Raw genomic sequence first — 72,089 nt, 5'->3', positions numbered from 1 at the left:
TTTGGTGCCTTAACAGTGACCTTGTTCCTCCAGAGTATAATTTTTCAAACATTTTGATTGTTATGACTAAGGAATGTATGTAAAAAAAAAACAATGTGGTACCATTTTAGGGTTGAGGCACAATTCGCAAACTCTAACGCATGAACCATGAAATTTTAGGCTTTTTTGAATTTGTCTTGATTTGTCAACTTGACCTTGAAAACAACTATCACGTTTCTTAGCTGTATTTATTTCACTTTAAAAACTCGTATTTTGGGCATTTTGTTGTGAACTTGGATCCCTTCAAATAATGAACTCTTTGTTTGTAAATTGTATTAATTATGTATACTTGATTTTTTAGGTGAGATATAATGAAACCAAATTAATAATACTATCCAAAACGTTCTTACTTCTTTTTCTATTTAATGTCACATACTTGATTGATAAAAATTATTTGTAAGCGCGACTCATGCAATGTTAAATACCATTTAATCATTGTCTATAAGGCACAGGCAGGTCGTGGGTTTTTCTCTGTTCATTTTTACAATGGGATACCTGGGAGGTTGTAGGTGTTAAATGTGAAGGTAGCCACCCATGAAGAAATAAAAAAGATATGTTCATCCTGTATCTCTGTCTGATCTTAGCAGTAGTCTTGACTCCGCACCGCTCATCCTTTGTCAGCCAACTTGAGATAATAGATTTCTCTGCAATTTAGGGGGCTGTGTATGGAAAAGATAAGAGAGGGTGACATTAAAACTACTTTATCTATTACTGTGACGTTTCTCTAAAAGTGGAATAAAACAACACTGTTATGAAATAGTCGCGAAAACCTAATGCATTTGAACCAATTCCTCCAGTTACTGAGCTTAAATGTAAGTATTGGTTGATAAAAAAAATCAGTTCATTTGATCAGTAGGTAAAAAAAAAAAAAAATCAGTAAACCTCTCGAGAAAAATTTTCCAGCTAGTAAAAAGTAGGTTACGTAAAAAATACATCCCTTCCGATTAATACCAAACTCTATGTGATATGTACTGATTAACATTGACCTTTTTATTTTGCGAGCTTAAATTGTTTTCGGAATCTTTACTTGATTGACATTGACCTTTTTATTCATTTTGCCTATTTTGTTTTCCCCAACCAGCCATTTTTTATTTGCTTGTTGTGTGTTTGTTTTTTTTTTTGTTTATTCACGCTAAAGTGCAAATCGGCCCATGTGGGCTTGTGATAGCTGGTTCTTAGTAATAAATCTTATTTTATCTAATCTCTAATATCTAGGTCATCATCCCTTGTTGGCGTTACGGTTAAAGTGTCAATCGCCAGTGCTCAGCGGAAGTGACTTCCCCAATGTTGTTTTCTTCTTTTTTGTCTTAGAGGTATCAAAAACGAAATATACTTCTTCGAAATAGAAAATGCAGTCGGAACTAGGATACAGGAAGGGCAAGCCAAAAAATATACTCAGACCTTGAAGTATATCAAATGAAATAGTTGTTCAGACAATATTCTTCTTTGGTCAAATAATCATATTTGCAAAAATACATATTTTTCTGAAAACTAAAGTTGAATTCATATATTGTCAACTGCCTGGAATTTCAAATTACAGGTGTCAAATTTGTAGTTACACTCCTGTAAAAACAGGAAACATTTTGTCTACTTGTTTATATTTTCCTTCACTCCCATATATTTTCCCCTTGGTTTTGCCACCATTAACAAGTAAAAATGTAAAATTTTGAAAGAAAAACATGGCAAAAAGGAAAGAAAAACAAAACATTTACATACGCTGCCTTGAAACCCCAATTTTCCGCATCTAAAACTTTGTCCGTCTGGCACTCTGCCAACCCTGATTCTTGTGTTTCTAAATCTGCCACCTGCCAGCGGTTAAACCTTTATACTTTCAGCCCAGTGCTCCAACGTCAAAGGCTCCGAAGTAAGGGAAAGGGGCCAAATCAAACCCTTTCCCTGACTGAGATTCCAAAATACACCGAAAAAATACTGGTTTCACTTTATTTCGAGAGAGTGACAGGGATACATTTCTCTGTCCACGCCCAAGGCACGAGAGGCAATTAATACACTTGCTCAGAGTAAATCCAGAAACCATGAGAAGATCCAACAAGGGACTTTGGTGAAGTTTGAAGTAAACGAAGAGCACTCGCAGCAAGAATTCAGATCTCTGCAGAAACAGATAAGCAAAAGTTTCAAGGATTTTTTACCTCCTCTTGTGAAACCTCACTAAAAATGGATCAAAATCCTAATAGATTTAACGTATGTAAGTTACATTACACACATGAGATCATTAATAGTGAAACTTTTGCTAACTGAGTGTTTTTACTGTCATAAGAAGGGGCATTACATAGCTGATTGTCCGGTGAAGTTTTGTGCAAAAGGAGCTGCACCATATTTGAACAGTAGGAATCCACGCACATTGCAGATACACAACCTTAATTCTGACCAGCAAAAATATTCAGCGTATTAGCCTGAATTCTGGAAAAACCAATTCCTTACAGAAATGAAAACTGTAAGGTCAGAGACAGACTAAGCTCATCCTTAATTCCGGCAGAAATATAAAATTGATTCGAGCTGATCTCCTTTTCACAGAAGCCTGCATCTTCAAAGATAGATGTCGTTTCGACTGTGTACAGGGATACGATTATCGGGCCTCGACTACATCTGCGGATATTAAGCTCACATCTCAGGATTGCTCTACTATCACTAAGGAACCGAATGTCGATGTTGTAGAAAATCTGCTGTTAGTTGTCTTTCTTTTATTATGTTTCGAAGATTTTCGCCAAGTATATCCAGCATAAGAGAGCCGCAAAACATATCAGATCCAGCATCCATGGCAGTTATTGGTTCTAAAGCTAAAGAGTGAAACATCGAGACTACTTTAGTAGGGTCTGAAGCTAAAGTTTCACCAAGTGATGGATCGTAAGTACAAATTAAATATTCTGAGTCTCAGTTCGAAGATCTTGAGACAGCTTCTCCTCAATAGCCGACGTTCCATCCCGGAAATCAAAATGTAAAGTAAAACATTTAATGTAGTGTTTTGATGATTCAAATACCAGGGGCAAAATGATAAATTTGACAGCTTTACTGTCCTTCCAAATTGGGGTTTCTGGTAGAAGTTCAAAAGAGCCAGTTTTAGGCTATAATGCCTCTGGTATCTTTGGTTTCAAAATACCAAAACAAACCGATATTTCATTTCGTTTTCTTATTAACGACTAAGATGGGACACATGAAGTCAGCAAACTGCAGTAGATATTCCAGCGATATGATTTATCTTAAAGGGGCTTCAATCCGAAAGAAAACTGTCTTCCAGCTCTCTATTGGTCAACAATTTCACTCATAGATCCTAGAGTTAGGGTAGCTCTCCACTAAAAAACTATGCCGTAGAGAATTGCACTCGTGACTGCATATCTCGAGTCTTATTCTGGCCATGTAGCAGTTCAAATATTCGCCAGCCCTGTAGACAATTTGAAACTTGCCAACTTATCCTCAAGCTCAATACTCCCAACGCAGTCCAAATGGACGAAATGTCAGTCATTAAGCAACCATTTGATCGCATCGGTATGAATGTAGTGTGACCACTTGAGATGATCAAGTCGGAAAATCATTTTATGTTTATGATTGCTGATCATAGTATACAACCCTCTAAGGCCATTCCCCTCCAAGCCGTTGCTGCAGTATGTTAGCAGGTATAGTTTGCGTCATAAGATTCTTACAGATGAAAGACTAAATTCTTTTGTCAGCTGCGCTCAAGAGGCTCGAGAAGGCTATTTTGAATTCTCCCATTAATACATTTGTCTACCACTGTAAATCCAACGGAGCAATAGAGTAATTTTAAGGAACAATAATGGAAAGGCTCCATAGGTTTGCTCCATAGGTTTTCAGTCCCAAGCCTGGAAAAAGATGGAGGGTTTTGCGGCAAACTAGCAACCTGCCCCTGGAAAAAATTTTGGAACCTGTAAAAAAATTTGGAAAGTGAGGACAATAGCCCAACTTTCAAAAACAGAACAAGTTGTTAATGAGATGAACAGAAATGGCCTTGACATCCTTATTCTGTTGGAAGTCCGTTGGACAGGTGTAGACAGTCAAACCCTAGTAAAAGGGATTCACAATACTGAAAGTTGGCACCGAAAAGAAGAGAGAAGCAGGTATTGCCATAAGGCTGTCCCAATCTGCGTCCAGAATTCTAACTAAATGGATACCCATAAAAGAGAGAATCATTGAGCCACGGTTCACAAGTCGACAAGCCAAACTAACAGTAGTCGCATGTCAAACACCAACTAACGACGCAGATAATAGAACGAAAGACGTTTCGAACTTCCTATAACACCCTAAAAGCTGCCGCCAAAGATATCCCCAGCCATAATCTCGTTTGCTTTGTTGGCGACTTCAATTCCAAAGCGGGGAGCGACAAGTCCTATTGTCCTTAAGTTCTTGGAAGTCAAGGCCTCGACGAATTCAACAAAAATGTATCACTGTTAGTTGACTTTGCTCTAAACAATGACCTCATCATCTGTGAAACACTGTTCTAACATAAAAACATCCACATAAACTCATGAAATTCACCGGATGGTCGAACCCATAATCAGATATACCATATCCTGTGATAAATAAAATGTGGAAGTCGAGTCTCCTGGATGCTGGGGCCCACAGAGGAGCCAATGTTGCCTCAGACCATGCCTTGATGATCGCAAATCTGTCCTTCAAGCTGAAATCCACACAGAAGTCAGAATCAGAAGAAAAGCCGGCCTACGATTCAGAAAAACTCTCAAACGTAACAGGTCGTCACAACTTTAATATCCAGCTTACAAACACGTTTGAGAGTTTGGCCCTAGGTATCAACAATGAAGGCACTGTGGAGTCATTCTGGAACACCCTAAAAGAACCCTATAACCAGACAGCACTAAAAACGCTTGGAGACATCCGATAAGACATGAATCCTCATTGAAAAGCGCTATAAATTAAAACAATGTCTTCTAAACGGTGGAGAGGACTGCAATAAAGTCTTGAGAAATAATTTATACCGACATCAAGACAAGCTAGTGAAAAAGAGCGCAAGAGGACATAAACGGGACTTTCTAGAAAAGAAGGCATCTGCGGAAGAAGAAGCAGCCGAAAGCGAAGATTCCAGAGCTGTTTATAAAATTACCAACGAAATCATCAGGAAACGACTTAACCTAAACAGGCCAGATAAAGATGAAAATGGCAAGATGGTCACAGCCCTAAATGAAATCTCTGAAGTTTGGGCCATACATTTTGAGAAAGTCTACAACAGACCAATCCATCGAACACAGCAGACATCCCCACAAACCCTTTCCTGGACCTTCAAATCAGTACAGAAGAGCCATTAACCAAAGAAATAGTTCAAGCTGCTCGCAAGATGAAGAACGGTAGAGCACCAGGAAACGGCAATACATCAGCGGAAATTATGAAAGCCTCTGTAGGTGCTTGCATAACGGTGTGGATTATATTCTTTGCACGCATCTGGAAATCAGAGAAAGTCCCTGAAGAATGGATAAAAAGTACACTCATCAAGCTTTCCAAAAAAGGACACGCATCGAAGTGCAATAGCCGGAGGGGAATCAGCCTCCTTTCTATCCCCGGGAAGCTATTCTCGCAGATAGTCCACCGCCGCATCCAGACAGCGCTAGATAAGCACTTGAGAGACGAACAGCAGGGCTTCCGTCCATCTCGCTCCTGCTTAGACTTTATATATGTCCTGTGGACGTTGACTGCGGAATGCAATGAATGGAAGAAAAAGATGTACCTTGTTTTTATGAATTTTGAAAAAGCCTTTGACTCAATACACCTGAGAGTCGCTATGGAAAATCCTCCGACACTACGGCATTCCAGATAAACTGGTATCCCTGATCAGAGTGCTCAGTTCAGACTCATGAAGGAAATACAAGGTATTTCGGTTTCATTTCTTGGGTCAAACAAGGATGTGTCCTCTCCCCCTGCTTTTTGTCCTTTTTATTAATTATATGCTACGAGATTGTACAGGGTTTGGAAACCAAATATACGATAATAAACGAAAAGCAGATCTTGATCTTACTGATGATATCGCCCTGATTCAGGCAAACAAGGAAAGGATCCAGGAGCTTCTCAATTTCATACGAGAGAAAGCAAGTCTTTTGGGATTGAAGATTAGTTCTGACAAAACAAAAAACATGACCACGAGCGACTCACCACCACCCTGATTCAGGCAAACAAGGAAAGGATCCAGGAGCTTCTCAATTTCATACGAGAGAAAGCAAGTCCTTTGGGACTGAAGATTAGTTCTGACAAGACAAAAAGCATGACCACGAGCGACTCACCACTTGACATAAAGTGCAAGGATAATTCAGTAGAGCAGGTCGTGGAATTCAAATACCTCGGAAATATAGTCGAACGAACTGGATCAAGCGACAAAGAGGTGCAGTCTAGGATCTGACATGCCTGTGGAGCTTTTAATCGACTAAAGCGAGTTTGGTGATCGAAAAAGTACTCCCTGAAACTAGAATTAAGGCTATTCAACAGTAAAGTCCTCTCTGCCCTCCTCTATAGTGTGAATGCTGGAAACTGAATCAACAGCAAGAAAAGTGGGTTCTCGCTTTCGAGAAAAACTGTCTCCGCGGGATACTGAATATTAACTGGAGGGACCACATAAATAACCAGACAGTTTGCTCTATCACACACCAGCCCCTGGTAACAAATGTCATACGCCAACGAAGATGGCGGTACTTGGGAAACGTTACCCGTATGGCGAAGGATAGATTCCTCAGAAGGGTACTCGAGTGGCAACCAGAGGGAACCCAAGGAAGAGGAAAACCAAAAAATACACTTCGTCGTACATACCAGCAGAACCTGAAGTTTATCAATTCGAAAGTCCAACCCCAATGGGAAGACGTCTGGGCAGCAGCACATATGAGGGATGATTGGCGGCTCTTTCTGGATGCCTTAGGTGCTTCTGGTGGCACAGGAGGAGCTAAGATCCAAGGGTAAGGTATAGGTTTGCTCAGAGAAAAACCATTATCGTGCATGAGGTACTTACAACTTGTGCCACGGTTTGCGTAACCAGGTCTTGTTCACACTATATTAAAATGTATTTTTGCTAGTTATAAAAGGTTTCTATATACAGCAATTTCTTTTAAAATGAGCCATTAAACAGCTGTCTATAATAATGTTTAAATACCTACGATTATGACGTCATTAATTATTCTTGACCATGAAAATGCAGAAAAAAAAGATGCACTCGATGTAGAATATCGTGGTTGCAGCCATTTTTCTTGATGTTCAAACCAACATATTTTCCTTGTTATTCAAGCCAAGGGACAGTTAATGTTTTATATAGTGATATTGGACAAGATGGTTCTAATAGTGTACTTCTTTTTTTGATCTGACTCTAGTTTTAGGATATATGGGGTATTTTATTTTTACAATGGGACGTGATCGTCTTTTACTAGGTTGCTAGCTACCGCTGCAACCCAAATAAGGGAAGAGGGCTTATCCAAGTATTTTCTTCTTCTCGTTTTAACTATTACATGGAAAAAGTCATTTTGAAGTGTTGGAGGCTTTGAAAGAATATTGAGAGTCAAATAACGGCGAAAAATTGCTAGAGGTGAAATATATTATCGAACAAATAAAAAATATAGTCCAGTTTCACTAAATTGCTAACGAAACATAAATACAGACAGCTGATACAAAAAGCTCCGGTATGACTAGAAGAAGTAGCCAAAACAATTATGGCAATGTACTACTAAATCTGCCAGTAGGCAGTAACAAGCTCAACGTTTCCTTGGGAAGGCATTTTAAATTCCTCAGATAAGTGAATCTGGCCAATTACCAGATCAAAACTGACGGGCCATGCAAAATGTCACATATCTTTGGCACCAGCCTGTTCCGTCATTTCTTCCAAAATTCACACTGTAAAGGAGACCCTTGTTATATGCTTAGTTTCTTTTGCGTTCTCAATCTCGTTGGAGATGAACAAGATGAAAGACTAGGACAGACTTTTCGATGCACGACGAGAACGAGAACGTTAACTTCATCAAACCCATTGAAAAAAGAAATGAAGATGAAGATAGACGGTACACATTGGAGATGTTGGAAGAATACACGGACTAGATTCATTTTTTTTAGAAAGAAAGATGGGTTTATTAATATAAATAAACAAAACTAAACAACCAAATGGCTCGAAGCAAAGCTTGGAAGTAAAACTGGAAGTAAAATATTGCCAGTAAAACTGGATGTTTTGTTGAAATAAAGCATGATATAGACCTACCCTTCCTAAAACTAAACCGCAAGCATTGTACCGTTTTCCTGAATCCAAGATAGAGCAAGTTTAAGCCGAGCTTCAAAGCTTATTTGACACAGGTGTCATGCAGCCATTCTCGTAAAGCTCCCCTATTATCGTAAAGATCCCCTATAATCACAGCTACAAGCTGTAGCAGTCGTAAGTAGTTATACTAGCCGACAAAAGTGGTCACAACCACAAGCAGTCACAGTCCCAGTTTTAAGTAGAGGTGGCCGAAGTCGGAAGTAGTAACACATGCAAGTAGTCCGAAGTAGTCATAGTCGCCGTTGTAAATAGTTGAAGTCACAAGTAGTTGCAGTTGCAGTCACAGTAGTAGCAAAAATAGTAGTCCTAAAATTAGAAAGTTAATAGCCTTGACGGAATCTTGCGTGACTTGTTAGATTTATTGACAATTATGTAATATCGCATCACTTGTTAGAGTTCAGGGATCTGTGGGAAAACCCCCGTTTGTAACTGAGGACGGCACACACGTTGGTGTTACATAATGGTAGTGCGCACGTAACTGTTAGGTAACGATGGTGCACAAGTGTGACGTTACGTAATACTTTAAGAGATGTTTTTTCTTCAAGATTTCATTTTCTTCAAGGCGTTTTTTCCTTCAAGATTACTTTTTCTTCAAGATTTCTTTTAATTAGAAATAGAGTCTCTTACTCTATTAGAACTTGAATGCGCTACCAGAGGTGAAATAAAACCAAGAGTATCCTTATGGCTACAAAATGGTACGCCTTAATATACGGTCAAAAGTCTATCTTTTCCACCTCGCAACACATAATTTTAGAGCTATATTAGAGGCAATCTTGAACGAGCATACTTTTGTACATAGGCTACAACATGCATAAATTGCATTAGTGAAATATATAGAATATTCATCCGGGAACAAGGACTCTAAAGGATAAAGACTTTTTATTGTACATACAAGTTTTATTGATAAACAAATTTACGAACATTATCAAAACAAATTATTCTTAGGGTAAAGATAATCAATGTTATACAGGTGAGAAAGAGATGTTTTAAACTACGAGGTCGTTCAATCGAGGATCATCAACATAAATGCTGAGAAATTTACCTTAATTATATCCATAGCATCAAAAATATAATACCACACGAAAGCCATTACTTTTAATCAATATATCTAGATCTGTTGGGGAAAGAGGGTGAGGTATTAGAGGTAGATTCGAGGGGGCACAAGAAATATAACTTAATTCCATATTTTGTTCATTCTTTGTTGGTATTACTTTATATCAATTCCCAACCTGTGGCAAACTATGACAGGCACATGGCTCTCTCTGGTGTGCATTATCACACCAATATATTTTCAGACATTTTCCTACAATAATAACTGTTTACTCTAGAATCCATCCTTGAAACTTAAAGAAAAATTCCCTATAGCGTTACTTCTGATGACTCCTAGCAATTGAAGTCAACGTGGCACTCAATAGCTGGCATATGGCCCTCTCTGCTGTGCATTATTACACCTAAAGAATTTTCAGGCATTTTCCTAAAAAATAATCGTTTACTCTAGAATCGATCATTTAAACTTAAAGGAAAATTCCCAATAGCGTTTCTTCTGATGACTCCTAGCAATTAACGCGAGTTTGGCACTCAATGGCGAGAATGTGGCACCTTATGGCATTTATTATCACACCTAAATCAATTTCAAACATTTCCCTATAAAAATGACCGTTTACTCTAGAATCGATCGTTTAAACTTAAAGGAATATTCCTAGTAGTGTTTCTTCTGATGACTCCTAGTAATTGATACGATTGTGGCACTCAACTGCTGGCATATAGCACCCTCTAGCGTGCACTGTCACACCTAGATCCTTTTCAGACTGTTTTCTACAAAAAAACGTTTACACTAGAATCGATCGTTCAAACTAAAAGGAAAATTCCCAATAGCGTCTCTTTTGACGACTCCTAGCAATTGACGCAAGTGAGGAACTCAATGGCTGGCTTATGGAACACTCTGGCGTATATTATCAAACCTAAAGCATTTTCAGACAATTTCCTGCAAAAATAACTGTTTTCGCTAAAATCGATCATTTAAACTGAAAGGAAAAATTCCCAAAAGCGTTTCTTCTGATGACTCCTAGCAATTGACGCTAGCTTGGCACAATATGCCTGCCTAGTGGTACGGTACCCTCTGGTACCCGTCGTCATCACTTCGATTTTTTTTCTGATGTTAGAATATCCCGATTAATATTTTTTATTGGAATGGCGGGAATATACCATTTCATTTATTTAAAGTGATAGTCCAAGGCAATTCACACCACCATTGCACTCAGTGGCTAGATAGCGTAAGACACAAAAACACACAAATACAGGCCAAGAGACAGGCAAATAATACTTTGAGACATACAGGCAAGGTGAGAGAGACACAAAAAGCATACATAAACAGACAGTGATTTTTCTTCGTGAAACTTCTTGTTTGGTGATTTTTAAACTTACTGTATGTTTATATTTGTATCTTCTTGAAACTTGTTGTATATGTATTTTTTTTCTTCGTGAAACATGTCTCATGTTGATTTTTTCTTCAAGATACCTATTGTATGTTGATTTGTTTCTCTTGAAACTTGTTTTATGTTTATTTTTCCTTCGTGCAACATGTTGCATCTTGGTTTCTTATATGTGAAAATTGTCGCATGCGGATTTTCTTTGTGAAACTTTTTGTATGTAATTTTTTTCTTCGCACATCTTATTTTATGATGATGCTTTGTAAATTTTTGTTTTTGTCCAGAAACTTTTTTATGTTCATTTTTTTCTGAATCTTGTTACAAGTTAGTTTTTGTGTGTCAAAACTTGTTCAATTTTTGTTTTTTCTTCAAGTGACTTGTTGCATGTTCACTTTTTTCTTCGTGAAACTTGCTGCATGTTCATTTTTTCTCCATGAAAGTTGTTTGATGTTGATTGTTGTAGTGAAACTTGTTGTACATTTTCCCCCTTCGTGAAACTTGTTGTATGTTGATTTTCTTTCCTGAAAAGATAGATTTAGAAAAAAATCAACAAAACAGCAAGTTTCACTATGAAAAAAATCAATATCCAAAGAGTTTCATGAAGAAAAAATGAACATATAGCAACTTTCACGAAGAGAAAAATGAACATACAACAAGCTTCACGAAGAAAGAAAACTCAACATCTAACAAGCTTCACTAAGAAAAAATCAACATAGAGCTTTTCCCAAAGAAAATTTAAAAATAAAAGCTATAACACACAAATAACGTTTAAAAAGTTTCAGGAAGAAAAAAATCGGACATAAAAAAATTATGAATAAAACAAAAATACAAGAAAATCCAAATACGATAAGTTTCTCGAAGAAACATTTTTCACGAAGACAAAACAAACATAAAACAAGTTTCAAGAGGAAGTGACTTGTCGTGTGTTCGTTTTTCTCTTCGTGAAACTTGTTGCATGTTGGTTTTTTCTTCTTGAAAATTGTTTGATGTTTATTATTGTAGTGAAACTTGTTGTATGTTCATTTTTCCCTTCGTGAAACTAGCTGTATATTGATTTTCCTTCCTGAAAAGATAGTTTAAAAAAAAACAACATACAGCAAGTTCCACGAAGATAAAAAGGAACATACAACAAGTTTCACTACGAAAAAAATTATTATCCAAAGAATTTCATGAAGAAAAAATGAAAACATAGCAACTTTCACGAAGAGAAAAATGAACATAGAACAAGCTTCACGAAGAAAGAAAACTCAACATACAGCAAGTTTCACGAAGAAAAAATTAAGATAGAACTTTTCACAGAGAAAATTTAAAAGTAAAACTTATAACACACAGTTAACGTTAAAAAGTTTCAGGAAGAAAAAAGTCAACATAAAAAGCTCAGGAAAAAAAAATACAAGAAAATCCAAATACGATAAGTTTCTCGAAGAAACATTTTTCACGAAGACAAAATAAACATAAAACAAGTTTTAAGAGGAATAAATCATCATTCAAGAAGTTTCACGAAGAAAAAATCAATACCCAACAGAAAACAGAGCTTGCAAGGCTGGGAGAGTGCAAAAACATAGAAAAAAACATCAACATCTCATCATAAAGTTGATTCCAAAATTTAACACGGCAAAAGACAATCAAAATAGAAAGAACTCAAAATAAAACAAACAAAATAGAAAAATAGAAAAGAGAAGTAGCAAGGATGAGTAAATAAATAAATATCAGGCAGGAAGGGCGTGGGAGGTCATCCCAAACAAAGAGACACAAAAACAAAACACACATAGAAGAAGATCAAATAATTTAATTTTCCATCATCAATGGTGAATAATCAAAACTTTAGCAAACAATCTTTAATATTTGCTTTTTTAAATTTAGCTGAGATTTTTGGGATGGATCAAACAGACTTTTGGCATCCAGCCTTTAATTGTTTGCAATGAAAGGTATTTGGTACCTAATTGAAAACCTTGACCTTTCAGAACTTACAAAAGGAGTACGGTACATCCCAGACCTCCGACGATCCAAACGAGGAAGTACAATTAACAGAGACTTATCATAGAAATAATTTTTAGAATTTTGGATTTGAAAATACCATATGGAAGTATTTAATACGTTTATATCATTTAAATCTAACAAATTTAAGAAAAGGAATAACGTTTTAGTTTCCGTTTGACGTTTAAACTTCAACTTTTTATTAATTCAACTTAAAAAATACAAAAACAATAAAATGCCCCAACAGAGAGCAGAGCTCGTAAGGCTGGGACAGTAGAAAAACATAGAAAAAAGATCAACATCTTCACGAAGTTTCAAGTTTCACGAAGGAAAAAATATATCAACATACATTAAGCTTGTAAAATCACAATACAAGAAGTTGAACGAAGAAAAAACAATCAACATACAACAAGTTTCACCAACAAAAAGCCAACAAGTAACAAGCTTCACGAAGAAAAAATAAACATATAACAAATTTCATAAAGAAAAACAAAAAATACAAGAATTTTTGCGAAGAAACAATCAAAACACAAAAATATCTACGACGATAACCCAAAATAAAACAAGTTTCACAAAGAAAAATCCAGAAGCACATTGCTTTGCAAAGAAATAATTAACACACAGCAAACTTCGTGAAGAGAAAAAACCAGCACACATAACATTAAGCCAACATACACAATATACATTAAGTATGTTGAGTTTCTTGAAGAAATAATCCACAAGCAATAAGTTTCACGAAAAAAAACAGCATTCAACACTTTTCACGAAAGAAAAACCAACGTGCAACAAGCTTCACGATTAAAAATTTATAGGTAAATTAATTTTCACGAAAGAAAAATCAATATAAAAGAAATTTTACGAAGAGAAATAAAACACAACAAGTTTTGCTGTACAAAAAAAATTAACGTGTGACAAGTTTCTTGAAGAAAAAAGTCATCATCAAAAATGTTCAGGAAAAAAAACAAATATACACAAAAATTACCATACATTAAATTTCGCGATCAAAAATAATTAACATACAAAAAATTGTATGTATATACAAAATAGTGTATAAAAAAATCAACGTGCAACATGTTTCACGAAAAAAAAACATAAAACAAGTTTCAAGAGGAAAAAATCAACATACTAGAAGCTTCACGAAGAAAAGTCAATACGAGCCAAGTTTCACAAAAAGAAAATTTAGCATACAACAAGATTCAAAAAGAAAAAATATCAATATGTAATAAGCTTCTAAATCACCATACAGCAAGTTTCACGAAGAAAAAATAAAAACACCACAAGTTTCACCAAAACAAGGCAACATGTAACAAGTTTCACAAAAAAATAAAATATAACAGATTTTATAAAGAAAAACAAAATACAAAAAATTTCTTGAAGAAAAGAAATCAACATACAACAAGTTTCACGAAGATGATTCAAAGCTCAACGATTTTCACCAAGTAAATACCCACTTGCAACATTTTTCACGAAGAAAATTCAACATACAACAAGGCTTGTGAAGAGAAATAATCAACAATCAGCAAATTTCATGAACAAAGGATCAGCGCACAACAACTTCTACGAAAAATTACCATGCAACAAGTTTCACGAAGAAACAATCAACATACAACAAGTTTCATGAACAAAACATCAACATAAAACCAGTTTCACGAAGATAAAAAAATTAACGTACAATGTTTCACAAAGAAAATCAACATGCAAAAAACTTCACGAAAAAATCAACATAAAACAATTTTCATGAAGATAGAATATAATAGAACAAGTTTTGCAAAGGAAAAATTAACATAAAACAAGTTTCAATAAGAAAAAATCTACATATAATAAGTTTCATGGAGAAAAAAAACCAATATACATTGTGTTTCACGAACAAAGAATCAGTATGTAACAAGTTTCACGAACAAAAACTCGACAGGGATCGGTTTTCACGAAGAATAAAAATCAAAATACATTTAGTTTTACGAACAAAAAATAAACATACAACCAGTTTTACGAAGAGGAAAAATCAGCTTACAACAAGTTTCACAAAGAAAAAAATCAACACGTTAGTTAAGTTTATTGATAAAACTAGATCTTAAGAAAATTAATACATATATATATATATATATATATATATATATATATATATATATATATATATATATATATATATATATATATATATATATATATATATATATATATATATATATATATATATATATATATATATATATATATATATATATATATATATATATATATATATATATATATATATATATATATATATATATATATATATATATATATATATATATATATATATATATATATATATATATAGTAGTATGTGATTCAATGAAAAGGGCGCAGGATTTTCTAAAATTACTATAAAAAAAAACAATGAAAAAATAAACATGGAAAAGTTTTTTCCATTGAAAAAGATAGTAATTCAACTAAATTTTCTAGCTTGCCCAAGAACTTGCAAAGGCAAGTTGCCTTTGGGGCACGCCAGGAATACAAGAAAAAATGCAACAAATTTAATGAAGAAATAATAAAACACAAAACTTGTTTCACTGTGTGTTTGTGTGTGTTTTTTTTCTCTCTCTCTCTCTCTCTCTCTCTCTCTCTCTCTCTCTCTCTCTCTCTCTCTCTCTCTCTCTCTCTCTCTCTCTCTCTCTCTCTCTCTCTCTCTCTCTCTCTCTCTCTCTCTCTCTCTCAACGTGCCTGTGTATCTGCCCATGCGTTTGCCTGTCTCTCTGCCTGTGTATCACTATATAATAAATAAATGGCAAGGCATTGAGTGCCATGCTGGGGTCAATTGCTAGGAGTCATCAGAAGGAACGTTATTGTGAATTTTCCTTTAAATGATCGATTCTAGTTTAAACACTTATTTTGTTGGAAAATGTCTGAAAATGTTTTAGGTGTCATGATACATGTCAGAGGGTGCCGTATGCCAGCCATAGTTTGCCACAGGTCAGGAATTGAGAGTCAATAGTACTAACAAAGATTGATCAAAGTATGGAATTAAGTGACATGTCTTGTGCCCCGTTAAATTTACCTCTAATAAATCACCCCTTCCCCTCAATGGATCTAGGTTTATTGCTTAAAAGTAAAGCTTTCCTTGCAGTATTATATTTTTGATGTTGTGGATATGCTTAAGGTGAATTTCTCAGCATTTATATTAATAATAATCTTTATTCTTTTCCTTTATTATAATGCAATAACATGGGTATCGTCAAAAAAAATAATAGAAAAACGCAAAAAGACGCAACATACAGAACACACATGATGAGCTATCACTTCGACTTGCGGATATTGTCGTTGTAGTGCTTCACGTAGTATGGAACGAAGGAGTTTAAAAATCTTGTCGTTGAGTGTGTAGGCGGGCATTCTAACAGTTCTTTTCCCTCTTTAAAAGTTGCCACCCTCGTCTTGTGTGCGTGAGTCACTGAAGTAAACTGAGGCAGGATATCTCGATGCGTTGGGGACTTTAGGATGTCAGCTCCAAACTTCATCAGCGTTTCGTGCCTCCTTTCATCCAGGGATGGGAGCCTGAGTTCGCTCAAGCTTTCTTCGTATTTTTTGTAATTTGATCCAAGAATTATTTTGCAGGCTCTTGTCTGAATTGTTTCAAGCTGACTTCTGTCTTTCTCTGTGAGTGATTGGTGCCAGACAGGATAGCCGTACATGACTATGGGCATTACATAAGTTTTGTAGCACGAAAGAAGGAGTTGTTCTGTCATTCCAAACCTTTTGAGATTTGCAAAGGATTTTAGAAGACCAGCTGCTTTTGCTGTGATCTGGTTGATGTGTATTTTGACTGATCTCTTTGTTTGGTGAGGTACAGGTTCGTCAATGCTCTTCTTCTTTAGGAAGTTGACACGCAACACACAGCTTTTCTCGAGACTTAGCTGGAGCTTCAGTTGATCAGCTTGATCCCGAAGCTCTGCAACCAGGGGCTCGAGTTGGTCGTGTGTTTGTGAAAGGAATCATAGTAGACTTATTGAACAGTCATCTGCGAACTTGTACCTTTGTTTATGTTGTCTCATCAGTCGGTTGATTACAATGACAAATAAGATGGGACCTAGCTTGCTTCCTTGGGCTGCTCCACATGTGATGTCTTGGAAGTTGGATACTTCCCCGTTTTCAAGTTGTACGCACTGTTGACGACCAGAAAGGAAACTTGCGATGATGCAGAGCAGAAACTGCGAGACCTACAGGGCATGGGCTTCATTGATAACAGTCTCGTGGTCAAGGAGATCGAAAGCTTTCACGAAATCAGAAATTATTATATCAGCAAGGGCCTCCGAAATTTCTAGGTGCTCTAGTAGATCATGAAGTAATATGACCAGATTATGTGTCGTGCTGTGCCCTCGACGAAAACCGAACTGCATAGGGTCGATTTTATGTTCTACTTCTGCTAGTAGCCACTGTAGAATAAAGTCTTCAAAGACTTTCGAGATGATGGGCGTCTTCGAAATCGGCCTAAGGTCTGACAGTGAGGTCGGTGATGTTTTCTTCGGAATAGGTGTGATAAATGCCTTTTTAAACTTATCTGGAAAAACGCCTTCCAGTAGACACTGGTTATATATCATAGCCAGTGGCGTGGCCAGGAAGGAGGAGCATGCGTGTATCAGCCTTATAGGAATTTCGCCGGGGTAAAAGGCTTTCCTAATATCTAGGTGTTCGAGTTTTTCTTGGACCTGGGAAACTGTGATGACAGGGATGGTTCCAATCGGACCATTCTGTGGTAAAGTATTGAGGGGAGGCTCTTGGCGGCAAATATTTGAGAAGTGGGCATTAATTATTTCTGCGGTTAAATTCTTTCCGTTCTCGTCCCTCAGAATGGATTTTGACTTCTGCTGTCCCATTAACTTCCGTACAGTTTTGTGGAACTTCCTTGGATCACTGGCTGACAACCTAGCGAATATTTGGTGTCCATACAGACACCTAGCTTGCTTTAGTAGTCTCACTACTATATTTCTCTTCCGTTTATATTCATCACAGTGGGGCTTTGTCTTGTAAAGCATGTCTCGCTCTCTCATGGCAGCTTTTATGTTCGGGTTAACCCATGGTTTGCTCTGTGGCTTAATTGTAACTCGTTTCTCTGGGAAGAATCGTTCGTACTCTCGAGTTGTTTTCTCATAGAAGAGTTCGGTCATGCTGTTTGCATTTTCGTCTTTGAAAAGGCGGAACCAGCATACCGAGTTGAGCCAATCTCTGTAGCCGATTATGCCTTCCTCTGTGAGCGGACGGTAAGTGAATTGGGTTGGTTTACTAGGTTCCACTGTTGACTTTGGTCGCAATAGAACAGTTGTATGGTCGCTGGTTGAGAGTGGTGCTTCCGCCAAGGGATCTAAGTAGAAATCACCAAGTGTAGTGAAGATCAAATCGAGGGTGTTTTCTCCTCTTGTTTTTACATTAACTATTTGACGAAAGGCTGTAGAGCTTTCGATCCAGTTCGGCTTCAGGTCGTTGAAGTCCCCGCAAGGAAAGATTCCAGCATATGGGTATTTAGTTATGATGAGGTCGCAACTTTGTTGGAGATATTCCACTAGTTGTCGCCGGTATGGTCCTCTTGGAGGGAAATATACCGTGGCATATATCAGTGACGACACTTGACGAGGTAGTCCTTTTGGTCGTGCCCAAAGCCATGAAACTTCGATGTCATGGGTCTTTGGCACTGAGACATCCAGGATCCTGTGAGGTATGTTTTCTTTGCAGTAGAAACCGACACCGCCACCGTGCGTCATAGGCTCACCTGATGCGCTGCAGCGTGAGGAAACGTAACAGGAGTACCCGTCGATAATGGCCAAAGCAGAAGACAAAGTCCATGTTTCTGTCATGCACATGACGTCAATGTCGCGTTTCCTTAAGAAAACTTCCATATCTTCTGTCTTGTTGTTGAGAGAGCGAACATTCGACAGGGCTATTGTTGGAAAGCGGTAAGTTTGGGTTGGCTTCATATTAAAACTGTTTTCTTTTTCCCTCTTTCCAGATTGCAGGAAGAAGAATCAGGAGTCTTTAGACTTTGACCTCGATTATTTATTGAGGTGGAGGTGGTGATGATACATTTTGGATTTGTTTTGATTTGCTGTGGCCAGGGGAGTCCTTTTGCGGGTAGGTTATTTTACAGAGTCGATTTGGTTTGGGATTTACCTGTTTTCCCCCCATTTTGCAGATCGTCGTGGCGATTGTGAGATGGGTTCCTCAAGTTGCAGAACGCTGGGCTGGAGCTTTGTTGGTCTTGCTCCCCATTTGGCAGATTAGATGGTGGAGGTATGTTTCTGTAGAATTGGCACCAAGAAGGCGACAGCTCAGATAACGGTGGGTTACGGATTCCTGGCCTTGTCATAGTTATTATTTGTAGAGTTGATGGTGGGGGTGTCAGGCGGTGGTAGTCAAGTAACATATTATTCACTGTTTTGTCTATGGTTCTTTGTTGCTATTGTTGTGTTTGATCTGTTGCTACTCGCTCATGGATGGCATTTTCAATTCTTTTGAGATTCCTTCTTTCTGCTTGAGTCTCTAACTGGAGTCGTGTAAAATCAGGCCCTATGTAGATCGCACAGCGGGTCTGGGGATCTGTAGAATTTCGCAAATTTCTGGCGTTTTTCAGAATGCTATTTCGTTTTGCCAAAGTTGAAGCGTCATCTTGGAGCTTTACAAGGAGCTTTCTTGGTTGTCATTTTCTCTTGTTCTTCCTAGTCGCCTCGTCTCAATAAAGTCCTCGATTTCTAAGGTGGCTCCTAAGCTGTTCTTTCGGCAAAGTTCAATGATTACTTGTGACTCTATTCCATTAAGATTATCAGACTCAGGAATTCCCGCTATGACTAAGTTATGTCGTTTCTCTTCCTGCAATCGCTTCTCCTTTTCAGCTAATAGAAGCGTTTCGATTGGGTTGGTCGCGTAGGCTACAGTTGGTATACTTGCACCAAAACCGGCTGCTCCATTTTGAGCCACATGGGAATACAGTGCTTGATCGCCGGAATTTAGAGTTGATCGTCCCTGTTCATTTGGATTCACGGTTTTCTTGCGATCTGCCATTGTCCTAACTTGTAGCTGCAGATGGCCTACATTCCGCTTGGAGCAGGATGAACACTCGTATCGAAACAAGATTGATTTTGGGTAATGAAGTTTCATCGAGAGGACAATATCAGGGTTTCTTCCACGGCAGGAGGCATGTTCCCACTCACTACAGAAGAAACAGCGGAATGATGTGCTGGCTTCAGTCTGGGTGTGGCAATAACTGCAAGGTTCGCTACGAGATTGTATGGTAGGGGTTTCGTGAACCAAAGGACTTTCACCGATGATCGAGGGTTCATTGTTGTCTAAAGACTGCTTTGAAGAAGTAGATACAGTAATGAAGCCTTGATTGTGCTGTCTTTGGCTGTTCGGAGTTCCGACTGTCGTGACTTTTGGTGTGTTAGTTACTTCTTTGCATCGATAACATTGCCACTTACCCAATAATTTTTCAGTAGCTTCTTTGCTGTAGGTGACGGATGCACAGGAGAAATGTAACCAATTCCTGCAGGTACGGCATTGAATTCCGCCTTGAGCTCTTGTAACGTTTTTCTTACATCTGAGACATGGATTATCTTGATAATCCTTGACTGAATGGCTAATTTAGCTGAAAATATATCTTTTCCACCTGTATAATATTGATTTCAGTGCTCTAATAATGTGATTTGATAATGTTTGTAAATTCGTTTATCAATGAAACTTGCATGTACTATAAAAAGTCTTTGTCCTTTAGATTACTTGTTCTAGGACGATAGTTCAATATATTTCACTAATGTCATTTGTGTATCTTTTAACCTATGTAAATAGGTATGCTCATTCAAGGTTGTGTAATATAGCTGTAAAATTATGTGTAGACTTTTGACCTATATGAAGATGTACCATATTTTATTCCTAGGGATACTCTTGGTTTCATTTCACGTCTGATAGTGCATTCAAGTTTCAATAGAGTAAAAGACCCTATTACTAAAACAAAAAATCTTGAAGAAAAAAGGAATCATGAAGAAAAAGATACCTTGAAGAAAACGAAATCAGAAAAAAGAATACATCTCTTAAAATATTACGTATTATCCCACGTTTGCACTGTCATTACGTAACAGTCACGTGTTCGCTGCCATTATGTAACACCCACGTGTTACATAATGAGGGGGTGGGTCCCTATGGGTCCTTAAACTCTAACAAGTCATGCAAGAATATGTAATTCTCAATAAATCTAACAAGTCACGCAAAATTATGTCATTCTCCACATAGGTAAACATTTCTTATACCATTACATAACACACAGGTGTACTTTTATATTACGCAATACACAGGTGTACTGTACCATAACAATCAGGTGTACGGTTACATAACATGCAGGTTTACTATAGTATTGCGCAAGACCCATGTGTGCGTAATAATGCCTTGAGGGGGTATTAGCTTCAATAGTATACCTTCTACCTGTCCTTTTAAAACCACTATCCCCCCACTACTTGTAGATATACCCTTAAATGGGTACCTGGAGGAATATGGGGAAGTTAAACAAAAAGGGTGTGTGCAATCACAGGACGGCTAGCCTCCTACTTCTACTACTACTACTACTCCTACTACTAATACTACTACTACTACTACTACTACTACTACTACTACTACTACTACTACTACTCTAAAGTTAAGAGTATGAATATGAAACTTTGAGGAATATTGAGGAGCAGCTAAATTAAATCAAAATCAAACCATACTGTGTGAATCCAGGTTTTCAAAAAGGCGTATCAACAATATCTAAGAACGGCTGACTTGCAGCGTTTTGAGTTGAAACGTTCAGGGTAAGTTGAAAAGTGATCGAAGGGCATCCAGCCCCTCTCCTGTATCGTTTTTAGCTGCCCTCACCCCCAAAGACGTCTGGTCAGAATTGTAATACAGCCATTTCGTGGCTGTGATTTGTTTTTTATGTGTCATCGATGTTTTCAAAAACAAGAGTACTCTGTTATGTATAGTTTACATATTATATATATAGTTTTAAAAAAAAAAACACAAAGGACGCAACAGGCTTTAGACTTTTATGGTTAGGGAAAGAGGAAAGGGACAGCAGACAATCTCCTATTTGTAGTAATTTTTGTTTGTTTTATATTTTACTTGAATATCTAATCTAATTTTTAATGGTTTTAATACTTATTTATTCGTCGGTATTTGTAACTGTTATCTTTATGTGTTTTACAATTGTTTGTTTCAATTTCTGTTCGTTTGGGGTTTCATTTATTCTTTAATAGCAATTTCTTGTAGTTTCGAGTTTTAATTAATATAGAGATTTATTTCTGGTGGTCTTAAGTATAATATGGCTCTTTACTTTTCTTTGAAAAACTTCATTTTTGGATTTTTTTTTCTTTAATTGATTACAGAAAGAAGTAAATGTCATTGTTTCGTTGCCTTTTAATCAGTCTGAAATAAAATTAAGCACGAAAATTGTCAGTATTGGCTTGAATGATTACATAAAAAAAACAGAAGGCCATTGATGAATCAAAGCTATCAAACAGTTCGTGGTAACGAACTGTAGTAAGGAGCGACCCGGCTCAATAGTAACCAAAACTCTAAAAAATTGAATTTTGATATCAAAAGCTACATCAAAAGAATCGCATTTTAATGCTGATTTTAAATATATAAGTTTCATCAAGTTTCGTCTTACCCATCAAAAGTTACGAGCCTGAGAAAATTTGACTTATTTAGGAAAATAGGGGGAAACACCCCCTAAAAGTCGTAGGATCTTAACGTAAATGACACCATCAGATTCAGCGTATCAGAGAACCCTACTGTAGAAGTTTCAAGCTCCTATCTACAAAAATGTGGAATTTTGCATTTTTTGCCAGAAGACAAATCACGGGTGCGTGTTTATTTGTTTTTTTTTTTTTTTGTTTTTGTTTTTTTTCCCAGGGGTAATCGTATCGACCAAATGGTCCTAGAATCTCGCAAGAGGGCTCATTTTAACGTAAATGAAAAGTTCTAGTGCCCTTTTTAAGTGACCAAAAAAATTGGAGGGCATCTAGGCCCCCTCCCACGCTCATTTGTTTCCCAAAGTCAACGGATCAAAATTTTGAGATTGCCATTTTGTTCAACATAGTCGAAAAATATAATAACTATGTCTTTGGGGATGACTTACTCCCCCACAATTGCTGGGGGAGGGGCTACAAGTTACAAACTTTGACCAGTGTTTACATATAGTAATGGTTATTGGGAAGTGTACAGACGTTTTCAGGGGGATTTTATTTTGTTTAGGGGTGGGGCTGAGGAGAGGGGGCTATTTTGGAGGATCTTTCCTTGGAGGAATCTGTCATGGGGGAAGAAAAATTAAATGACAAAGGCGCAGGATTCTCTAGCATTACTATAAGAAAACAATGAAAAATAAACATGAAAACGTTTTTTTTTCAAATGAAAGGAAGAAGTAGCATTGAAACTTAAAACGAACAGAGATTATTACGCATATGAGGGATTCTAAAACTACTTTAGCATAAAGAGCGAGGTATTTAGGAGGAGATAAATACCTTACTCTTTATGCTAAAGTATTTTTAGTAATTTCAACTATTTATTCTACGGCCTTTCTGATTCAGGGGTCATTCTTAAAGAATTGGGACAAAACTTACGATTTAGTGTAAAGAGCGAGGTATTAACGAGGGTACAAACCCACTCGTATACATAATAAATAAATAAGGTTATGAAAGTTTGTTACGTAAGTTAATTCTCAAGTTACCTATATTTCTTACTAATAAAAACGTTCGTTAAAAATTAAAAGTTCTAGTTACCTTTTTAAGTAACCGAAAAATTGGAGGGCAACTAGGCCTCCTTCTCCACCCCTTATTTCTCAAAATAGTCTGATCAAATCTAAGAGAAAGCCATTTAGCCAAAAAAAGAATTAATATACAAATTTCATTTTTATTAATTTATGTGCGGAGAGCCAAAACCAAACATGCATTAATTCAAAAACGTTCAGAAATTAAATAAAAAAAACTAATTTTTTTAGCTGAAAGTAAGGAGCGACATTAAAACTTAAAACGAACAGAAATTACTCCGTATATGAAATGATTTGTCCCCTCCGCAATCCCTCGCTCTTTACGCTAAAGTTTGACTCTTTGCCACAATTCTACTTTTTAAAACAATTAAAAGTTTTAGCGTAAAGAGCGAGGGATTGCGGAGGGGACAAATCATTTCATATACGGGGTAATTTCTGTTCGTTTTAAGTTTTAATGTCGCTCCTTACTTTCAGCTAAAAAAAATTAGTTTTTTTTATTTAATTCAAAAACAAGGCTAAGGTGCAACGTTCCAAATTAGACAGATTCGACAGGGAAGTGAAGGAAATTATCATACTAAAGCAAAAAGCAGCAAACCCATTGAAATATGATAGCAAATGACTTGAATAGCTGGAGGGTACGGCAAAAAAATCTATCTCTATTTTCCACGCTGCCGAGGTTTCATATTGCACATTGCTCCATTGAATTGAACTTGATCTTATTATACCTATACGTAAGCCGCCCGTCCCGTATACGTATACGTATGGACACTTTCCGGTATACGTAAGCAGTTCGTCCTCTTTAGGTTCGCAACGATCTGCCATGTGATGAAAGACAACATTATTTTCTGCGGTTGAATTTTATCTCACTTTCCTTTTATTTGACATGTAAATCAACACTCCACTGAATGAAACTAGTCAATAAATTATATCTACTAATGTCCTGTTACTGGAAACGTAAACGGCAATGAAATTAACACAACCCATCCCAAGTGTGTATATCTCACTACCACAATAGAGGCCACCCATGAAATAAGAGATTATGTCAAGCGGAGACTCGTCGTGAAAAAAACAGTTCTTAAGTGGGAAGAGTTTTGCGATTTAAGTCTTTGTGATTGCCTTCCTTTAAGATACAAATCGCCGCTTTTAAATTCCTTGAAAAGAACTCTACCATCATTAAAACATCCATCTTGGGAGGAAAAAAATGTTTTTTTAAATGACTGTTTGACGATTGAAGATAAGACTTTGGCGCGTGCATGTGTCGTGACAAATCAAACAAAGATGATATGAAAATTATACTAGCCAACGACAACTGTTGGGAAAATTGTTGACTTCAATATGCAAAAAAATCAACGCAGAGAATTTAAAATAATATAAGCCATACTGGCTATTTATGTAAGAGCTGTAGAAAGAGGCAAACGCTACCCCTAAGCTACAACTAAGGTGACTGAATATATTTTTATGAGCAGAAAACGCTTGAGATGGCTGTGCCGAGTATATGTTTTGATCAAGTTTAAAAGATGTGATTAAGTTTAAGACCGAATTATTGAAGCCAAGGTTTATCTAAATAGGAAACTTGTTGAGAAGCATGATTCAAATTCTTAGTTGTTGGATTCAAATTAAGAGCAGTATTTTAAGGCTCCTACCGTCACCCTACCATGCTCGCAATGCTTGAAGACTCTATGAATACAAGTCCTTTGGGCATGTTAACTTTGATAAAGTATACTTTTCTTTAACTGTCAGCCGTAACAAATCATTTGGGAGGATTTGACCCCGGTCCTAGGTCAAATTGTATCTTATTCTTAGAGTTGGGAACTATTTTCATAGATTGCTTCAAGCGGCAAAAGTAAACACGGGGTGGAGATGAAAGTTTGAACTGTCCTTCCTAGACAAATTAGATTGGCTTTATTTTCGTTTCTAAAAGTTCTCTTCTTTTATGTATGGGGAGGGAGAGCGGGAGTAAAAGCTTGAAAACGTCTTCTCCTGATACTAGTTCGAGCTAAAGATCCGTCATAAAAAGTGATGTATTATTCACGTGGCACAACGGCTTTCGAAGGCAGTGTAAAATTGTTTTTCTACAGGTTTTACCAAATTGACACGCAGTTAAGGTCAAAATGATATAAATAAACAATAAACAAACGTACTAACTTCTTAGTCATTAATCTATTTACCAAACAACAAAGAGAGATAAAACTCACAAAAAAAAACCTCAAGCGAGACTGCGGCCAGTAGAGAGAAAAAAAAAATGAAAGACTAAAATAAAGCGGATATTTTGACTGTATCTAAACTAGGCGTCCTCAGCGCAAGATAAAAAGAAAAAATACTAACTAAAAACAAATAAAACCACCACCATTAATAATAAATACAATTGCCGCTACTAATCCATATAGTGAAAAGAAGCTATTAGAGTTACTTCAATGAAAATATCAAAGCAGCTGAGGAAAAATGATGAAAATTGAAACAAAGTTAACTATTCTTTTGCGAAATAATGCTCTTTTTAGCTAATATTGAAGTAACTATTTTTGGTCCAGTGGGTAGTTTTGTCCCCTGGTGATTATGTAAAATTTTATTTCCCTTATTGACTATTGGGTCGTTTTTCAAAAGACAATCATAAATTGGGTCAATATTTAAATTCCCTGTGTCTCTATTTATTGAAAGACTAGCTGTTGGGGTGGCACTTCGCGCCACCCCAACACCTAGTTGGTGGGGCACTTCGCGCCCCCCCCCCAAGCCCCCCCGCGCGCGTAAGTCGTTACGCGCCATATTAGTTACGCGCCATTGTAGTTGTGTCCCTGTGTCCCACCTGTGAATATATATATATATATATATATATATATATATATATATATATATATATATATATATATATATATATATATATATATATATATATATATATATATATATATATATATATATATATATATATATATATATATATATATATATATGTTTTTAACTACGTAAAACATGCGAATATACAACATTGTTCGCTGTCCCATTGTCTGTGCATATAAATAGATTGTCAGGTTTACTGACTCTTGAACATGCAACATATAATTGTCCATGGGAAAAACAATCCGTATTCAGATCTATACCTCATTATTCTAATGATGTGCCCCTGTGTCCCGGTCGTCATTTATATTCCCTGTGTCCCGGTCGTCATTTGTGTCCCGGTATCCCAGTTTGTAATTTCTCTTTGAGTGTCCCGGTCGTCATTTATATTCCCTGTGTCCCGGTGTCCCGGTCTTCATTTGTGTCCTGGTCTGTAATTTCTATTCGAACAATCCCTGTGTCCCGGTCGTCATTTATATATCCCGCCTGTGCCCCCGGCTTCCCCGTTGTAGTTGTGTCCCTATGTCCCGGTCGTCATTTATATTCCCTGTGTCCTGGTCGTGATTTGTGTCCGGGTGTCCCAGTCTGTAATTTCTCTTTGAGGTTCCCGGTCGTCATTTATATTCCCTGTGTCCCGGTCGTAATTTGTGTCCCAGTGTCCCGGTATGTAATTTCATCTGTTGACAAACATGACGTCAGTCGACAAACAACTTCATGACGTCACTCGACACACACACACACACACAGACAACTTATTTATATATATATAGATTAGCAAACATGTTTTTTTTTTTTTTTTTAAAGAAAGTAAGGCATAAGAAGAATTTTGTATAGAAATTCTGGCAAATTTCCCCAGCGTAAAATTTCCTCAGAAAAATTCTTCCTCTAAAAACTTCCCTCCCAATGGAAAGTTTTCCCATGGAGAATCCCCCTCGAAAAATATATGCATACCTCCCAGTAACAAATAACACACATAAACACTGGGCAAATTTTAAAAGTTAAAGACCTTTCTTCAGGAGCAGTGGGGGGGTTCAAGTTGTCTCCAAAGACATAGTTATTCGGCTTTTCAACTATGCTGAATAAAATGGCTATCTCAAAATTGTGATCGGACAATTTTGAGAAAAAGGGGCGTTGGAGGGGGCTTAGTCGCCCTCTAAATTATTTAGTCACTTAAAAACGGAACTAGAACTTTTAATTTCCGTTTAAATGAGACCTCTCAATACATTCTAGGACTGCTGGGTCGATACGATCAGCCCTGGGAAAGACAAAAAAAAACAACAACAAATAAACACGCATCCATGATCTTTCTTTTGACAAAAAAATAAAAAATTCCACGTTTGCAAATTGGAGCTTGAAATATCTACAGAAGCTTTCTCTGATACGCTGAATCTGATGGTGTGATTTCCATTACGATTATATGACTTATAGCGCATGTTTCCCCCTTTTTTCCGAAAATCAATCAAATTTTCTCAGGCTTGTTGCCTTTGATCGGTAAAACTAAACTCAATGAAACTTGTTTGGAATCAGTACAATAAACTGATTCTTTTGATACATATATATATTGGTCTTAAATTCAGTTTTTAGAGTTTCGGTTACTATTGAGCCGGGTCGCTCCTTACTTACAGTTCGTTACCACGAACTGTTAGAACATTAAAATTAAGATAATACCATTTTAAGATAGGAAAAGGAAGGGCCAAACATGGCATGCCAGAGACTCCGTTCTGTCAAGACCTGTATTAAATGATTATTTCCTATTTTATTATATAAATGGACACGTAACTTCAACGTTAACTAATGTTCAAAATAAAAGGTTCTACCTACAAAAAATCCAATAAAAAAAGGAATAAAAAAAGAAGAGAACTGTTGGTTCACAAGCAGAATTTCCAGGTTTCGGAAGAAGCGTGTACACTCAGACAACCCGCCATCAATATATATCTATTAGAAAATACGACCTTAGTGGTTTATTACGATAAAAATTTTAACGCGGTAATTCAAAATATGCTGCACGACAGATATTTGACAAGGGCGAAAAACCTGATATATGCGTTTTTGGTTTTTTACTGTTATTAGGAACCAGCCATTTGTACAAGGAAGGTTGTTTATATGCATCAAAGATATAACAAAAACCTAACTTATATTCAAAGCTCCTATTTCGAACTATTCCTGTGAGTGAGAAAAGGAGACACAAGCTATTAAAAGAAAAAAAAAGATAAAACAGACTGAACCAGTCCATTAACTTTGCTGTTTTAAATGGGGGTGGTTCTTTGTTATATAGGTGGATTCATAGGGTTGAATTTAAATAAATATTGATTTAAGTTGTAAATAGCGGTTTCTAAATTACCTCAGCCAAATTCATCGTTAAAATTGTCTAAAATTCTTTGAAATTATGAATCTATTATAGGATTACAGAGATTAAGCGAACTGTGAAGAAACATTAATAATTCTGATCCAATCATTAGTTTTAGTAGACTTGGTGACATTATGCAAAGAATTTAAAATCTGTTCATATCATCGTCGGCATCATAAGCCTTTTGCATGTCTTTTAAAGAATGTTGAATCAAACTAAAAAAAAAAAGTCGTGCCGTATCAGGATACAGTCACGCACTGTGCATACCGATATGGTTGAGCATGTCAATCCAATTGGTGGGAGGGTATTCGTTTTTTGATGTGTAATCAAATTCAAAATCTTTGAGTTGATGGCTTCTGAAAAGGCCGCAATGCTTCAGCGGAAACATTTTTCACAATTAAACGATTGATATGTCTCTTCACAGTGGCTCATATCAGACTATTTGCAATGAGTCATAATACTATAATTAGGACTAACGCATACATAAAATTTCAATTTTTAGTAATCAGCGTTTAAAGGATGCCCCATATCCCGTCTAATTAAGATACAAGTATATATATATATATATATATATATATATATATATATATATATATATATTATATACTCTGGTACTGCCAAAGCTATCCCTTGTAACGCTGCTCGTACCATGACTATTCCCTGAACAACAATTTCTACCAAAACAACGGCTACCATGCTACCAATATTAATTAACTCAATATTTTGCTATTGACACAACTAAAAACCCAAATTGCTACTGAATAATGCATACATAGACTAGGTCTATCAAAGTACAAACAGAAATTCAACAAAAAGATAAAGAGCATTATCAAACTAATAACAAAGATAAACTAATCATGGTTGAAGCAATATCTGCAAGCTAGTAAATAGCGAATAATGACCCATAGTTTCCAAACCTCTGAAAATACGTTTAAAATAAAATGCCTAGCCACAACCTAAAAATCTTATTTTTAGCTGCTTCAGGAATGGTAATTATTGTTTTGGTTAATCTTATTATTAAAATCTTACCTTGAAAACAAATTTACAGGAATATTAAAAAAGAGCCTGAAACCCCTCTAAAATGGTGTTGAATCGAAATGAGGATTGTACCATTGGACTCTTGAAATCGCCGTTGTCGAAAACCCTGTATATAGAATTTACAGCCTCAAACCTTCAACCAGGACTCTTTCTGTATATAGAATTTACAGCCTCAAACCTTCAACCAGGACTCTTTTTTTTATAGAGATTTCTTTTCAGAGGAAATAATGTATCTTTTTGTTTTTTATCTTTAATAATGTGTATTAATGTTTTGAATTGTAATGTATGAGCAAATCGCTCTTCTTTTCGGGTATTTAAGTGTAATCTGAATCTTAAAGACTTGGGAATAAGATTTTCAAATTTGCAAGATTCCAAGAATTTTTGTTGGTTAATAATATTAGCGTGTTTTTTGCCTAAACTAATGAAGTAAAATATATCATTGGTCAACTGCTCCTCATAAGCGAGACGTAAATAACGACGAATTCCTGGCTGAACTTCGCTGAGTTAAGGATGCTGGGACTGTTTTGAAAAAACTGTTCATTTTAGTTTTATTGATTTTATCCTCGTCTAAGTTGTTTTTTATTATTTGTATTGCTGAGGACGGCCCATGGACATAAGGTCAAAATATTCATTCTAATTCGTTTCCCACTGTCTAAAAAAATTCCCTATTGTTCTTCTTGGTTTTGGACTTTCTATACCTAATTCATGTTTATAAGATCGAATTGAAAAGGCCGTCATAATGTATCATGGGGCATCCAAAAAATGCCACCCAAAAAGGGTGCCTTTGGGTGCCTTTTCTGGAATGGAAAGGCCGGGAAGAAACGTAACTGAAAGCCGTAAGCAAGGCAAGAAGGTCGCCACCACCCCTCAATTCATTACTGTTACAAAGGTATTGGCCCCTCTTAATACCGGAATTTTTGTTTGTTTTAATTACTAACTTCATTCTAATTTTTATTTTTAATTTTAACTTATATTCCAGAATGTTATTTTTATTTCAATTTCCGTTTGTTTTTCTATTGAAATCTTGCTGAATAAATTAATAAGAAAAAACAGAAGCAGCTGACGCCAAAGACTTGGGTGCCTTCGGCACTAACAACAGAACATCTCTTCCGGGAGCTTGAGTCGATAACCTATAGAAGTGAGTATTGTCGCCTATTTTGGTCTACCGGGGTATCCAACTAAAACGTATTTGAAATGCTAGGGTTGCCGTTGCTTCAACACCGGTACGAAAGTCAAATGATGAACTTTGGATACCGATGTGGTTAAACATTTGTCAACGCGTCTTTCTTAAACGGCTTAAAACTACCGGTGGTTTGTACAAGTACCACAATTTTGGCTACAATAATTCAGCAGAGGTTTCATATCTTGTATCCAACCGATGCTTAACGTCCACCCACTTTAGTGGTTGGACGCTCGATCATCAAACAGTTTGTGGTAAATAACTGTAGTAAGGAGCGACCCGGCTCAATAGTAACCCAAACTCTAAGAAATGGAGTTTTGATAGCAATAATTACACCAAAAGAATCGCATTTTAATGCTGATTCTAAATATATAAGTTTTACCAAGTTTATTCTTACCTGTCTAAAGTTACAAGCCTGAGAAAATTTACTTTATTTTAGAAAGTAGGGGTAAACACCCCTTAAAAGTCATAGAATCGTAACGAGAATCACACCATCAGATTCAACGCATTAGAGAACCTTACAGTAAAAGTTTCAAGCTCCTATTCACAAAAATGTGGAATTTTGTTTTTATTGCCACAAGACAGATCACGGATGCGTGTTTATTTGTTTTTTTCCCCCAGGGGTGATCGTATCGACCCAGTGGTCCTAGAATGCCGCAAGAGGGCTCATTTTAACAGAAATTAAAAGTTCTAGTGCCCTTTTTAAGTGACCAAAGAAATTGGAGGGCACCTAGGCCCCATCCCATGCTCATTTTTTCCCAAAGTCATCGGATCAAAATTCTGAGATAGTCATTTTATTCAACATAGTCGAAAAATCTAATAACTATGTCTTTAGGTTCGACTTATTTCCCCACAGTCCCCGTAGAAAGGGCTGCAAGCTACGAACTGTGACCAGTGTTTACATATAGTAATGATTATTGGGAAGTGTACAGAAGTTTTCAGGGGGATTTTTTGGGTTGGGTTGAGGGGTTGAAGGGAGGGGGTTACATGGGGGGAACTTTATATGGAGAAATTTGTCATGGGGGTGGAGAATTTCCATGAAGGGGGCGCAATATTTTCTAGCATTAAAAAAAGAGGAGTTTTTCTCCTCCTAATACCTCGCTCTTTATGCTAAAGTATTTTTAGTAATTTCAACTATTTATTCTACGCCTTTGTGATTTTAAGTTCATTCTTAAGGAATTGGCACAAAATTTAAGCTTTATTGTAAAGATTGAGGTATTGACGAGGGGGCGAACCCCCTCATATCTATATATATAAAAATAAGTTGTCTGTGTGTGTGTGTGTGTGTGTGTGTGTGTGTGTGTGTGTGTGTGTGTGTGTGTGTGTGTGTGTGTGTGTGTGTGTGTGTGTGTGTGTGTGTGTGTGTGTGTGTGTGTGTGTGTGTGTGTGTGTGTGTGTGTGTGTGTGTGTGTGTGTGTGTGTGTGTGTGTGTGTGTGTGTGTGTGTGTGTGTGTGTGTGTGTGTGTGTGTGTGTGTGTGTGTGTGTGTGTGTGTGTGTGTGTGTGTGTGTGTGTGTGTGTGTGTGTGTGTGTGTGTGTGTGTGTGTGTGTGTGTGTGTGTGTGTGTGTGTGTGTGTGTGTGTGTGTGTGTGTGTGTGTGTGTGTGTGTGTGTGTGTGTGTGTGTGTGTGTGTGTGTGTGTGTGTGTGTGTGTGTGTGTGTGTGTGTGTGTGTGTGTGTGTGTGTGTGTGTGTGTGTGTGTGTGTGTGTGTGTGTGTGTGTGTGTGTGTGTGTGTGTGTGTGTGTGTGTGTGTGTGTGTGTGTGTGTGTGTGTGTGTGTGTGTGTGTGTGTGTGTGTGTGTGTGTGTGTGTGTGTGTGTGTGTGTGTGTGTGTGTGTGTGTGTGTGTGTGTGTGTGTGTGTGTGTGTCTGTCGAGTGACGTCATGTTTGTGTGTCGACTGACGTCATGTTTTCGACTGACGAAATTACAGACCGGGACATCGGGACACAAATGACGACCGGGACACCGGCACATAGGGAATATAAATTACGACCGGGACACTCAAAGAGAAAGCGACCGGGACACAAGGAATGTTCGATTAGCAATCACCATCAACAAAGCACTGGGACACAAATGACGACCGGGACACAGGGAGTATAAATGACGACCAGGACATAAGTAAAAAAAAACTAAAAAAACTAAAAAAAAGGTAAAAACTACAAAAAAACTAAAAAGAAAAAAAAATAAAAACTAATAAAAAAAACTAAAAAAGCTAAAAAACTAAAAAAACTAAAAAAGAAAAAAAATAAAAAAAAGAAAAAAATGAAAAATAAAGCAGAAAAACAAAACTAAAAAAAATAAAAATAAAAAAAACTAAAGAGACAAAAAGGGGAAAAATACAAAAATTTATTTCATCATATACCATTTCGAAGACGAATTTATATACAGACCGGGACACCGGGATACAAGTGACGACCGGGACACAGGGAATATAAATGACGACCAGGACACAGGGACACAACTACAAAGGGGACGCCGGGGGGCAAAGGGGGATATATAAATGACGACGGGGACACAGGGAGTGTTCGATTAACAATCACCATCAACAAAGCTCAAGGGCAATCATTAGAATCATGAGGTATAACTAAAAAAAACTAAAAAAAAGGTAAAAAACTAAAAACTAAAAAAAGACCAATTCAAAAACGAATGTATATACAGACCGGGACACCGGGACACAAATGACGACCGGGACACAAGGAATATACATGACGCCCAGGACACTCAAAGAGAAATCACAGACTGGGACACCGGGACACAAATGACGACCGGGACACAGGGAATATAAATGACGACCGGGACACAGGGACACAACTACAACGGGGACGCCGGGGGGCACAGGGGGATATATAAATGACGACGGCGACACAGGGAATAGTCAATTAGCAATCACCATCAACAAAGCTCAAGGGCAATCATTAGAATCATAAGGTATAGATCTGAATACGGATTGTTTTCCCATGGACCATCATATGTTGCATGTTCAAGAGTCGGTAAACCTGACAATCTATTTATATGCACAGACAATGGGAAAGCAAAGAATGTTGTATATTCGCAAGTTTTACGTAGTTAAAAACATATATATATATATATATATATATATATATATATATATATATATATATATATATATATATATATATATATATATATATATATATATATATATATATATATGTATATATATATATATATATATATATATATATATATATATATATATATATATATATATATATATATATATATATTCACAGGTGGGACATAGGGACACAACTACAATGGCGCGTAACTAATATGGCGCGTAACGACTTACGCGCGCGGGGGGGCTTAGGGGGGGCGAAGTGCCCCCACCAACTAGGTGTTGGGGTGGCGAAGCGCCACCCCAACAGCTAGTACGTAATAAAAACATACCAATATAGAAGTTGGTTACGTAAGTTAATTCGTAACTTATGTATATTTTTACTAATAAAAATGTTCATAAAAAAATTAAAAGTTCTAGTTACCTTTTTAAGTAACCAAAGAATTGGAAGGTAACTAGGCCTCCTCCCCCGCTCCTGTTTTTCTCAAAATCGTCCGATCAAAACTCTGAGAAAGCCATTTAGTCAAAAAAATAAATTAATATGCAGATTTCGTTCTAGTTATTCATGTGCGGAGCCAAAATCAAAACAATCATTAATTCAAAAACGTTCAGAGATTAAATAAAAAAAAACAAGTTTTTTAACTAAAAGTAAGGAGTGACATTAAAACTTAAGACGAACAGAGATTACTCCGTAAATGAAAGGGGCTGTTCCCTTCTCAACATCCCGCTTTTTACGCTAAAGTTTTTTTCTGTTTGAAAAAGTAGACTTGAGAGAAAGAGTCAAACTTTAGCATAAAGACCAAGGCGTTGAGGAGGGAACAGTCCCTTTCATATATGGAGCAATCTCTGTTCATTTTATGTTTTAATGTTGCTCCTTACTTTCAGTTAAAAAAAAATTATTTAATCTGGTTAGAGCCAGAAATTACCCATACTCTATGACTATCTGCTTTACTTTTCCCCTTGGATGATAAACTAACATCAAAAATTGAAAATAATTATTTTTATACAACCCTGTAAAAGTTATGCCGGCTTTTCCTCCCACAGAGACAGTCTCTTTTGGCTTTACTCTAATTAGGCTCTCCAGTCTTTCATCACTTAGACCAAGTTGAGTCACTAAGCTCGATCGTCTGTCTTTCATCCGAATTTTCTATTAAGATACCTTATAATTTCTCTTTTATTTAATGCGTTGCATGTTCTTCTTTTCACCGGCACAAATATCGAGTTCAAAATTGGAGCTTTTGATGTGCAAAAAATTGAAAAAAAATCTTTGCACAAGGAGCTGATACAATATCAGTGACAATATTGTATTGGTAATAATATCGCTTCCACTTCCACAGCTACTTTATCTCGGTCTAAGTCGGACTTTAGATCTTACCTCGGGCCGTTTTGTGTTAAGTCTATGTTTATAGAGCCAGTAACAGAAATTGAAATTACTAAAATTGTTAATGGATTGAAAGACTCATCTTCACCTGGGCCAGATTCTATTCCTACTAAGGTAGTTAAATCTATTCTTCCTTCAATAGTTGTGCCTCTTACAAAACTTGTTAATCTTTCATTGATGTTTCTGATGTTAGAATATCCCGATTATTATTTTTTATTGGAATGGCGGGAATATACCATTTCATTAATTTAAAGTGATAGTCCAAGGCAATTCACACCACCATTGCACTCAGTGGCTAGATAGCGTAAGACACAAAAACACACAAATACAGGCCAAGAGACAGGCAAATCATACTTTGAGACATACAGGCAAGGTGAGAGAGACACAAAAAGCATACACAAACAGACAGTGATTTTTCTTCGTGAACCTTCTTGTTTGGTGATTTTTAAACTTACTGTATGTTTATATTTGTATCTTCTTGAAACTTGTTGTATATGTTTTTTTTTTTCTTCGTGAAACATGTCTCATGTTGATTTTTTCTTCAAGATACCTATTGTATGTTGATTTGTTTCTCTTGAAACTTGTTTTATGTTTATTCTTCCTTCGTGCAACATGTTGCATCTTGGTTTCTTATATATGAAAATTGTCACATGCGGATTTTCTTTGTGAAACTTTTTGTATGTAATTTTTTTCTTCGCATATCTTATTTTATGATGATGCTTTGTAAATTTTTGTTTTTGTCCAGAAACTTTTTTATGTTCATTTTTTTCTGAATCTTGTTACAAGTTAGTTTTTTGTGTGTCAAAACTTGTTCAATGACACACATTGTAAGTTGGTTACGTAAGTTAATTCGTAACTTATGTATATTTTTACTAATAAAAATGTTCATAAAAAAATTAAAAGTTCTAGTTACCTTTTTAAGTAACCAAAGAATTGGAAGGCAACTAGGCCTCCTCCCCCGCTCCTGTTTTTCTCAAAATCGTCCGATCAAAACTCTGAGAAAGCCATTTAGTCAAAAAAATAAATTAATATGCAAATTTCGTTCTAGTTATTCATGTGCGGAGAGCCAAAATCAAAACATGCATTAATTCAAAAACGTTCAGAGATTAAATAAAAAAAAATAAGTTTTTTAACTAAAAGTAAGGAGTGACATTAAAACTTAAGACGAACAGAGATTACTCCGTAAATGAAAGGGGCTGTTCCCTTCTCAACATCCCGCTTTTTACGCTAAAGTTTTTTTCTGTTTGAAAAAGTAGACTTGAGAGAAAGAGTCAAACTTTAGCATAAAGAGCAAGGCGTTGAGGAGGGAACAGTCCCTTTCATATATGGAGCAATCTCTGTTCATTTTAGGTTTTAATGTCGCTCCTTACTTTCAGTTAAAAAAAAATTATTTAATCTGGTTAGAGCCAGAAATTACCCATACTCTATGACTATCTGCTTTACTTTTCCCCTTGGATGATAAACTAACATCAAAAATTGAAAATAATTATTTTTATACAACCCTGTAAAAGTTATGCCGGCTTTTCCTCCCACAGAGACAGTCTCTTTTGGCTTTACTCTAATTAGGCTCTCCAGTCTTTCATCACTTAGACCAAGTTGAGTCACTAAGCTCGATCGTCTGTCTTTCATCCGAATTTTCTATTAAGATACCTTATAATTTCTCTTTTATTTAATGCGTTGCATGTTCTTCTTTTCACCGGCACAAATATCGAGTTCAAAATTGGAGCTTTTGATGTGCAAAAAATTGAAAAAAAATCTTTGCACAAGGAGCTGATACAATATCAGTGACAATATTGTATTGGTAATAATATCGCTTCCACTTCCACAGCTACTTTATCTCGGTCTAAGTCGGACTTTAGATCTTACCTCGGGCCGTCTTGTGTTAAGTCTATGTTTCTAGAGCCAGTAACAGAAATTGAAATCACTAAAATTGTTAATGGCTTGAAAGACTCATCTTCACCTGGGCCAGATTCTATTCCTACTAAGGTAGTTAAATCTATTCTTCCTTCAATAGTTGTGCCTCTTACAAAACTTGTTAATCTTTCATTTAAATATGGGGTTTTTCCAGATCCTCTCAAGCGTGCTCGGATTATTGTTCTGTATAAAGGTGGACCAAGAAATGATCCAGCAAATTATCGACCAATTTCAATTTTATCAGTATTTAGTAAAATCTTCGAAAAGGCTATGCTTTCTCGTCTGCTTAAATTTCTAAAATCTAAAGAGTTTCTTCATGATTTTCAATTTGGTTTCCGAATGAAGCACTCCACTGAGCATGCATGTATGACCCTTTTGAATTTTATACATTCTGAATTGGATTCGGGATTAATTCCGGCTGCTATATTCCTGGATATTCGCAAGGCATTCGATTCCTTAACCCATGAAATTCTTCTATCGAAGATGTCTCATTTTGGCATTAGGGGTAATGTATTTTCTTGGTTTCAATCTTATTTGAATGATAGGTTAATTTCTGTCAATCCACAATTTAATTTCTGTCAATCACAAGTGAATTTTGGCGTCCCTCAGGGATCAGTTTTAGGGCCAGTGCTATTTTTGATTTATATAAATGATCTTTTTTACGCAGTAAAAAAGCAGAAGCCTATTCATTGCTGTAGACTCTGTCATCCTAAACCTTCCCTTGCCCATAGTGCCAGCTATAGTTCGCCATCTTCTGATGTCCTTGTTTGTTTTGCTGATGATACCACACTCGGCACTTCGGGGAACTGTGAATCCGAGCTTCGATTAAACTTGGAATACTTGTTTGAGAGAGTAATTTCATGGCTTGATGCTAATTTTCTTACCCTAAATTATTGAAAATCCAATTTTTTGATATTTTCGCATGTTTCTCAGATTTATCCCAAGTTATCAGAAATTTATCAGCCAAATGGGATAATTCACAGATCTAAAGATCGATATGTTCGTTTTTTGGGCATTCTTGTTGATGAAAACTTGTCTTTCAAGCGTCACATTGATTTGATTAAAATGAAGATATGCAGGAGTCTCGGTATTTTAAGGAAACTCAAACATATTTTCCCTGGATCAATTTTGGAAATCGTTTTTCACTCCTTGATCCGATCTTACGTTTCCTACTGTCCAATAGTATGGATTTCAACCTTTCCTTCACTGTTAAAACCACTTTCTAAGGTTTATAATAAAGCTAGAAACCTCATTAAGGAAACTAACCGTTCAAGAGTTATCCCATTACTTGATCTCGAGTCACTGTATATTCTTTCGTGTGCATGTTTTAATTTTTCTCAGCTTCATGGTGACCTCCCCCGTCCCCTAAGTGTTCAGCCATCTTTCACCTCTGATCAGAATAATTATAAGCTTCGCAACACCGAAAATCATATTCAAGTTCCTTTTACTCCTTGTGTAAGGTCAGACTTTAATCCTTTAATTGCGAGTTATATTGTATGGAATAAGTTGCCCGAATCAGCTCGAAGGTGCCACTCATTCGGTTTGTTCAAAAAAATATTAAAAATTCATTGACTTCTTAGAATTTATTTTATCTATTTTTGTATGTGTATATGCGTGTATGTAGTCTATGTATATATATTTCCTTATTATTTCATTGGAGTCTATTTTATCTACAGATCTACATAATTAATTTAGTCTATTCAATCTATTAGTCTATTTAGTTTTGTTTTCTATAGTTTTTTATTTTATTTATATTTTCCTTTCTTCTCCTTTTTGCTCTTCTCTCTGTGAGTAAGTGATTATATTTTTTTTTCTTCTCTGAGTAAGTGGCTCGTTCATTTTCCCCTTTTTTACAGGCCAAAGAGCCTTTGGGGAAATAGTAAAATTTAATATTGTATGTGTGTTTCGTGATGAATAAATCTTATCTTATCTTATAAGTAGAACGTCAATTGTGAAAACTGGTGTTCCATTGAGCGGATATTTTTGCAACGTTAATAAAAATACAATTTTAGCTACAATGTTTGTAATTTTTGATAATCTTTTCTGGAAAAAAGATTTGGGCCTTAGGACTGACGACTCTCAAACTTGTAAATTATTTCCCCGTCAATCTTCAAGTCGACTGTGGTTATTTGAGAGGTGGTATGTTGCACTTTTCCAAAGTGATACTTATGACTCACCTAATTAACATGATGTATGGAATCGATTGGTTCAAACCGTTTACCCATTTCTCTTTTCCTTTTCGCTTAAGCTAGAGGATTGTACTTCTTCCAGAAGTCGTTGAGTCTCTCTTTCTAAAATGAAAGAATAGTTGGAACTTAGAGATTTTAATTTCAAAATTTTCGCTCCGAATAAAAACTCTTTTTAAGAACAGCTGTCCATTAATAGCAGTGAGACACCTCCCCCATTCGAAAAAGAAAGAGAAGAAATAAACTGTTTTTATTACACTGTAAACTCTATGTTAGTCTTCCTAATTACCACAACCGAAGAATTTTTCGGCTTGAAAACATTTGAACATATTCGAAATATTTTTCAATTTTTCACTCTCCTGAACACCCTCCGTGCAAGAAACACCATTTGGATTATTGAATTGTAGTTATGTAATAAAGTCAATGCCTAAAAATTACCATTTTCTTTGCTTTATTTACAAAAGATTCAAGAAATTTTAGCGCGTTAAAACCAAGCCATTTGCCGACAATCAAAAAAAAAAAAAAAAATATTTGACTCTGGATTCGTTATCATTCTACTTTTTGAGTCTTGCTGTAAAAAGATGAAGTTTGTTTATAAAGCGATTAAATTATGATAATTCGCAATATGTTTGTTACTTTGTGCCGTGATAAAGCTTCTGGTTTTATCAAATGTAATAGAGGCATTTTTTTATAGAACCGGTGTTTCTCATATTTTCATGAAAATTAAAGGAAATTGAGACCCAGTGGCAAATTGTAAAATAGCATCTGCGTCAAACAATTTTCAGAGCAAATATAATTTAATATCAGTTTTGGAAAAAAAAAACCTGAAGGATATTCCTAAGAATTTTATTTCAAGTTCATTCTGGAAACACATAAGAACGGATTTATCTATCACCGCCATTCTTGGAAAAAAAAAGACATGGAACAGTAAATCCTGCTCTTACCTATCAGTGTTTTTCACCCACCGTAATCTATTGTGATGTACTTTGTTAAATTTGCAATTATTTTTATTTGCCGCATTACTTTTCTATAAGAGATTTTGGTCAGTTGAGGTCAAGTGACTCCTCGAGTCCACTCAAGGCCTACAAATCATATTGCTCACCTTTTGCTGGTGAGCATTTTGATGATACTCACCGTCTACTACAATTGTTTCAGATAAGTAATTGCCTTTGTATTATTGGATCAATGTTACGCGAGTGGTATTTCTTTTCCATCCAAGAGCCCCGTGGAGTGACTATTCAACAGTCATAATAACATGATGGTGGTAAAATTCAAGATGATTTGCTCTATGTTTTTTTGGCGTGTAGTTGAGTTTGGCTGATGAAACTTTCTGGAGTGTATCTTAAGGCCACATTATACTCTTAGAATGTATTTTTAAGTCCCTATTGGTAATCATAACAAATTCTTAAAACTCCAATGACTGCACAGAAGACAGGCGATTTTATAAAAATAATCCTAACGATTTGGATAGAATTTAAGGCCATATTAACGATCTTTCAAATTTAAGACACTTCTTAACAAAAAATCGTTAAAAGTTATGAATCGGGATTTGGTAAATATATGGGGCTAAAAACCGTTTCGTTGGGCTTCATTTGTGTTACAGATCCATCTTTAAAAAATCAATTTTGTGATACAAAGTTTGTCTTGCATCATCAAAGGTTATTAGACTTTGGAGCAGAATAGGGGTTTGGGTAAATACTTTAAAAAGCACTCCCGGGGCACAATTTAAGCTCAAAATCCCAAGCAAATCGTGCCAACCATCGAAAAAAAAAATAATTACTCGGATAGAATGTAGGACAAAATCGACAATTTAACTATAGGTGAGAGGTGGAGTATATCGGTTGAAACAGCCAAAGCTATGCAAATGGTCTGAAAACTACTGGAAATTATTTAAAAACAGAAAACTATGTGTCATATGTGCCCCTTGCCCTATGCCCCCACGTCAGCACGCACGCAAGTTATTAGTTTTTCACGGTTGTTAGTGGGATAAGTTTCCCAAGAACGCCAGATCACAGAACTCATCATGCATCCTGGGTCATCTATCCTTGCTGGTATAGATATAACTATCATATCGCTCAGAAAAAACGGAGAATTTGCTAGATGGTTTCCAGAAATTGCCAACGGATTGTTTTTGTGCCGCCCAACTGGCTGACCGTATCTCAGACAGTAAGCTCTGCGAAAAATATGGTTCAATCCGACTCTAGGGCTATAGTGAGAGAAAGGTTGAGATGACTAGCACACGTTCTGCAGATGAAGGATGACAGATTGTCAAAGATCGTCCTTGTCGGCCAACCGTCTAGGGTCAAACGAAAAGCAGGTCATCCCCAAATGTGGATTTCGTAAGGAAAGATTTAAGGTAAAGGAGAACTTCTTGGGAAGGTATAAAGAGGGAGGTTTGAATAGAGAAGGATGGAGGAGGAGAATACGTAGTTGTGTTGACTTCAGGCAGCTTGTTACTGCAGTGAGTGATAAAAGAGTGGAAGATTGCAAATTTCTCCGCTAGAAACTTCAACAACCAGTGGTCTTCTCTCTTCGTATAGTATGTAGTTATGTTTGTGTTTGTTGATTGTAATCTCTCTTATCGCTGATGTTTATTTTCTCTTTATATTTTTTGTCTTACTCCGTCACTACGGCTACAAACCCTCTTTTGTTTTGTTGCCGGGTCAGGAATAAACTGATTGATTGATTGATTGAATGTGGCAAACATATAGAAACGCAATATGGTTGGATTCAATAAAACAGATATCATAACATAAACATAGCCTACTGAATAGTATAAAGACGTGGTCAAATATAATATACAAAGAAGACTAAGAGCTAAAGCGATATAAACAATTTTAATATTTTCAAGCTATTAACAATCACAAATCCGCAGAAAAAGAATCACAATATTCAAAACATATCAAATAAAAATCACTGGTTTTCTTGTCTCTTAAAATTTATTGGCGGAAATGAAGTGAAGAACCAAAAAGAAAATAGCACAAAGCACAAAGTTAGAGCGAACGGACGGACTCATTAAGAGATAAAAATAACGCAACAATATATATAAAAAACTAATATAAAGCATCATAAGCAGGTAAGAAGTAAGTTTTTTTTTATATAGATAAATACGATAAAAGAGAGTTTCAGGCACTAGAATTCTCGTCTAATGGTGAATCGCATCCAGGCGACTTACAATAGACACAGTCGAAATAACACATAGCGAAACACTGTACAAAAGTATTTACATAGCTGGAATCGAGTAGCTGGCAGTCTTATAGGCAGTTCCATGAACTAGTCTGAAAATAAAGAAAAAAATTAATTAATAAGTAAATCTAAGAAATGGTTCTTATAAAATACTAACAATCAGCTATTCAAAGGTACAAATTCATATGGCTGTGTGCACCTTTCGTTATTCAAAAAAAAAAGTAAAAACAAATAAAAAGACACTTTCCCTGCAGTGGCTGATGATTTAAATGGGGACAAAATTTGTTTGTTCTAGAAATTGATTCAATATAAAGAAGAAACTTGGAGTTCCGCATACATTTTAGATTTATTTTTTTTATCAGAGAAAAAATAAACTAGAGCAATAGAAAAAATAGCAAAACAGAGATCATACTGACAAAAAATGACAAAAGAAAAGCAATCAAAATAAATTTTTTAAATATCGTTGAAGTAAGACCTATATGCTGTTTTTCCTTTAGGCAACCTCCTAAATTTGTCAGACATTACTTTACAACCAAGTTTTTGGCGCGTAATTGTATTATAATAATTTCGCAATATAAATTGCCATGCCAATTTTAACTGTAGAAAAAATGAACTATCCAAGGGGTTTGTTTTAAGATCCCATTAAGCAAACTTAATTGGTGTACTACTCAGTGGCGTAATTTTGTCAAAATCCTTGGGAGGGGCAAAGTTGGAGCCAATTTTCCCAAATCAAGTGAAAATGGCAGGAAAAAACTGAAAAAAGAGCCATTTGGTACCAAAAACGTACTATAAGCGGCTTGAATTATGTACTAAAGGTACATTGTAAAGGTACTATGGGGCTTGAATTATGCAGGCTTATCTTAGTTTCGACAAGATTTTTGAAGAGCCTAAATTTCAGCTGGGAAGAGGGTAAAATTGGGTGTGGGGGGAGGGACATGACTTCCAGGAGGAGCAGTTGCCCCCTGCCCAATATCAAATGATGCACCAGGTATTACTTAACTTCTAAACTAGAAGGTTCAGAAAACCATTAACTATATTTTCGAGCATACAAACCCTGAAATAGGATTGAACTTTCAAAGTTTAAATTACTTGTACAGGTTCGTTTTTGTTTTTAATTACGTACTTTTCAACTGGAATTATTTTGGATCACTTTAATTTATCCTGAATTAACGTTGGACTTCAAATACTCACTTAATGTTGGAATCAAAAATGAAGAAACACGTAAAGGAAAATAATTCGCGAGGTATCTAAGGCTTGGAAAACGTAGGAAGTTATCGGAAACCTTTCAAAATGAAGGTTCCAAAGGAGGAACTTGAAAGAAAAAATTGAAACTATTGAATATATTTGTAGCAATATATAAAAATACTCCGGATAGCAAATAATAAAAGCTATGGCGACAATAAAAACCAAATAATTAAGAATTTATATTCAAGTATTTTGCTTGAATTAGAACATTCCTACTCCGTAAAGCTTTTTGGCATTTAAATAAGGATATTGAAAAGTGGAAAACTGTATCTTGTTGCTGGTCATGGAAAAGAACGCTATAGGCAACTCAGAACTACTGAATGTTATGGAGGATAATAGGTGGATAATAGTATTATTTATAATAGGATAATTTCATTCTGTTTGTCAGTTGAATTGATCAAATTGGCATTGAATAGTCTATAGACGATCATAAGTATTCGTGATCTGTGAAGGTTTGATAGGCATTATTTGGGTATGATGCCATTCACTTTAGGAACTATGAGTTTAAGATGGTTAAGTTCTGTTTCTTAATAAATTCCCGGTAGAAAACTTTCTTTGCCTTTGCTTCCATTTTTTCACTGCCAAAATACCGTTTCAGACAAGTTAAAGTGGAGGATTGCTTAGCATGTCAATTGTTCAAATAGTTCGAGGTAACCAACTGTAAGTATGGAGCAGCCCGGCTCCATAGTAACCGAAACTCTAAAAACATTTTGACACCAATAGATACATCAAAGGAATTGAATTTTTATGTTGATTTCAAATATATAAGTCTCGTCCATTTTAGTTTTACCCATCATATTTTATGGCCTGACGAAATTCGCCTTATTTTCGGAAAAACGGGGAAACACCCCCTAAAAGTTATAGAACCTTAATGAAAATCACACCATCATATTTAGCGTATCAGAGAATCCTATTGTAGAGGCTTCAAGCTCATATCTACAATTAAAATAAAAAAAGCTTTTTTAACTGAAAGTAAGGAGCAACATTAAAACTTAAAACGAACAGAAATTACTCAGTATATGAAGGGGCTGTTCCCTCCTCAACGCCCCGCTCTTTATGCTAAAGTTTGACTCTTTCTATCAACTCTACTTTTTAAAACAGTAAAAAAAACTTTAGCGTGAAGACGGAGTGTTGAGGAGGGAACAACCCCTTCTATATACGGAGTAATTTCTGTTCGTTTGAAGTTTTTATGTTGCTCCTTACTTTCAGTTAAAAAACTTGTTTTTTGTATTTCATTTCTGAACATTTTTGATTTTTGGCTCTCTGCACATGAATAATTAAAACGGAATTTGTATATTAATTTATTTTTCTTTGGCTAAATGGCTTTCTCACAGTTTGATCGGACGATTTTGAGAAAAAAAGGAGCAGGGGAGTAGGCCTAGTTACCCTCCAATGTTTTGGTTACTTAAAAAGACAACTAGAACTTTTAATTTTACCGATGTTTTTACTAGTGAAAATATACATAACTTACGAATTAACTTACGTAACGAACTTTTAAATTCGTATTTTTTTATTACGTATATGAGGGGGTTCACCCCTCGTCAATACCTCGCTCTTTACACTAAAGCTTGAATTGTGTTTGTAGAATAAATAGTTGAAATTAATAAAATTACTTTAGCGTAAAGAGCAAGGTATTAGGAGGAGGTGGACCCCTCATATGCGTAATAATTTCTGTTCGTTTTAAGTTTTTAATGATGCTCCTTACTTTCAGTTTAAGAAACTTTTTATTCTTATTTTTTCATTGCCCTTTAAAAACATGCTAAAAATCCCGCACCCCCGTCATGGAAATTCTATTCCCCCATGACAAATTTCTCCATGAAAAGTTCCCCGCATAGCCCCTCTCCTCACCCCCAACCAAAAAAATCCCCCTAAAAGTGTCTGTACACTTCCCGATAACCATTACTATGTGTAAACACTTGTCAAAGTTTTTAAGTTGCAGCCCCTCCCAAGGGGACTGTGCGAGAGTAAGTCGTCCCCAAAGATATAGTTATTAAGGTTTTTGACTCTGCTGAATACAACGGCTATCTCGGAATTTTGATCCAGTGACTATGGAAAAAAAAGAGCGTGGGAGGGGGCCTAGGTGCCCTCCAATTTTTTTGGTCACTTAAAAAGGGCACTAGAACTTTTAATTTCCGTTATAATGATCCCTCTAGTGACATTCTAGGGCCACTGGGTTGATATGATCACCCCTTGGAAAAAAAAACAAAAAAACAAACAAATAAACACGCATCCATGATCTGTCTTGCGGCAAATTATACAAAATTCCACATTTTTGCAGATAGGAGCTTGAAACATCTACTGTAGCGTTCTCTGATACGCTAAATCTGATGGTGTGATTTTCGTTAAGATTCTATGACTTTTAAGGGGTGTTTTGTCATATTTTCTAAAATAAGGGAAATTTTCACAGGCTTGTAATTTTTGATGGGTAAGACTGAATTTGATGAAACTTGTACAATTAAAATCAGAGTTAAATTGCGATTCTTTTGATGTAACTATTGGTACCAGCATTCTGTTGTTTAGAGTTTCGGTTACTATTGAGCCGAGTCGCTCCTTACTACAGTTTGTTAACATGAACTGTTTGAAAATGCGGAATTTAGTATTTTTTTTTTTTTTTTTTTACCAGAAGAAAGATCACGGATGTGTGTTTATTTGTTGTTTTTTTCCCAAGGGGTGATCATATCGACCCAGTGGTCCTAAAATATTGCAAGAGGGCTCAATTGAACAGAAATTAAAAGCTATAGCGCCATTTTTAAGTGACCAAAAATTGGAGGGCAACTAGTCCCCCTCCCACGCTCATTATTTTCCCAAAGCAATCGGATAAAAATTTTGACATAGCCATTTTGTTCAGCATAGTATTTTGTTCAGCACAGTTTCTTTGAGGATGACTTAATCCTCCACAGTCCCCGGGGGAAGAGAGGCCAATTATGAACTTCGCCCATTGTTTACATATAGTATTGGTTATTGGGAAATATACAGACACTTTCACGGGGGATTTTTTTCGTGTGGTTGGGGAAGGAAGTTACGTGGGAGGATCTTTTCATGGAGGAATTTTTTATTGGGGAAGACAATTTTTCTTAATCGGGGAAGAAATAATGCCAGATTTCCATGCATAAAAAACGACCAGAAATTAAATTAAAAAACAAGTTTTTTCATCTGAAAGTAAGGGGCTACATTAAAGCTTAAAACGAACAAAAACTATTACATATATGAAGGGGTTTGCCTCCTCGTCAATTCCTCGCTCTTTACGCTAAAGGTTTTTTTTAGTAATTTCAAATTTATTCTAATTGAACAGCCTTTGTGATTCAGGGGTCATTCTTTAAGAATTGGAACAAAATTTGAACTTTAGCGTAAAGGGCAAGATACTGAAGAGGGGCGAATCCCCTCATATATGTAATAATAAATAAAATAAACAGTTCTTTTTAATGAACTGTAAGTAAGGAGCGACCCGGCTCAATAGTTACGAAAAATCTAAAAATGGAATTTCGATATCAATAGACACATCAAAAGAATCAGTTTTTTATCCTGACCTCATCAAGTTTAGTTTTACATATCAAAAGTTACGAGCCTCAGAATACTTTCCTTATTTTCAAAAAAGAATCTTAATGAAAATCACACTATCAGAATCTCAGAGAACCCTATTTTAGAGGTTTCATGCTTCTATCTACAAAAATGTGGAATTTTGTATTTTTTGCCAGGAGATCACGGTTGCGTGTTTATTTGTGTTTTTTCCCGGGGATGATCGTTTACCCAAGGGTCCTAGAAAATCTCGAGATAGTTCATCCGAAGAGAAATTAAAAGTTCAAGCGCCCTCTTTAAGTGACCAAAAATTAGAGAGCAACTATGCCCCTCCCACGCTAATTTTTTCCCAAAGTCACCTGATCAAAATTTTGAGATAGCCATTTGGTTCAGCATAGTCGAGCGATCTAACTTTGTCTTTGAGGATGACTTAATCCTCCACAGTCCTAGGGGGAAGAGCAGCAAGTTGTGAATTCTGGCCAATGTTTACATAGGGTATTGGCTATTGGGAAAGTATACATACATTTTCAGGGGGGATAATTTCTGGTGGGGAGATCGGGCGGAGAACGATACATGGGGGGATCTTTTCATTTAGGAATTTTTCAAGGGAGAAGGGAATTTCCCGTGAAGGGGGTGTCGGATTTCTCCGCATTATTTAAAAACAATCAGAACTTAAATAAAAAAAAACAAGTTTTTCCAACTGAAAGTAAGGAGTAACATTAAAACTTGAAACAAACAAAAATTATTACGTATATGAGGGGGTTGGCCCCCTCGTCAACACCTCGCTCTTTACGCCAAGTTTTTTTAGTACTTTCATAAGAGCTATTTATTCTAATTAAACACTTTGTGATTTAAAAGTCATTTTTAAAGAATTGGAACAAAACTCGAACTTTAATGTAAAGAGCTAGGTATTGACGATATTTCAATTCGTCATGTGCGGCGAGCCAAAATCAAAACCTGCAATAATTCAAAATAATCAAAAATTAAATAAAAAAAGTTAAAAAGTAGATTTGTGGGAAAGAGTCAAACTTTTATTTACTTATTTAACAAGAGCTAAGAGCTCATATGGCACTTGTGACGAGGCCGGAAGAGCAAAGAGCTCATACAGTATGAGCTCTAGCAAAATTCTTAGAATCAATAGATTGATTTAAAAGGAAAATCAGTGGCTTAATGCCGGTTGGGATTTAAAATAAGAGCTCTGAGTCACGAGGTCCTTCTAAATATCAAAATTCAATAAGATCTGATCACCCACTCGTAAGTTATATACCTCATTTTTTCTAATTTTGTCTCTCCCTTCAGCCCCCAGATGGTCGAATCGGGAAAACGACTTTATCAAGTCAATTTGTACAGCTCCCTGACACGCCTACCAATTTTCATCGTCCTAGCACGTTCAGAAGCACCAAACTCGCCAAATCACTGAACCCCTCCCCCCAACTCCCCCAAAGAGAGCGAATCCAGTACGGTTCCTAGCACGTCCAGAAGTAAAACTTCAAAAATGAAATTTGAACATTCAGAACATTCAGGTGTTCAAGGACCAACAAGTTTGGACCTATATCTCGTTGTTGTTGAGCCTAAGGGTTTTATCCGACACTTAAAACTTCTTAGATAATTTTCAAAAACAATTTTATAAGTTGCTGTCAAAGGGAGAATCAGATGAGCAATGTATTTTTCATCATACTTTGATCTCCCTGATCGACGCTGCTCTGATGACCTTTTGAGAGCAGCTTAGCGAACGGTTTTCAGCAATTATCTCTGAATTGTAAATATGCCATCGTGACAGCGACGGAATGTACGTCAAAGCCAGCTATACGGATATGCTTGGAAGATACTTTTTTCATAAATGCAGATATAGGGTTTTCATTGTCCAAATGCAATATATGGCAGTGTTCCCAGTTAGTCCTCAAAGCAAGTAAAATAAAATGTTAAAATGCTCAGCATTACTAACATACCTTTTAGTGCTATCAAGTTAATACCCGAATATTCAAACATATCTTACAATATACAATACTATAAGTAAAAAGCATAGACTTCTACTTAATAATTCTAATATTCCTTATTATAACATAATAAAACATAGCAAAACCAAATAGCTCAAATTCCTAGGTTTTTTCCCCCCGATGGAAATAAAAACCAGAATTTATAAAGTGCTATAAATCTCAAAGGATACAATCTATCTTTTTATAATGTAAATATTATCAAATATGCAAGGCGATTGTTTAAATGAAAAATAAATGATTAAATATTATTTCAGCTATGTCAGGTGCCTTGTCATATTTGAAACTGATTAGATTAAAAGAAAACCGAATATAAGAAAAGATTGAAACATACCACGTAAAATGTTGGAAAGACAGCCAAGAAACGAGACCACCATAGGTTAGTAATGTCTGAAACAGAAAAACTTTTCAAATGTTTTGCCAAATTAGTATTGTTTAAAAGAGAGATGAAAAAGCGAAATCGTCAATTTTGACGCAAGTGATTGTAAGACCGAAAATGGAAGCGATAGTCAATGAAGTTGGAAGATTCTTGGACAAAAAAGAAAAAGAAGAAAGTAATATATTAGAGAAAACTCGGTGGTTTTTAGAAGGCTATAATTGTAATACAACTGCTATTAAGAAGTTAACAGGTTATTAAACTGTTCTCAACAATGTATAGTACAGCCATTCTTGGTTAGCTTTCTCACCCTGCACATACATGTTTTCATAAGTAATTCTCTTTGGTGTTTGCAATGAATTATCGGCTAATATCTCAACGATATAAATTTAAGTATAAACGTTTCTTTTTATGATATGTTTTTAAATAGAGCATCATAGATTCTGGTCATTCATTGTGTAGCTAACCTTTTTCATAATAAATAATTACCGACCGTACAGATAGTTAGACTGCACAAGAGACAAGAATGATTAGCTAACCCTTTCCATAATAAATGATTAGTGGGCCAACTAAAGAAATACAGTTGCAGATATATGGCATATTGTAACCTTTTTTAAAATAGTATGATTAAATAAAACTAATCCTAAACATGAGCACACGTAGCTTCTTGTCTAGGGGGGGGGCAGCCGTACTTACCCTTCTGAAAAATTCCGGATATCCATTGATTAGAAAACACCGTCAAACTTGTTAAACAATTATGCTGCTTCTTTTCATCAAATTTATTTGATATAAAACGAGGTATTAATGTGTACAGGGTTGCCACAACGGTTAGTTTTTAAAGTAGTAAAATTGCCTTTGGTAGATGGTGTAAAAGTTTTTAAAAGTTTTGCGTGCTAGGCAGTGATTTTCGGTGCTACACTATAAACAAATTTCGCGCGTATCACGATGCGATATCAATATCGAGATCGATATTCGAACATTACTGTTTATTCCCAGCCTTTTCAACCATCTACCTTTTATCAACTGCTTTTTTAGTTATCTACCTTTTTTCAACTGCTTTTTCAACCATCTGCTTTTTCAGCCATATCTAGTGTAAATTTGCAGTTTTAGGGGGGCAGCTGGCATCCTACCCCCCCCCCCCTCCTCCGTGCGCCCATGATCCTAAATAAAGCAAACTTTTTGTAGACTAAGCTAAGTGAAATTTGAACTGTTCAGGTGACAATCTAATCAAGTCAGTGAAGCAAAGTACGTGGGGAAAATTCCTTCCTGATTGAATTTTTATGTCCGAACCAAAGAGAGCGTATCAAAAGTACTCTTTTATTCCATTCGTTTGTCTTTGACGTTAATCGTCATGTTTCCCTTCTGCCAATCGCATTATTTCTTAAGCGTATATCAGAAAAAGCAGCCAAATGACCCCTCCTCTTTTTAGCAGTTGTTGTATTTATCTGTTATTGCTATATGAAGTTTTTGAGTCCGTAAAAAGAATGTAAAACCAGACTGGTTCTTTTGTATGAAATTTTAAGCAAGCAAAAAAGCAAAAAATTCTTTTGTCGCAACGTTTTTTAAATAAACCTTCTATTTACCTGCTCCCATAGCGCCTGGTGCAAAATAATTCATTTTTTATATTAGGCTGTTGTCCTGGGCACGGGACATCTACTGAAAGTACATTTCAAAATGTACTTAGACGGATTGTCTTCTTGAAATATTATCAAGCGTTTGATGTAAATAAATTTAGTTGGTAAATGCTGGTTCTTTAGAGAATATGGATGCGATTTTATCACGGCAGTGCTAACTGCCGTGCGTTAGCACGGCACGGCACGGCACGGCACGTTTGCACGGCAGTGCTAACTTATTAAAGAGCGAAGCCTGCTCCTTTATCAAAATTCAAAAAATGTATTTTTGAATAAATTTTCAAACCTAAAGATTTGCCATTAGACACAAATTAAGGAACGGTAACTAATATCAACTTAAAACTAAAAGTAATGAATTAAACAAACTTTAGGGAAATTCAAAGAGGAGCTTGGAATACATTGCAAACGGTGATGAATCGAAACAAAAGTCTACGATTAAAATTTCCATGTCCAAAAACTTTTCTTTAGAATTTTTCTGGGCTCTATCTTAAAAATTCGAAAAAATCACACATTACCCTGGGCAGCACTGAAATACAAAGATTACTTTTTTTTCTTTTCTACCAGGGCTAACAGGCGAGTGGAAATCGTAAAGGAATGGCTAATGGCTCCTTTGAAAGCTAATGTTTTCATCTAAGCCCCTTAATAACCAGAAAAAAACCATAAGCCTTCCAGAAACCAATCTGGCTAAGTCTACTTTTTACATTTTGAGGTTTTCTGCTTTCTATAAGCCAATTCGTCTCATTTAACCACGGACTATCTAAACGTTCATATTTATGAGTGGCAAGAACGTGACCACCTTTATCAATAGAAATCCAGCCTCTAAAAATAGAAATTAGATTACAATATATTCATAAAAATTTTATTTTTCATATTCATATTTCATATATATCATATATATTTTCATATTCCATATTTTCATATTTCATATATATCGTATATATTCATATACGTGGAATTCTTTAGTTTATAGTCACCTTCAAAAATGATTAAATAGAAAAAAAGGTTTCCAACTGAAAGTAAGGAGCAACATTAAAACATAAAACGAACAGAAATTATTACGTATATTAGGGGTCTTGCCCCCTCCTAAATACCTCGCTCTTCTCGCTGAAGTTCAAATTTTGTTCCAATTCTTTAAGAATGACCCCTGAATCACAAAGGGTTTAATAAGAATAGATAGTTTTTATGGAAGTACTAAAAATACTTTAGCGTAAAGAACGAGGCATTGACGAGGGGGCGAACCCCCTCACATACGCAATAATTTCTGTTCGTTTTCAGTTTTAATGCTGCTTTTTAATTTCAGTTAAAAAAGAATTTTTTTATTTAATTTCTGATCGTTTTTTAAATAATACGGGAAAAATACGGCGCATACTTCATGAAAAATTCCTTTCGACCATGAAAAATTCCTCCATGAAAACATCCTCCCACGTAGGTTCCTCCCGCCCCCCGAAAGAATCCCCAAAAAAACATCTTTATACTTCCCAATAATCAATACTATATGTAAACAAGGGGGAAAGTTCACAACTTGCAGCTCTTCCCCTGGGGACTCTGGATGATTCAGACATCCCCAAAGACATATTTATTAGATTTTCGACTATGTTTAACAAAATGGCTGTCTCAAAATTTTGATCACGTGACTACGGGAAAAAATGAACGTGGGAGGGGGTCTAGATGCCCTCCAATTTTTTGTCATTAAAAAAAGGCACTAGAACTTAACTAAGATTGAGCTATATCATACCAAGCTATCGACAAAAAAACTAATCAAATGGCTTCGATATCTGGCATTATTTAGCTGGGCTCAACAAAATTTTAAATTACCCCATCTGTGTTCAATTATCACTGTTTAAGTGCAAACAGATCAGAAATAATGTCAGACTTCACAGTTTCTTTTTAAACAAGTTTAGATAATTCTATAAGAAAAATTACAGGGAACATCGTTCTGGTTTGGTGAGTGGACGGATCTGAAACTCGGAAATTTTTTAATATAAGTATTTTGTCCTTTTAATTCAAGTTATAGTTGTAGGTGTCACAAAATCTTATGTTTCACAGGAAACAAAATTCTCAACGTTCTGGAATATCTGGAAACTTTCTAACGAGCAACATCTGCAGAACTCACAAAATAAACTTCAAAACTCTTATTAACTCTTAATCAATAGTCTTCAGTTCAAACTTTTTTTTTAATTTTGTGAATTTGTTTTTATGCTCAATTTAGCTTCATTTTAACCATTAGTAAAATAGCAGCGTAGCTTCCACAGATAATAAGCTGTCACTAAGGTACAGAAAAATACAGTGCCATCACCAGCATGCGAAGGCAAAATTAATGTAGTTTCATGTTATTCAATACCAGCTATGTCTAATATATACAAGTTCAAATACATGATCACAAAATAAGAAACTCAATAGAAAAGGGGCATAGAGGTTTTAACATGGGCTTAGTGTGAATTTGAAAGAAAAACTTGTGCCACTGACAGTTCAGTGCTGCCCAGCAGGGCTAAAAAAAAAAATTCAAAACATCCGTAAATGAAATTTAATTTATTAACTTTAGGATTGTAAAAAATTAAAATAAAAGCAAAAAAAATAAGTTTAACAATAAAGCAAAAGTCAAAAGGGGGCAAACATGCTTTTTTTTGCATTTGGCACACCTGAATCTTTTATCTTCGGTCTAATGCAAATCAAAATAAAAAAAAGACATAAATAAATAATATGCAACCGTTGTTTTTTTTTTCAAAGGTTTATAATTAGCTTTCTTTTTACTCTCATCAGTCTCCCATGCTCTTTGTATAACACAGTTTCGCCTTTTTTTTATACAAAATAGTGTCTCACCTGTGTTGTCGGAGGTTCTCCTGCCTTTTAAAAGTTTTCCCACAGACATCACATGAATAGTTAACCTCCTCTCTGTGACTCCTTTCATGAATCATTAAATTATAAGACTTGGTAAACCTTCGCTGGCAGTACTTACAGACATAGTCTGCTCTTGGAGTCACTCCAGCCACCCTTCGTCGGTAGGCGGAGGTTCTATCTTCAGTGTCCCATGGCATAACAGCGAACATCTTTGTTTGTCTGAAAAGAACAGCTTTTCTTACAAATCTGTTTATGCTCGATTCTAAGCTTGAACAAAGAAGGTAAATTTTGACAGGGCTGTACATAAGAGCTCTATGTTCCAAAAATAAATATTTATGTCGGTTTAAGTTTTTTCATTAATTTATAAACTTATTAGTTGTTTATGTGGAAAACCGCGTTACAATACGTTGGTGGGACAATTTCGCGGAAGATTCTATTTAATATTTTAAAATAAAGAAAGAAGAACTTGAGAATTTCTGAATTTATAACTAAATAGTTTTTAGGTGTTGTACGTATTTCTTAAAAAAGCTAAGTTTCGAGTGTTAAAAGTACCCCTTTTTGATTTTAGAATACTAAAGTAAAGTTTGCATTGCAACAATTTAGCGACTGGGAAAAACTAGAGAGAAAGAAGAAAAAACAAAATAAAATAAAAATAAGCCAAAGAAACAGAAAAAAGAATAAAAAGAAAACAGAAAACAAAATCTAAAACTAAATATGGGTTAAACACGCAGCAATTAACAGCCCTACAAAGCATCTTTGGCCGATTGAATGTGCAAAAAGAGTAAAAAAAAACAACAAAAAACAACAGAGCTTTTAAGTAATAAAAACAATTTATATGCTGGGGCATCATTTGCTGCGGGCAGCTGTCCCTCCCAGACATCTGTCCCCCGTCCCCACCGATTCCAGTTGATCCTCCGGCTGAAATTTTGTTTCTTCAAAAATCTTGTCAAAACTAAGATAAGCCTGCATAATTCAAGCACTTACAGAAACGGGTCAGTTTTTGTAGTAAATCTTACTCTTTATGGTAGCACTTGGATCATTTTTCATTTTTCACTGTCATTTTCACTTGATTTGGGAAAAATAATGTGTTAGGTAGAATAATTTTGCATATTATGTTGTAAAAATTGTTTTCTAACCTCACACTGCCCAATGCTTTACCACCGCTCCCCACCCTATAATGTGCAAATATATAGCCCAAATTAAATATTTTTCATATATTCTGTCACTTCTCTTTGTCTTGTCTCACACTAAGCTGAAAGAAACAAACAAAAAACCGGTTCGGCAAAGCGTCAATAAATGATCAACTTGAGCGGTAGGGGGTTTATCATGCAAGTACAAAAAAAGTTGATGCAAAATGTAGAACCAAGATGGGTAAACTAGAAAACAGTAGCAACACTTAAGTAATTATTTTACTACGATAAAAAAAAGCGATCAAAAAGTATTTATCATCAGACGTGCTACGAAAGTGTCTACTTTTATTTATGTGTTTATTCCTGAATAAGAAGATAACAAACTGTTATTTCCTTCAATATCTTTTAATTTCGAAGCCTCATTTTTTTCAAAGAACAGAATACTGTTTTAAATTTAATAGGGCCTACAATACTAGATTGATAAACTCACATAAGGTAAACAATACGGTTTGCAGTCCCAAGTGAAAGTATTATGGGATACATAAAGCCAAAATGCTGTGTATTGTGCTAAAGAAGGATTAGGATATGCCCTCCCACCTCAATATTATATAAAATTTCCTGTATTCTACTGTATTTTTCATCAAACCCGCACATTTTTTGCTTTTTTTCGTGCTTGAGCCCTTTGGGATTTAATCCTAGCCTTCAGACTTGGTTGAAAAAATCTGATTAATGCCAATAATAACATCAAACTTTTTAGTATTGCTAAAACGAACTAATTTCCTTTCAGTCAGAAAGATATTGGCGAGCCAAATCCCGTTAATCCTGAACCGAAAACGTATTCGGTTTACCTTAAGTAAATGCAAAGTATCCAAAATTCCTGTTCGTAGCAAATTGTTTAACCGAAGTAATCACACTGAGGTTTGCAAAACGATTGAGGTTAACCAAAAGGAAACTACATGTTAAATGTTTGTCCCTACGCAAAACCATCCGGTTTATGGATTGGTGATACATTTTACCCCCAATAAAACATAAGGGCTCATAAAAGTAAATATTGCCTATTAAACTGTTGCATCAAGAACTTTGACAAGTTAGCCGCATAAGGAGCAATACACTATCCAGTGTGGGAAAAATTCTTGTCGACTATATAACTATTCGTCATGGCTATGCCTGCGTCGGTCAATTTTTGCTACTTGGGGTGTCTCTTTATTGAACTCAAAGCTTGAATTTTGGTCACTTCATTTGAATGAATGAGGTGCTTATTTTTATTGCATTACCATTCCCACATTGAAAATACCTATAGCTCAAGCCTTCTGAATTTGATAAATATTTTGAGTAGAGCAAATTCATGGGAATTCGTATTTATTGACAATAGCCTTTTATTCAAGTAGTTAAAAACATATGCTAAGTTTGTATGCATGTTCCCACAAGGAAACAAAAAACAAAGCATCAGTATCAGGCCTTTTTTTGTATTATTCACTCGTTTTCCTGAACTCATCGACTTGTATTTATTTTACATAACTTTTTGAATTTTTGTGACGTAAATTGGTTAAATTTACAACCTGTGTTTTGACCGCTTCTGAAAATTCAATTAATTCCAAACTCAATCAGTATACGCACCTCCGATGACATTGCAATAATACAATATAACCACCACCCCTTTACTCCCCTTGAATAAATGAAGCGATATAAACGGTTGATTGGCCACAGCAAAAAGTAGCTTATTATTAGATACTTGATATTGCAGCCGTAGGATCAAACAGTTCGTGGTACCGAACTGTAGTAAGGAGCAACCCGGCTCAATAGTAACCGAAACTCTAAAAAACGGAGTTTTGATTCCAATAGCTACATCAAAAGAATCCCATTTTAATGCTGATTTTAAATATATAAATTTCATCAAGGTTAGTCTTACCCATCAAAAGTTACGAACCTGAGAAAATTTGCCTTATTTTAGAAAATAAGGGGAAAGACACCCTAAAAGTCATATAATCTTAACGAAAATCACACCATCAGATTCAGCGTATCAGAGAACTCTACTGTTAAAGTTTCAAGCTCCTATCTCCAAAAATGTGGAATTTTGTAAAAAAAATTTTGCCAGAAGCCAGATCACGGATGCGTGTTTATTTGTTTTTTGTTTTGTTTTTTTCCCTAGGGGTGATCGTATCAGTCCAGTCGTCCTAGAATGTTGCGAGAAGGCTCATTCTAACGGAAATTAAAAGTTTCTAGTGCTTTTTTAAGTGACCAAAAAATTGGAGGGCACCTAGGCCCCCTCCAACGCAAGTTTTTTCCCGAAGCACCGGATCAAAATTTTGAAATAGCCTTTCTGTTCAACTTAGTCGAAAACCTAATAATTTTGTCTTTGGGGCAACTTAATCCCCTACAGTCCCCGAGGGAGGGTCTGTAAGTTACAAACTTTGACCATTGTTTACATATAGTAATGGTTATTATGAAGTGTACAGACGTTTTCAGGGGGACTTTTTCGCGTTGGGGCAGGAGTGGGTCGGGGGAGGGGGTTATGTGGGAGGATCTTTCCATAGATGAATTTATTACGTGAGAAGAGAATTCCCATGAAGATTTTCTAGCATTATTTAAAAAAATGAGAAACTAAATAATTTTTATTTCTCCTGGAAGTAATGAGTAGCATTAAAACTTAGAACGAACACAAAATATTATGTTTATAAGGGGATTCGTCTTTTCCACAATACCTTGCTCTTTACGCTAAAGTATTTTTAGCAATTTCAACTAATTATTCTACGGCCTTTGTTATTTAGGGGACATTCGTAAAGATTTGGAATAAAATTCAAGCTTTAATGTAAAGAGCAAGGTATTGACGAGGGGGCAAACCCCCTCATATACGTAATAAAAATGCACAAATATAGAAATTCGTTACGTAAGTTAATTCGTAAGGTATGTATGTTTATTACTAACAAAAACGTTCGTGCAAAAAATTAAAAATCAAGTTGCATTTTTAAGTAGCCAAAAATTGGAGGGCAAATAGGCCTCCTCCCCCACCCCTTTTGTATCAAAATCATCCGATCAAAACTATGAAAAGGCCATTTAGCAAAAAAAAAATAATATACAAATTCCGTTTTTAAGTATTCATGCGCGGTACGCCAAAATCAGAACATGTATTAATTCAAAAACGTTCAGAAATTAAATAAATAAAAACAAGTTTTTTTTTAACTGCAAGTAAGGAGCGACATTAAAACTTAAAACGAACAAAAATTACTCCGTATATGAAAGGGCTTGTCTCCTCCGCAACGCTTCGCTCTTTACACTAAAGTTTGACTCGGTCACAACTCTACCTTCTCAAACAATAAAAAAAACTTGTCGCTCAATGTCGCTCCTTACTTGCAGTTAAGAAAACTTGTTTTTATATTTAATCACTTGACTGTGGCCGTGTAAACTCAGGTTCGAATCAAAAAGTTCGTGGCAAGAAACAGTAAGTAAGGAGCAACACCGCTCAATAGTAATCGAAATTCCTAGAAACGGTCTTGATAACAATAGATATATCAAAAGAATCAAATTTGATACTTGTTCAAAATATGGAAAATTCATCAAATTTAATGGTACCCATCAAAAGTTAAAAGCCTGAGAAAATTTGCCCAATTTTCAGAAGAGGGGGAAACACCCTAAAAATCATTTGATTTTAATGAAAATCACTCCATCAGATTTAGTATACCAGAAAACCCTACGGTGGAGTTTTCAAGCTCCTACGTGGAAAAATGTTGAATTTGCATTTTTTGCTGGAAGAACGATGTGTTTGTTTTTTGTTTGTTTTTTTTGCTTTTTTTCCAGGCATGATCATATCAAACCAGTGATCGCAGAAAGTCGGATGAGGGCTCATTGATCAGAAATCAGAAGTTCTAGTGCCCTTTTTAAGTGACAAAAAATTTGGGGGTGAGGCAACTAGCCCTCCTCCCACGTTCATTTTCTCCCCAAAGTTGCCCGATTAAAATTTTGAAATAGTCATTTTGTTCAGCATAGTCGAAAAATCTAATAACAATGTCTTTGAGGATGACTTACCCTCCCCCCCACACAAACACACAGACCCTGGGGAAATGACTGAGAGCTATGAATTTTGCCCATTCTTCACATATAGTATTTGTTATTAGGGATTTTTTACTGGGGGCTCGAGGTAAGAGGTCATTAAGGGTGGACGATCTTTCCATTTATCCTAAAGCTTCTAATGGGCAAATTTCAATCCAATATATTTTACGTACATGAATTCAAAGTTGTCAAATTTAAGGAGCCAACAGCATTCTGTTTTTAAGGGGGCCCTAGACGGTCAATCATTTTGATCACAAACTTCCGTCAATCGACTGACCTTTGCTTCAATCAACCTTTAATTGACCCTCAGTCTCGACCAAAGCTAATCTAACACACTGCTTTTGGTCAAAATGATTGAGTCATCCAAATGTTCCATTAATCACCATCAAAGCTTGACTCAAGTGTCAAACAGGCTCCTAGACGGGTCAATCATGCTTGAGTCAATCGATTGACGGAAGCTCTTGATCAAAATGATTGAATGTCTAGGGCCTCCTTTAGAGTTTTTGTTTTTCTTGGTAGTTTCATTTTGATATGATGCATAAACAGAATCTAAGATATACCTCATCTCACAAATCTAAAACTAAAGTAGCTGACTTGACAACATCTTGTGGCTACTAAAATCAATAAATATGGAAAAGAGAACAGTGCTACCTATATTCTGGAAAATATTACTTATTGAAGACCTATGTTATAATGTATTGACTTAACATTATGGACTTGAAACACTTAGAAAAAAAACCACTATTCTCAACAGAAACTTATCTATCCAAAGAAGTCTTGAACAGAATAGAAAACTTGACGTTAATAATAAGCTTGTATGGGAAACTCTTTCTCAAATGGAAGCAGGAAGTAATTTGAGAGGTTTTTGTCTTGAGCAAAGCTATTTCTTGTATAAGAATTGTAAAACTTGTACAACTAAAAAACTATTTCCTGTGTAAAACAGCCTAGTTTTATCAAACTATTGTTTCGAAAGACTCTAAGTTGCAGAACAATTTATTGGTGTAGAATTTACCAAATCCCAAGTCTTGTTATTAGTCTACGGTTCACACAGTAGTCTTAGAAATTAGATTACCCTACGCATAATATCTACGATACTTTACATCGCGCCCGTAATCTATACGGCCTACCTTAAAAAAGAAAAAAAAAAAGCTTAAAGTGCAAATCAAATAGAGTGTCAATTAATCCTTCACATATCCCAAATAAGTTCAAACCATTAATATTTATTTGTTAACATAAAGTAGTAGCAAAAAATGATATTCGGACCAAGTGCCCATATCCACCGATGAAAAAAAAACCTATTAAACCTAAAATTAATTATAAATGATGAAGCACAATAAAAAAATATGGACTTTTTCAAATGGACTTATTATTATTTGAAAAAATGTGAAAAAACGTGTTTGAAACACATCTAAACCTTGTAAGTTAAATTTTATGAACAGTACAATAAATTTTTCATGAAACTTTTGCTGCAAAAAAAAAAAAAAAAAAAAAAAAAAAAATCATTTAGTCGTTATCTTTTATATGGAACGGAACCGGAGAAATTTAAAGCCCTTCAATAACTTCTAAAATGTAATATATACCAAAAACCTCCCACCTGATCCCAGCGAGATGTTCATGATTTATCTTACGATTTTCTATGTTTTTTGTACAGTATGCATGTTTTTGTGTTACTAATTTGCTGAGTACTTGAAATGATGTCCTCTCCTCCAAGCATATTCCTGCATTTATTCCTGGGCAAAATATCTTAGCCCATCCTTGAATTGGAGCTGATTTAATTAATTCACTGTATGTTCGTGGTATCGGCACTTCAAAAACGCCAAAAAAATATCTCATCCACCTTAATTCTTAACCTTGTATTTTTGGCTCTTGACCGCATTGCATACGGTCCGAATCATTAGTGAAATTTAATTATATATAGCCACTTTTCTAGGTAAAAAAAATATTATGGGCAAGTTCTGTAACTTTGTGGAAAGTTAAAGCTGTAGCACTACATAGGGGGCTCACAAAAATTCACATGACATTATAAACTATAAAGTTGATCTATACGCAGCAGCAAATCCTCAAGGCAGCTTAATTGAGGTAAGGCACAAAAAGTTAAGTAAAAAGCAAAGTGAAGTAAAGGAAGTCAATAAAGGTGAAAAAATTATGATCGGGTAAGGTCTGACCCGACATTTCAGATTCGAAGGTATTTTTTTCTTTTTTTTGCCATCTACTTTAGGGTCGGTTATATTATCTAAGCTCAGGTACTACACATTATTTATCATAGATACTTTTGAAACTTTCTTATCAATCGTTTGGAAAAGCCGAATCCCAGATAATTTTCTTTTCTTATCTACATTCTCATAAATTGTTATTTGTCTGCCCTTATCTCTTTGTTATGTAACGCTCTTAATTTCCAAAGTTAATATGTCGTATTTGTTTGTCTTGATATAGGGAGCAGGCATGTACATACGAAGGGAGGGGGCTCGGGGTATGTCGACTCTCCTCTGAAGGTTCATGATTTTTACTATATTTTTTCAGTGATGGCCAACAATTATCCTATAGTTCACGTTTTTTCAGTTTGTTATGTCTGAAGACTAAGTTTCTTTTAATTTATCTAATAGTCAACTTTTTTATTCATGTCAAAGGTGGGGTAAAGGCGGGGAGCGTTTTTAGCGGGATAGATTTGCAACAAAAAGCCAAAATATTTTCTTACAGAAATATTCATGGAAAGTGCGGTTCTTGGAGGTTTGGCTGGAAGGCACTATTCTTTAAGACTAGACAAATAATTGTTTATTGGGCATTTACTTAAAGTTCATGTTTGGATCCAGAGCTCACCCTACTCTCGCTAATATTTGTTCAGTCGGGATTTAGAAAAGAAAGTACAATTTACTATTGTTTACAACTCATAACGAAGCACAGAGAGTTCGAATTTGTATATTATTCTGCTTCCTTGGGCGTTTACTTACAGTAATTTTCACAGACTTGCAGCCAGGGTTATCACCTGTAGGACGAAAATATTATTTTAGCACAATTCTATTATGTGTAGCACTATAACAGGCGCTCACGGTTGCCACTTGTACCATGAAAGTGCTGTTTTAGCACTATTACAGTCAATTTTTTGACTGTAGCACTAAGGCCATATCTAGAGGGTGTGAACCCCCTCCCCTGGGGGGGGGGGGGTTGAACCCCCCCCCCCCCTATATGTTTGTCCAACTCGTAAAAACGTAACAAATGTGAATATAAAAAAAATTATACGTTTTTTTAAGTTTTTACTGTACCCCCCCCCCCAAAAAAAAATTGCAACTCTTCTTCCCCCCCCCGCCGAACGGAAATCCTGGACAGGGCCCTTTTTAGCACCGAAAATCACTGTGTAGCAAACAAATTTGGGCAATTTTAGCACTTCAGGAACTGACCGTGGTGGCAACCTTGCTTGCAGTACCAACTGCAAATGTGTTCCTTGTCCCTCTTTCATTGGTGTTATAAGCGTTCTTTATTCCTCATTGATTCATCGTATTATTGCCACAAAATACATTATTTTTTCAGTCGTCACGTAAAAAAAAGGGGGGGGGAACAAACAACTAGTCGAGTGTGAATACCAAGTTACATTCTATTTAAGGATAAATATTTAGTTTAAGGTGTAGATTTACTGAATTTACATAAAATAGTGGATATTTTTTAGTTTTATCAAGAATATATTTTTGTTTATTTTATCAGAAATAGAGACTAAATGTAAAAAATATTATTTGCGTAAGAAAACAGTGATTTTATTCGGATGAAAATGGTCATTAGCGTTTCCTTCTAAATACTTGTCCAGTTGACGTTTTATTATTATTACCCTTTACTTTTAGTTATTTTGAAACATTTAAGGAATACTCAAATAGGCATTAGCACAAGAAGGTACTTCCAGCTCCCTGATTTTTTCTCAAATGCATTCAATACTGCAGAAAAATATTTATACAAAATTTAAATTTGACGCTGCAAGAACTCTGTTAAATCATTCCTCCCTCCCCCCTTCCTTTTTGCTGCCCAAAAGAGTGCGCTCGTTTCCATCAGTTCACCCCCACCTCGCTCTCATAATATCTCCGAATCACATTTTAAATCGCATTCTTTTGCATACCCTACCTATCCCTTCCCATTCGTTTGGGCTGAAGGTTCGCATTTTAACATTTTGCAAACGAATATACAAAATTAAAACATTTATACTCGTTTAGCATCAGCAAAACTATAATTATAGGATCAACCATTAGTCAGAACTATTTAAAGGTTAACCAAGGGGTTATTCATATGAATCTAAATAAGAGAGAGTGATTTGTCGAATATACTGCCATTAATTTAGTGATGATCTGTATGGTGAAACCGTGGGAAACCAAGATGAATCCGAAAATACTCGGGATCATAAAACACTATAAACATGCTGGGTTCTCCCTCGTTTAAGAATCCATGGGCCTGAAAAGTTTGACCATTCCGTAATTACAGGTTAAAATACCCTAAATACTTTCAGTTCGAAGAAATTGTTTCGGCCCAATAGACAAATTTAGCTATTACATAATTAAATGTAGTGTAGATATGGCAATGACTTTTCTTATCTGTTAGAGGGGTGTTATTTAATCGCTATGCCTCTAAGAATTGTTGAGCCGACATTCGAAAGTTTATATGAGCTTTTGCAACAAGATTTGAAAATATGTTTGTAAGAAGTTCTATGCTTATTAGACTTTTAAATACTAATGTTTTAAAGAACGAGAGTCATGACCACTGACAAACGAGGGAAATGTTTATTAAAATCCCAACTTTAACAAAAGCGGTCAGATCCAAAATTCACGGTCGTTTACACTTATCGCAGCAATTTCCTAAAACGGTTACATTTTCAATGTTGATATCCAATTGACTTTTCCAAAATATTCCAAAAATTTTCCCCCCAAGACTACATCACTGTTCTACTACACCAAGACAGACGTAGCGTTTTTGATTTCTTCTAAAATGCCACTACATCTGTCTTGCCCCTTGCACAGTAACTGGCAATGTCTCATCTTGTGAGTTGTGACAGCTTGGATTTAAGAATATGACCTTTTCCGCATGCTCAATGAAGTAAAGCCACGTTTGAAGGGTGAAGTATTTTCAAATGCCTCTCTTAACCATGCCAATCTTATAATTTCTCCAGTTACTCCCGACCGAGCACAATACAAAATACCTGCTCACGAGTCTGGTGCAGTGTCTCCGCCTGTTCTCTTAAAACAGAGTTAAGCTGGGGCTTGGTGTAGAAATTTAGGCACAGAATGGAAAAGTAATGGTGCGTATATGTTTATCATGTGAATATTGTAAGGTAGTACTAAAGGTGATACAACACTAAGATAAAAATACTGAGGTACTTAATAAGGCAGTAATAAGCGTACCGTATACGGTGCGCAACCTTGATCATTAAGGGAAGAAAAGGAAGACATCCTATACATTTTTCCGAGAAATTGCTTACAGTTTGTTTTAGGAGTAGAGGTCACATTTTAGGTGTCAAGCTCAGCTCTCCATTCAGCAAAGTGGATCGAGCCCACTTTACGCGTATCATAAAAGTGCAGATTAGGTGATTTGGGTAGACAAATACAAAGTAATAGGGGAAATCATTTCAAGACAGTGGAAATTATTTCTGTAGATATTTCGGCCCTATGTCCAAGGGCCGTCTTCAGCACAATACAAGAATAAGCACAATACACAATAGAGTCCTGATTGAACTTCGTTGAAGTAAGGACGCTATGGCTATTTAATTAAAAAAAGTTTTAAAGTGTTTTTAATTATTCAGTTTTTATCCTCACAACTTGATGTAAGTTCATTTATATATATATATATAGTTTCTCTCTTATTCTTGTATTGTGCTGAAGACGGCCCTTGGACATAGGGCCGAAATATCTACAGAAATAATTTTTACTGTCTCGAAAAGATTTTCCCTATTATCTCTACTTTGTATTTGTTTGTTATGGAAAGGTAGTGTGGTCTTCGTCGCTATATTTGGGTAGAAGGTCGAAAGAGACAAAGATTATGTCTGTGGAATATTTTTGATGTGCCCACTGACTGTGGTTGGGAGAAAGGCTTTCATCCTCAGATTAGGCGAAAATAGAATACAGAATAATACAAAGCTTTAGATTTCTTTGGATATAACCAAAGCAAAAGCAACAGACAGACTGGGATGGAGAAGGAACGTTCACCAGTGCATCAGGTTCAGGAGAATTAATGCTGTGAAAAGCCTGTAACAACCTATTATTAGTACTTTAGGAGTTATTTTCCCGTTTTATCCCGTTTCAGTGTACTAACCTTTTCAGTTCCCCCTCCCCCCCCAAAAGAATTTCAACATTTTAAATCCTTGCATAATTTTCGTTTATGGCTATTGATGGGATATAAAAAAGCTCCCGAACCCTCAGTGAGAAAGACAAATGAACATATAAAATTTAAATGGATAAGACTTTCGATAAATCTTCAATAAAAGTAATTATCACCAAAAACTTTCGAATTCATATTCGAAGCTCTTCCTCAGTCCCAAATAAAATTGAAAAAAAGAGATAATTTTTTCTTCAAATAAACTCGGCAAAAAATGAATAAATTAGAAAAAAGGACAAAAAAAACGAACCTTAACAAATCATCTACAGCAAGAAGTTTATTCAACTTATTCTTAGTAAAAATTCTTGTTGGACGAAAATTTGCTCAGATAACTTTGTTTTATTATTTTTCTTTTTTCTTTGGTTTTCTTTACTTTTACTTTTTTGTATTTTGGCTTCCCGTTGAAAGGACTTCTCGATTTAAAATCAAACATTTGAACTGCATTTATATAATTGTAAACTTTCTTTATTAAAAATTTTACCCATTTTTGTATAATTTCAAATGTTTTTTTCCTTTTTACCTTTTTTTTCAATAGAAGGGCAGCGAGATCTAGAAAACGATTTGTTTGTGCCCTAATATATCTAATGTTCTGTGTTAGCCCCCTCAAATCTTGCATTTGATGAGCTGTTGCTAAAAGAATTGTCAGTTTAGATCAGACAGCTATTATAGAGTACCAATGTCAAATTTTAATCATGAAGATAATATGCAAGAATTTCTGAGTAATGTCCATCATGAAGATCATCCTCAATGAATTCAAAGTGATTGGGTTCCAATCCCATAAAAATCAAATTATAAAACATAAAAATGTCCTTATTTTGATGGACTTGTCGAAAAAGGATATGATCAAAAACGAAATGTAAGAAAGATGCAAAAGCCTATTTATAATCCATAGCTACATAGTTCACAAGTCTTAGCTATGCAACAACAATGAATATTAAATTAATGGCCGTAGTTATCTAGGCCTATTGGTGGTATTTGCATATGTTTTCAAGTCTAAAATATGACTCAACATGTTAATTCTTTCTAAAGTCTTCACTACATATGGTTATGAAAGCGCTGAAGTATTTTGAGGAGTTAGGACGACAGGAAATAGCTTTAGTTCCCCCAATATTTTTTTTTCGTTTTTGTTACTATCCAACTAAAACTTCCAAACCTCAGTTTTTTCATAAATTTAATTAGAAATCCGCACACGCACTAGAGGTAAGATTTATGGCAAGTATCCCCTGTCTCCTGGAAGACGAAATATTTAATAAAAGTACTATATTTTGTGACATTCTGAAAAGCCTAATAATTATTAGAATAACCTCTTTTTTTGACCGCTCCCCAGCAATTTTTTTAAGTCGCCCCCTCTCAAGAGATTTATATGGATGTCTATGTACATTCAAATCAAATAATTTTACCCCTCCGAAACTGACGAATTTCACTATTTATTTAATTTTTCTGTGTTCTTTGAGGTAGCATTTGAGGAAGAAGTCTCTCAAATGACCTCTTTGTTGCACGAATAGCTATAGGTAAATACGGCGTAAAAGTTGTACCCAGCATTAGTTTCATTAAAATCTACCTTATTAAATTTTAATTCTTCCTTTTTTTTAAATTCTCTAATTTAAGAATTAAACTAAAGAATTAAATTTAGAATTACTATTAAATTCTTTAATTCCTGTTTTTTTAATTCTTCTTGCGTCAACAATTTGCAGGAACAACTGTATACATGTCCTTTTGAATGTTCCAAGAAAATGCCGCTCATTTTTGATAAAAGCTTTATATCTTTCAAAGAATTTTTAGTTTTGGAAATAAATTTAACAAATGTTTTAAAGGTGAAGGGTGCTGTCTTCTTGCCCTCATTGGTCGGCCTCATGTTTCTAAGGAATCTGTGTTTCCTAAGTAGACAATGTAGACAGATATTGGCTGGTTTTCACACATCTGAACTTTATTACTTAATGTACTAGCGTTTCACTAAAATTTTCATACATTGTAAATTGTACGTCCAATTGTTACAAAGAATTTGGTAAATTCTTTGTTTAATTTATATGTTTTGGATGAAAATAAAAAATGTCTATGTCTATGTCTATGTCAAACAGTTCGTGGTAACGAATTGTAGTAAGGAGCGACCCGGCTCAATAGCAACCGAAACCTTAAAAAATAGAATTTTGATACCAAGAGTTACATCAAAAGAATTGCATTTTTATCCTGATTTTAAATGTATAGGTTTTGTTAAGTTTAGTCTTACCTATCAAAAGTTACGAGCCTGAGAAGATTTGCCTTATTTTAGAAAATAGGGGAAAACATCCCCTACAAGTCATAGAATCTTAATGAAAATCACATCATACGATTTAGCGCATCAGAAAACCCTACTGTAAATTTTCCAATCTCGTATCTACAAAAATTTGGAATTTTGAATTTTTTGCCAGAAGACAGATCATAGATGTGCGTTTATTTGTTTGTTTTTTGTTTTTTTGTTGTTTTTTTTCTCAAGGGATGATTGTATCAACACAGTTGTCCTAGAATGTCGTTAGAAGGCTAATTCTAACGGAAATTAAAAGTTCTAGTGTCCTTTTTAAGTGACCAAAAAATTGGTCACTTTTTAAGTGACTTTTTAAGGGCTTGACCCCTCCTCAACACCTCGCTCTTTATGTTAAAGTTTTTTATTGTTCTAAAAAGTATAGTTGTGAGAAAGAGTCAAACTTTAGCGCAAAGAGCCAGGCGTTGACGAGGGGTCAACCCCTTTTATATACGGAATAATTTCTGTTCGTTTTAAGTTTTAATGTCGCTCCTTACTTGCAGTTAAAAATAAGCTTTTTTTTATTTGGTGAACAACTGAGTTTAGTACGCTCTATTGACAGAAGAAATAATAAGGCTAAAATTATTTTCTATAAAGTCGTCTGAGGTAACTTTCTCATTTCTTTATTTGTCTTGGGGATAATAGCATCTAATATGTTAAGAAATAATACCGTAGTGTAACCATCGATTCACGCAACTATGTTTATTTTTCTGCTAAAACGCGAAGCTAAAACGCAAAAATTAAAGTGAAAAACTGTAGAACTTGGAGTAACGGATTCAGTAGATTCTATCTATTTCTATAATGAACGTATTTCTAACTGCTCAGTTGAAATATTTAAACACAACTCTTGAACAGTCCGGACATATGCAATTTCAAGGGAAAACAAATAAAATCTGACCAAAACACCAAAGAAATTCTGCTTACTGCATGAAACGCAATTTGCGTACCCAGCTTTAGCATTACACGCAAACTCCTGTTCCAATCCAATAAGGTAAAAGGTAAACAGCCAAAAAGGTATTTTTGATTACTGTTTTTCCCTAAGAGTTTTTAAATAAAATTTTAGTTCTTAATATAGATTTCTACTTTGATGTATATAAGTTGTAATTTTTGACATCATATATATTACTTCTTATTTTACTTGCTTGAATGACTTTAGGCTTTTTTAAGAGCCAATAACCTACCAGAAAATTTTATCGAGATATTTGTAATTAAAATGTCTTACTACAAAAAAAAATTAGTACAAAATGTGAAAAAATGCAACCACCCATTCCCCCGCCCCTAATAGCGTAATGAAGGTTCACGTGATCGCACTGTATGCCTGTCGCACTGACATGGGCACGTATATGAGTGGGGAAGGGTGTCAGTCTTAGCCATTCTATCTCGGGCATCTAGTTATTTTAGGATATCCACAGTTTCCATATACTTGGCATATATTTTGCGGTTTTGACGCATCTAGTTGCAAAATGTATGGTTTCAAAGTAAACTTCGTGTGCGTACTTGAATTGACAACCCCTTACTTTAAACGTTGCAAAATTTAACTGACTCATAAGTTACGACCTACATGATAGACTTATGTTTTGTTTATTAGCATATTGATTGATGAACTACGAAAAAAGTCACTTTTAATCAGTAGAGACCTAAAACAATATGAAATTGCAACTTATTTTAAGAAAAATATGTGAGGAAAAAATGGAAACAACAGAGCAAGGAGAACGTTGTAGTGCAAATATGCCTTAATTGGAAGACACTAGGATACCTCAAGTTTATAAAATAGAACTACGGTTATAAAACCGACCTCCCTATATAGCGTATACTCGGCGAATACCCCTTGCTTTACCACTGGTCTTTCTGCTTTATGGAAGTAATAGCCCTTCTTTCCTTCTTGTTTAGAAAGCAATAAGGGCTATAAGTAATTAGATATATAAATCTGCATGTGCACAAGGTATGAATATCCCTTAAAGGTCTGTCCCGGGAGCCATCTCCTGGGAATGTTTACAACGGAAAGTCCAAATAGAAAAAGATTCAACTCTATCCCCAAAAAAGATTGTTCAATTCACTTAAAGATTTCGGTTGTGTTTACCTATCCTTAAACTATATTTGACGTAATATCAGGAAATAAGAAAATCGTATGCTAACTTGAAGATCTAAGAACTTGCCCACCGGTAAAAAAAAATGGAAATTTAACCTAGAATTTAGTTGACATACTTTTGAATTCCAAAAAGCAATTCTAGCTTGTTGCTACAGATTATGACTGACTCAGTCTATTCAGGCTACGTTAGACATGGCTAGAATGGACTAGGATCAAAAATACGTCGCCATTTATCCAGGGGCTAATTTTATATGGGGCAAGTGGGCAACTGCCTCTTCTAGACCCCAGTGCCCCCACCCTCTAGCTGAAATTTAGTTTCTTCAAGAAATTTGTCAAAATTAAGATAAGCCTGCGCAATTCAGAGAAACGGGTCAGTTTTCTTCAGTATTTCTTTGCAGTTATGTATTAAATGGCTAATTTTTCATTGTCATTTTCACTTGATTTGGGAAAATTTGGTCCACCTTTGCTCGCCAGGATCTCTACGAAATTACACCCCTGTATTTATAGAAAGATCGATTAATACGCAATTGCATTGCCACAACCAGGAATAAGTTATGCCCTACTAGGAAGGGATAAAGGACATCTCAAGATCAAACACAACCATTTTTTGAAGGTAAAGGGGTACAAATGAGGGGTTCCATCTCTTTGGAGACGAGAGGCTCTACGTTCACTGAATAGCTTTCAGTCCTTGGTCGCATTTGCTTGAATACTGGGAAGTAGTATATTAAATAAGTAGCATCAGTAGTAAACTAAAGTTTTTCAGATGATACTAGATGACATACTTAAATGACATACTAGAAAAAAATTCTGGAGCAAAAACAACTAATAAAACTACGTAAAATTGTTTACAAAAACACTTACCTTTCCTTATACATTTAAAACACAGTCAGTCTATTTAGATGAATTCAAAACTCATGCTATAAGGATATGAACTTGTAATACTCAATTGTAACTGACCTTTTGATATAATCACTGTGCTCAAATCTTTGTCCAATTGCTTTCTGCCGCAGGGATTTCTAACAGAATCCTCAGTAGCCTCTTCAACGTCACAGAATCTGCGTGGGTGAGTACCTAAGCAGTGTCTCAGGCAGTATATCCAAACTGGAGGAAGCTCAGTGATAATAGTTACTTCAGGACCGCCCACTGGTTGGGGTCATTGTTGCCATGGGCTATGGTACTTTTGGCAAAAATTAATCATCAGTTTTTATCCATGTCAATAATAAAAGCAGTATTGCAAGTTTGGAATCACAATTCTGGAAAGGACTAGAAAGCTTATACTAGTTTAGTCTAATCGACAAATTTCAATAGAAATAGACCCAAGACCAGCTCTGAAACACTAATACGAAAATGCTACAGGATTTGCTCCGACGAGACAATGATCAAGAATGCACGGGTTAGATCATGGTTAGACTATAGAACTTTTAAACCGAACAAAATTATAGTGCTAAACATATTATATGCAGTAAAATAAAAGGCGATTACGTAAAGTAATACCAATAATTTACCATGAAAGTTATAGCAGATCAGTGGTACAAGATAAAAGAACAAAGCGCAGGCTAGTACAACCCTAAAATCCCAAAATTTTAGCAAATTTAGCAATTGTTTCCTATGCTTTTCATGAACTTTTCTTATTTTTTTAATTAGTTTGTCTCGCTCAAAAGCATACCCCTCCCTTCAAAGGATAAGCCTTATTGCACTTGCCCTGCGTTCACTATCCTTACTTTTCAGTATTATAAATTGAAAAGATTAATTTATGGCAATTTGTGGTAACTTACAGTTTAGATCAAGGTCACTGACTATGCCTAGGACTCTTTTAGTTAGTATTTTAAAAAAGCAAGTTTTTTCAACAGAAATTAAGGAGCAACAGTAAAACTTAAAACGAGCAGAAATTATTACGTATATGAGGGGGGTTGCCCCCTCAATACCTTGCTCTTGACGCTAAAGTTTTTTATTGCTTCTAAAAAGCTTCAGTACTTTTGTCTCATAGCCACCAC

The 72,089-nt window shown here is 35.5% G+C and overlaps 3 protein-coding genes across 4 annotated transcripts; 1 reads left to right on the top strand and 2 right to left on the bottom strand.

Moving 5' to 3' along the window:
• The first annotated feature begins 5,359 nt into the window (after positions 1 to 5,359).
• On the top strand, positions 5,360 to 5,836 carry LOC136032470 (uncharacterized). Its single transcript, XM_065712781.1, has one exon. It carries the CDS (start codon positions 5,360 to 5,362, stop codon positions 5,834 to 5,836), a length of 477 nt encoding a protein of 158 aa, XP_065568853.1.
• An 11,065-nt stretch (positions 5,837 to 16,901) lies between these two features.
• Positions 16,902 to 18,653, bottom strand: LOC136032469 (uncharacterized). Its single transcript, XM_065712780.1, has one exon. It carries the CDS (start codon positions 18,651 to 18,653, stop codon positions 16,902 to 16,904), a length of 1,752 nt encoding a protein of 583 aa, XP_065568852.1.
• Positions 18,654 to 42,241: 23,588 nt separating this feature from the next.
• Positions 42,242 to 71,310, bottom strand: LOC136032174 (protein drumstick-like). Of its 2 annotated transcripts, XM_065712364.1 has the most exons (4): positions 70,957 to 71,275; positions 54,192 to 54,428; positions 49,699 to 49,754; positions 42,242 to 42,701 (listed from the first exon to the last, which is right to left on the bottom strand). In XM_065712364.1, the coding sequence occupies exons 1-3, from the start codon at positions 70,968 to 70,970 to the stop codon at positions 49,745 to 49,747; spliced, it is 261 nt and encodes an 86-aa protein (XP_065568436.1). In that variant the 5' UTR covers positions 70,971 to 71,275; the 3' UTR covers positions 42,242 to 42,701; positions 49,699 to 49,744. The 2 variants fall into 2 exon arrangements, with proteins under 2 accessions (XP_065568436.1, XP_065568435.1); XM_065712363.1 differs by lacking the exon at positions 49,699 to 49,754 and having other exon boundaries at positions 70,957 to 71,310.
• Positions 71,311 to 72,089: the final 779 nt, after the last annotated feature.

This window comes from Artemia franciscana, chromosome 10 (assembly GCF_032884065.1).
Source record: "Artemia franciscana chromosome 10, ASM3288406v1, whole genome shotgun sequence".
NCBI classification, from domain to species: Eukaryota; Metazoa; Arthropoda; class Branchiopoda; order Anostraca; family Artemiidae; genus Artemia; species Artemia franciscana.
Note: the sequence above shows the minus strand (reverse complement) of the source record. Positions and strands in the feature narration are given on the sequence as shown.

Excerpts from the sequence above, each read along its gene's own strand:
- LOC136032470 (XM_065712781.1), top strand. The coding sequence starts at position 5,360 with ATGAAGAACGGTAGAGCACCAGGAAACGGCAATACATCAGCGGAAATT.
- LOC136032469 (XM_065712780.1), bottom strand. The coding sequence starts at position 18,653 with ATGAAGCCAACCCAAACTTACCGCTTTCCAACAATAGCCCTGTCGAAT.
- LOC136032174 (XM_065712363.1), bottom strand. Across the intron at positions 42,702-54,191 it reads GAGAACCTCCGACAACACAG|ACTAGTTCATGGAACTGCCT; the intron begins GTGAGACACTAT and ends CTTTATTTTCAG.